General features: G+C 55.3%; 4 protein-coding genes across 13 annotated transcripts; 1 reads left to right on the forward strand and 3 right to left on the reverse strand.

The window, feature by feature from the left end:
* Positions 1 to 61: 61 nt before the first annotated feature.
* LOC143841706 (uncharacterized) lies at positions 62 to 3,911 on the forward strand. The gene is made up of 4 exons (XM_077346383.1): positions 62 to 156; positions 934 to 1,933; positions 2,555 to 2,753; positions 3,297 to 3,911. Exons 1-4 carry the CDS (start codon positions 62 to 64, stop codon positions 3,467 to 3,469), a joined length of 1,467 nt encoding a protein of 488 aa, XP_077202498.1. The 3' UTR covers positions 3,470 to 3,911.
* Positions 3,912 to 9,120: 5,209 nt separating this feature from the next.
* VCP (valosin containing protein) lies at positions 9,121 to 31,510 on the reverse strand. The gene is made up of 17 exons (XM_077346606.1): positions 31,282 to 31,510; positions 27,407 to 27,518; positions 25,706 to 25,878; positions 24,623 to 24,765; positions 23,005 to 23,135; positions 22,334 to 22,465; positions 21,988 to 22,090; positions 20,741 to 20,874; positions 17,251 to 17,386; positions 15,646 to 15,758; positions 14,372 to 14,536; positions 14,144 to 14,266; positions 12,911 to 13,123; positions 11,478 to 11,786; positions 10,336 to 10,491; positions 10,089 to 10,243; positions 9,121 to 9,554 (listed from the first exon to the last, which is right to left on the reverse strand). Exons 1-17 carry the CDS (start codon positions 31,296 to 31,298, stop codon positions 9,449 to 9,451), a joined length of 2,421 nt encoding a protein of 806 aa, XP_077202721.1. The 5' UTR covers positions 31,299 to 31,510; the 3' UTR covers positions 9,121 to 9,448.
* A 702-nt stretch (positions 31,511 to 32,212) lies between these two features.
* On the reverse strand, positions 32,213 to 43,691 carry FANCG (FA complementation group G). Of its 9 annotated transcripts, none has more exons than XR_013232963.1 (15): positions 43,436 to 43,655; positions 43,196 to 43,327; positions 42,884 to 43,077; positions 42,083 to 42,239; positions 41,288 to 41,418; positions 39,358 to 39,504; positions 39,056 to 39,127; positions 38,789 to 38,855; positions 37,393 to 37,553; positions 36,795 to 37,126; positions 35,840 to 35,880; positions 35,417 to 35,584; positions 34,183 to 34,320; positions 33,073 to 33,189; positions 32,213 to 32,524 (listed from the first exon to the last, which is right to left on the reverse strand). XR_013232963.1 is itself a non-coding variant. In XM_077346607.1 (15 exons), exons 1-14 carry the CDS (start codon positions 43,587 to 43,589, stop codon positions 33,078 to 33,080), a joined length of 1,992 nt encoding a protein of 663 aa, XP_077202722.1. In that variant the 5' UTR covers positions 43,590 to 43,642; the 3' UTR covers positions 32,213 to 32,524; positions 33,073 to 33,077. The 9 variants fall into 9 exon arrangements, 4 of the variants coding, with proteins under 4 accessions (XP_077202722.1, XP_077202723.1, XP_077202724.1 ...); XM_077346607.1 differs by having other exon boundaries at positions 34,197 to 34,320; positions 43,436 to 43,642; XM_077346608.1 differs by lacking the exon at positions 39,056 to 39,127 and having other exon boundaries at positions 34,197 to 34,320; positions 43,436 to 43,640.
* An 807-nt stretch (positions 43,692 to 44,498) lies between these two features.
* PIGO (phosphatidylinositol glycan anchor biosynthesis class O) lies at positions 44,499 to 55,408 on the reverse strand. Of its 2 annotated transcripts, none has more exons than XR_013232968.1 (10): positions 54,921 to 55,408; positions 54,674 to 54,817; positions 53,061 to 53,184; positions 51,920 to 52,079; positions 51,460 to 51,633; positions 49,350 to 50,850; positions 48,365 to 48,568; positions 47,819 to 48,004; positions 47,272 to 47,342; positions 44,499 to 46,690 (listed from the first exon to the last, which is right to left on the reverse strand). XR_013232968.1 is itself a non-coding variant. In XM_077346612.1 (10 exons), the coding sequence occupies exons 1-10, from the start codon at positions 55,372 to 55,374 to the stop codon at positions 46,561 to 46,563; spliced, it is 3,144 nt and encodes a 1,047-aa protein (XP_077202727.1). In that variant the 5' UTR covers positions 55,375 to 55,408; the 3' UTR covers positions 44,499 to 46,560. The 2 variants fall into 2 exon arrangements, 1 of the variants encoding a protein (XP_077202727.1); XM_077346612.1 differs by having other exon boundaries at positions 47,819 to 48,000.
* Positions 55,409 to 57,899: the final 2,491 nt, after the last annotated feature.

A 57,899-nucleotide genomic window follows, 5' to 3' on the forward strand; every position in this document is an offset into this window, starting at 1 on the left:
GACCTGTGGCCACTGCCGGACACAGACACCTTTTGTTCTTGGGCACCCTGCCCCCAGTGCGATGGCGGAGCTCATCAAGAGGCTGGCGCTTGAATGTGCTGCCCCTTTCCTGGGTCTCCAGGGAGGGTTTCCTCCTCCCCCTCCTCCTCCGGGAAGGCAGGCAGCCCCTTCTGGGGGTGGGACAAGAAAGGGCCACCCAGCTGCAGCCAAGGCAAGAGACATTCATGGGGGGGGGGGCATTCATTGCCTGCCTTTGGGGAGGTGACCCTGAGCTTCCTTGGTGGTCTCCCACCCAACTGCTCCCCAGCCCCGGAAGGCCACCCAGGTGTGCAAAGACACACAGAGGCAGCCTCACCCTAACCCTACCCCAAGGGCTCAGGGCAGCTTAGAACACTTAATATAGCATGATTTGTGGGGCAAGGGGGGGCCACTTTTAGCCCCGCTGGTGGACCTCCTGTTGGTCCCAGGATTAGGCCACTGTGTGACACTGAGCGTTGGATCAGAGGGACCACAGGCCTGATCCAGCAGGTCTTCTCTTCTGTTCTCAACAGGCTGAAAGTTTGCAGATGACACCAAAATTTGCTGGCAAATGCTCCGGAAGATAGAGACAGAGTTCAACGAGATCTGAACACAATGGAAAAATGGGCAAATGAGAACAAGATGCCATTTAATAAAGATAAGTGTAAAGTTCTGCATCTGGGTCAGAAAAATGAAAAGCATGCCTACTGGATGGGGGATACGCTTCTAGGTAGCACTGTGTGTGAACGAGACCTTGGGGTACTTGTGGATTGTAAACTAAACATGAGCAGGCAGTGTGATGCAGCGGTAAAAAAGGCAAATGCCATTTTGGGCTGTATCAAATGCTCAGTGGTATATAAGTGCAGTCAATCAATTGGAAGGGCCAAGGAGTCCCGTGCCGTGGGTCTGACCCAGGCTCCACCAGGCAGAGGCTGCCCAAGAGCCTGCCCCACGGTGCAGGAAGCAGGCAAAAGGACCGCACCTGCCAGTGCCCCCATGGGACCAGCCACGCTTGGAGGGCTGTCAGGGCAACAGCAGCAGCAGCAGCAGCAGCGCCGAGGCCCCGGAACGCCCCCCCCCCCCGTGGCGGGAGAGCAGCCCCCACCTGCCTTTGGCGGCCGCAGCATCACGCGCGCGCGCAGGGAGAGGGAGAGGTCAGCACTGTGGCCAGGCAGGGCTCCGCTCCGCAAGGGGCGTGGGCGGCGTTCCCACGGGCGCCGAGAGAGCCTCTCCAGTGGGAAGTTCCCCGTCCTCTTCCTTCTTTCCCCCTCGGACAAGCCCCACGCCCGCCGGCCTGTTCTTTACAGCCTCCCCGCCCCCGCCCCCGCCCCCCTGCCGGCCAGCGACGCCGAGCGGAAAGGCGGCCAGCGTGGCTCCCCCTCCTCCCCCGAGGAAAGCCAGGGAGCCCCAGGAGGCCCGCGGCGAAAGAGACGGGGAAAGACCCCGGGCGAGGGGCGGAGGCTGCGGGCCCCCCCAGCAAGAACCACCAGCAGGCCCGGCAGGGGCGCGGCCTTGGCCCCACCTGGCCCGGGAGACAGGCCCACCTGTCCAGTCCGGCGCAGGGGGCGGGGCCTCCCTTGCCTTGCCTTCCCTTGGGCGAGCGAGCGGGATGGAGGCGTCGGAGGTGCAGGCGACCCTGCGGCTGCTGGCGGGGCTGCTGGTGCCGTGCGTGGCCCTGCTCTGTTGCCTCAACGGCCTCCTCCTGCTGCGCCGCCCGCGCCCCCTCCGCCCGCCCCCCCACGGGGCCCAGCCCCGAGCCCAGCGGCCCTGCCCGTGCGGCGCCCGCCCTGCTCCGCGACCCCCGCCGCCCGCCTCCTCCGCCGCCGCCTCCTCCTCCTCCTCCTGCAGCGACCTGGAGAGACGCCCCCTGCCGGTGCCGCCCAACTCGCCCGCCCGCGCCGCCTGGGCCCCGCGTGTAAGTGCCCCGACGGCGAGCCCGCGTGGCCCGGCTCGGCTCGGCTCGGCTCGGCTGCAGCGCCGGGCCACGCCCCGCCCCGCCTCCCGGCCGAACCCCGCCCGAATGGGGCGAACGAGAGGAGGGAGGGAGGGAGGGTGGCCCCCGTGGTCGCTGGAGCCCCCAGCGCGGAGCGGAGCCGCAGGCTTGCTGGCTTTGGAAACGGGAGGGCTCCCCTTGCCCCGCCCTTGCCTCCCGGCCAAAAGAGCAAGGCTGGCCAGCTCTGGGGCAGGGCAGGGCAGGCCCTCCTGCCAGTCCCCGCTTACCTGCTGCGTCTGAAGAAGTGAGCAGTGACCCCCCCCCGAAGTCGTTAAGGTGGTCTTTTTGACTACAATGAATGAGCCAGTGTCCCCCCCCCCCCCCGATCTTGCCCATCATCTCAGAAGGGCCTCCTGGGCAAGACTGGGGGGCAGCGACCCTGGGGGAGAACTGTGGCCACGGATGGCCGGAGAGCAAAGCAGTCCTCCCGCTGCCACGGTCTAGAGGCGGGTGAACTGTCCACTAGCCAAATCCCTCTTGGTTCGGGGGGGGGGCGCTAAGTAGCTTGCAGTGGTTCAGTCGGACCCCTCCCTTGCTCGGCAGGGCATCCCCGACAGCACGGGGGGCAGGCAGCACCCCAGGATGCAGAGGCAGGGTCCCGGCGGCAGGCCTGCAGCATTCCCGGCCCCCTTTGAGTACGGCAGCAGCATCCGACGTGGGGACAAACGGACCCAGCTCAGCTCTGTCGGCCTGACCGCCTCGCAGGGGCCGGGCTTGGACTCGGCCTTCGGTGCCAGTGCCGGTGAGTGGGGATTTCGGGGGACCCCCTTTCAAAGGAGGAGGTCAGTGAGTTGGGGAGGAATCTCAGGAGAACTGCAGGCTGGCAAGAGAAGGGCTGGGATCCCCAAGCGCAGTGCCCCCCCCCGTTGGTTTTAGGGTGGGGGGCCTGATAGGCCAAGCAGATTGCTTAACACCTTCACAGCAGCTGCCACCCCAAACAAGCAGCTCCCGGTGCGACTGGAGTGAAGCCGTGTCCACCGTTTGGGGCCTGGGCCGTTTAATGGCAGCCATTTTGGGGCTGCACCCACCCTGCCGGATGTGTTCACAGGCTCAAAATGTTTGGGGACCCCACCCTAGGGGGAGGGAGGGGTCCCTCCCACCATTTGCCAGTAGCCGTGGGGGTCTGTGCTCCTACTGGCCTGGGGGGACCGGACACAGCTTGTGCCCACTTGCATCCTGCCTGTTTGGGGGGCACGGGTGACAAGCCCGGCCGGTCTAGCTGGCACGGAGGAAGCGTCTCCTCCCCTCCTCTCCTCTCTCCTCACCTGTTGCTCGTGTCTTGCAGGGGTCTCCCTGCGGATCCTGTCATCCGACAGCGAAGAGAGCCCCCCGCCCCCCCTGTGGTGCCCCCAGCAGTCGGAGCGGTTTGAGTGGGACTACTATGACCCCAGCTACAAGAGAAGCAGCCCGCTCCAGCGGCACCTGCCCTGCGTCTGCACCAAGCAGTACTGGCTCTAGCTCACCGCTGCCTGGCTCACCCGCCGCTTGGGATGCTGTCCTGGGCCCAGGCACCGCAGGCCGTCCACAAGGAATCCCAGGAACTGCTGAACATCTGAAGCTTGGGCCGAGGTTTCACCCCCCCCCCAATGAAGCACACAATGTACGGCCAAGGCACAAAGGTGTGTGCACACACAAACACACATGCGCACCTGCAGATGAACCCTGAGGTTAACGGGATGGAGAAGTCATTGTGCTTGACTTGGACGTGCCTCACTGAAAGGAGAGGGGGAAGTTTTTCCTGCCCTGGGTAGTCATGCAGCTTCCCCCTGCCCCACAAGCCCCCTTTCCTGCACAGGTTGGGTGGAGGGAAAAGAATTGCCATGGGGAGCTCCCCCCCCCAGTGAATGCTGGTCATCTGGACCACCTGTAAACACTCTCAGTAAAGGTTGTGCTGCTCTCACTCGTGGCTCTGGGCTTGTCTGTCTCAGCAACCTGACATTCCCACCGTTGGCTGCTGTTTCTTGCTGGAAAAGCAAATTGCCCAGAAAGGCTACCCAGTTCGGGCGGGGGGCGGGGGGATGCGAGCAGACCCCTTGGGGGACTCTTTCTGCTCCCCCACCCCCAATTAAAGCACTTCTGAAAAGGAAGTTGGCCGGAGAGCAGCAGAGAAGAGCGGATTCTGTGACTGGCACTTTGTCCCCGTTTGCCTTCCGTTCCCCCTGCTCCCAAAGAAATGCTTTTTCTCACCGGGAAAAGCTTTTCCACTCTAGTATAATGCAGACCTGGATGGAGTCACGGAAGCAGTCAGTGCAAAAGTAAATGGACTCTGGGGAATGGGAGAGGACAGGAAGGCCTGGAGGGTCATTGTCCGTGGGGTCGCGATGGGTCGGACACGACTTCGCACCTAAGAACAACAAAATAATGCAGACCAATCTGGAGCTACAAATATGTAAAGGCAAACGAACCAAGGAGAGAGGATTTGCCAGTCAAATGATCTACTAGATCCAATTCTAGCAGGCGAGAAACAAGAGATGTTTCTTGGACGTAAGATCCTGGGTGGTTTGTCATTCTGGAGGAAAGGCTCATTGACGAGTGCAGAAATTCCATGCTGGATAGAAAGGAGATGCAGCTGGATGCTTACCAAACTGGGCTGCCCCAGAGCAGCCATTTCCCCAGGATGCGGGGGAGGGGGAGGGGGGGAGAAGCCACCCCCATACGCCAGCCCCCCACATGCATTGTGATCAATCCAAGTAGCAGCCTCTCTTCTCCCTGAATTGGCAGTTGGGGCTCAGCCCTAGCTCACCTGCAGGAGCTCTGGTATCTCAGGTGATCTGCAAGCCCCTTTTATCCCCGACCTTGGAAAGCCCCTGCTCAGGCAGCAGAGGCACTGCAGAGCTCCACTCACCGGGGGCTGGCCCTGCAGAGGACGCTCCCATGTGTCTGGAATGCCTGCCCCAGTCACCCTTCAGGCTTCCCAAAGGGACTCACATGCCAAACTTTCTAAAAAGCCAGGAGAGGTAATTGGGTTGCTAAAAATAGATTCGGGTTATGTTGGTCTGAAGCAGAAGTCCAGCCAGGCAGAGTTGCATCTAAGGTACGGCTAAAATAAGACTTTGCTGGTCTTAAAGGTGCCCGACTGGTCTCAAACTTGGTGCTGCTAAAGAGCATTTCAGAGGGCGGCTGTGTTGCTCTGCAGCACTGGAATCCAACAAGGTTTTGGGGGTGCAGCCAGGGCTTGTGGAGGTATCTGATGACAAGGCTTGGTCTCCTGCAGGTTCATATCCTGAGCCTTGTGGTCCACCGCAGGGCACCTGGAATCCAGTGGTGCTGCTAAATTCAGCCTCCATTCTGGACGTCTGGAAAGTAGCAAAATGTCACACAGAGGCCCAAAGTAGATCCACTGAATTGCAGGCCAGTTAGCCTCATTCTGGCACAGGGGAATTATCAATAACTCTTAAGAGCATTATTTGCACCGTGTCTTGAGGGGGGGTACAAGTGTCTTACAAGTAGCTACTAAAACAACACAGATTAAAACCAAATCCCCCCCCCCAATCTCCTCTGCTCCTCTCCCATCAAAAGCCTTGGCAAATACAAGAGGAAGAAGGCCTGCGGAAGAAAGACCTGCAACCTTTGGGAGTTCTTTGCACCCCCTCTCCTGCGACATGGGGCTCCGGGTGGCCCACAACATCACACCTGAAGAAGTGTGCTTGCCAAAGAAAGCCTCGACCCAGAATAAAACTTTGTTGGCCTTAAGAGACGCCCCTGGACGCCAACTGCTACAGACCTGGAGGTTTTAAAAGGCATCCAATGGAACCCTAAGATTCATCATTAAAACGGTTGAAATCTTGACATTCTCCCGGGACCTAGAAATATCCCAAAGAGTGTCTGGCAGAGGACCAGGCACTCTGCAAAAATGCACGAGGACAACGGCAAGCAGTGTGGGGGTCCCTCAGGTGTGCCAGTCTGAGGCTGCTTAGGGCTTCAAAGCTTATAATCAGCACCGTTAACATCAGTGCAACCACCGCAAGACTGGCCATAGACAGGAAGACCAAAGGGAGCCAGTCAGCAGATGGATCCTGCAGCACCTGCAGGTTCCAAAGTATCCCCAAGGGAAGCCCAGTGGGCAGCATATTGTGGTAGTCTAGTCTAGGGGGGACTATGGCAGGGATCGCTGCAGCAAGATTAGGTGGACCAGTTGTAGAAGCGCAAACACTGACCATGCCATCACGGACGCCTAATTGGCCAAGCCCCACCGAGAGCCAGTAATGGCTGTCAGCCCTATAGATCGGCTCATTCAATGCAAGTCAGACACTACAGACTCTCAACACAGGCCAAGTCCCACCCCAGGGGTCCCCAATGGCGGAAGCAGCCCTTCTGCCAGGACCAGAGGGCTCTGGCTAAAAAGTCACCTGCCTGACTCCCAGACCAGAGCGTGTGTGTGGCTGCAGCATTTCAAGGACACCTGGGCAGCCACAACTATGCTCACTATCCAGAGGCCACAAGTCTCCAGATTCCAGGACCAGGAAGCAACAGAAAGGGAAATGGTCCGCCTCTCTGCCCTGTTGTTGGCCCTCCAGGGCAGCCGGCTGGTTGGCTGTTTGAAGCTGGGTGGAGAGCAGACTGCCTGATGCAGCACATTCTTGTGTTTCCCATCCAGAGAAAAGAAAACAAAGACCGCCTTCTCTTCCTTTTGAAGGGGAAGTGTGACCTCTTTTCTGATCTTTCTGGGCTTTTCCTAACAGGACTAGTTTGAGATGGGCACAATATTGAAAACATGGCTACACCACAGGAAAGGCATGCGACGGATGTTCTCTGGAATCAACAGTGCTGCCCTGCATGGATGGACTGTGCTTTCTGCTCAGGTAAAGGAGACAGATATGTGGAAAACGGCAGGTTGGCACACGGACAGCCCTGCCCCCTGAATCCTGAATAAGAGTTGGAAGGGACCTCCTGAGTCATCTAGTCCAACCCCCTGCACTATGCAGGACACTCACCGCCCTCTCGCTCATCCACTGTCACCTGCCACCCCCTTGAGCCTTCACAGAATCAGCCTCTCCGTCAGATGGCTCTCCAGCCTCTGCTTAAAAATCTCCAAACATGGAGAACCCACCACCTCCCGAGGAAGCCTGTTCCACTGAGGAACCGCTCTGACTGTCAGGAACTTCTTCCGGATGTTTAGATGGAATTTCTGTTGAATTAATTTTATCCCACTGGTTTTGGTCCATCCCTCTGGGGCAAGAGAGAACCACCCTGAGACGCTAGCCACACGCCACCGTCTCCTGTCCACAGGCTCAGCTCACCAACCGACCTTTGCAGCTAGCGTGGTGAGGAGTCTTCAGCCTCAGGTGTCTTCTGTTCCACTTAGCAGCCGCAGACACCTGCCGTGGTGGGAGGAGAACCTGCCACTAGAAGCAGCATGACCACAGCTGGTGGAACAGCCGCGCAGGCTCTCATTCCAGCCTCACAACCGCTAAGGCCCACAAAAAGTCAAACATCCCCTCTTTTATATGGGTTGCACTGCAACGGTATGAGTGGGGTGCATTTTTGTGCTCTGCAAAACGTGCCCGAGAAGTCCTAAAGTGAGGGCCAGCCCTCAAGTTCAGCAGTCCGCAACTCTAGGCTGTGGGGCTGCCCATGAAGCACAAGGAACAAGGCGGCAGGCACGAGCTGATCGACTCCATTGTAGAGAAACAAACAGCCCGCCCGATTCCTAGAAGATTACAGCGTAGCCCATAGAATTATAATAATTGGCCTGGAGGCGGAATTCAGCCACTGAATGGCAAGAAATGGGGAACACAGAAAGAAAGGGGAGCCGAAGCCAGAAGACAATGAGGGTGCAAAACACGGCTTGTTAATTGCAAGCCGCTCCTGCCTTTTCTAGGTATTCCAGCAGCCTTCCAAACAGGGTTTTGTGTACAGATGGTGAGAACTTCCCAATTCGTGTGCTGTTTGATTTTGAGCTCTGCAGTTTATCCTTCATCGGAAGCCTCCTCCACAGGGGACGTCTCCTATTCAAGCTCTTCCAGAAAACATCCAAATTCTATAACAAAGTTCCTGGTGAATCATTCCACTGTGAACTTTAATAGCTCCCGCTGGTGCCTGACTAAAGTTTGCTGTTTCTTCAGCTAGAGCAGCAGTTAGTACAGAAGCTGAGGAGGAGGAGGCCAAGGTGCTCCCCCCCCTACAGCCAATCCTTGACACCCCCCCAAAAAAAACCCCTCTTTTTCATGAACTGGAGATTCTCACCCAACTGAATTCTGCACTTTCCAACAGTCCCAGGACCAGCGGCACCCCAGAAGCCCCCCCCCTCACCCACCCCCCGTGATTCAGGAGCTGGCACAGCAGTGAGCACAGGAAGTCGGCATGTGCTGGATCCGACCCGTGGTCCACCACAGTCAGTGTTGCATACTCAAACTGGCAGCAGCTCTGCAGGGGCTCAGGCAGAGAAAGGTCTTCCCCATCCCATCTTTTAACTGGCCATGCCAGGCACTGAACCTGGGACCCTTCTCCGCTCCAAGCAGATGCTCCGTCGCAGGGAGCCACAGGCCCAAAAGCCGCCCCCCCTTGGCTGAGGCTCACTGGACTTCCTCTGGCAAGCCCCTTCTTCAAACTCTTTCCCCAGTCTCCAGCAAGGGATCCCTGCCATACTTCTGCAGGGCGATGGGACAGGACTGCCGGTGACTGCAGAATTGCCCTGAATGCTTCGAGGACAGAAGGGTCTGGGATTATTGGCCTGGATGGCCAAGGAGAAATAGGGTCAAGCAGACAGCAATGGTAGTCCAGGCCATCCACTGCAAACAGGGGTGCACAATACCGGAAGCTTGTGTCTACCCCCTTCGGAAGTGCAGAAGGGCACAGCAGTGGCCCTGTCTTTTCCTTCTCTAGTCAGAGGACGGAGCGCATTTCCCTCAAATTATGCCCATGGACAGAGGTGGGATTTCCCTCCCACCAATGGGAGGAACTTGTTCTGCCCCACAGCAAGGGGGCCTTTTGCACAGTTGAGGACTGTACGAAGAAGGGACTTGGGAACTTGTTGAAAGTTCTGTACAGCTTACAGGGATCACACAAGCACGGCCTTTGGAGAGCATGTAGAAAGCCTGTTTGCCAAAATCCAGGATGAATGACAGCATCTGCTAAAAAGGACTGGAAGGAAGGAAGGTAAGACCATCTTGAAGTTATGGGATTTTTTTATTTTTATGGGTTTTTAAATTATTTTTTACAGGCTACTGTTGTACCTGTTGCTAAAGCTGCTGATTCTGCCATAAACTAGAACAGAAATTTCCCAGAAGTTGAGTCAGTTCCCCTCCTCATGAGCTGCCTCTCTGCCTTCCAAACCAACCAACCAACCAACCAACCGCCTTGTATTTGCAGGAGACAGAGCCTGACACGCAGCTACATGGGTCTGACCGAGGAATGAAGAAGCCAGGAGTCCACCGACCGCTGGAACTGCCCTGTACAACGTGGCCTGTGCTGGAGCTGGGTCCGCCAGGCCGCACGTTAACCATAGAGGTCGTCATCGTTGTCTTCGCTGTAAACGTTCCCGCCACCACTGCCTCCTGCCCCTTGGCTTGGTCCAGCGCCACCTTGGTTACCGGATGGGAATCTGCAGAGGGCAGCCCAGAGAGAAGAGGCGCAATCAGGGATCACAGTTCCATCACCCACCAAACCTCCCTACCGCTTCTCAGGGGGGTTGCACTTGTCCCCATTCACTCCCCCGTGCAAGCTTGCCCCCCTCTTGGGGAGACCAAGAGCCATAAAAGGAGGAAGCAACACCTCAACCAGTCTGCTGACATCAATGCTAAGCAGGGGGAGGGGGGGAAGGGCCGAGAGGTCAAAGTGGAGGGAGGACTGCTGCCAAACGTGGCATCTGGGCAGCTCCTCCCTACTGCTGAGTGCCCGTCCTGGCCAACCCCACCCTGCTTTGCCTGTTATGTTGTCTGCTCGAAGGATGCTTTGCCTCCCTCTGCTCAGGGCCTTGCGGACAACTTGTCAAGCAAAGCAGAGCGACGCGGCTGGACAGAGTCCCCCGACGTTCCTCCACCAGCACCCAAGGGAAGCGGGTGTTTACTGCAGAACAGCTGCAGCCAGGACAGAGGCAGCTCCTGGGGGAGGGATATTCAAAGCCGCCTGGGGTTACCTGAAGCTGCCGAAGCCCCGGCTCTGCTGTAGGGTCTGCGCAAACATCTCGTATTTGCGGATATCGTTGTCGCTGACAGAACGTCGGGCAAAACGCATGGCCTCCTCAAAGTGATCGCGCCGGATCTCGGGCACGGGGTCGTCCTCCTCTACTTCCTAGACGGGCAAAAGCACAGGGCTCAGCCACCAGCTCAGGTCCCCCCCCCCCACCCACCCACCCAGTCCAGGAGCTCCGCAGAGACGCTCACCATGGCCGAAGGGTTGGTCTGCCGCTCTCGCTCCCGCTTGATCTCACTCTCAATAGCCTCCCGGATGGCCAGCTTGCAGGCGCGCTGGCAAATCTCCGTGAGGTCTGCTCCCGAGAAGCCATTGGTCATTTTAGCCAGGAACTCCAAATCCACATCCTGTAAGAACAAGGGAGGCTCCACCTCACACACCCTTCCCTGGATAGCAGCAAAGCCTCAGCTGGGCCTTCCTGCCATGCACCAGCCACGCCTGGCAGGGGCCTCATGGGCCAGTCCCCACAGCGGCCTGTGGCTTGTTAGGAAGGGCAGCAGAGCACTGTCCCCTGTGCCCAGTGAGGACGGCAAAAGCACAAGGGAAGGGCCCAGAAGCACTCCCGCTGGGGCGCTATCGCAAGGCAAAGTTCATTTGGTTCTCGGGAAGAAATGGGACATATGAATGGCCCCTTGGCCCATCGAAGTCAGAACTGTCTACTCAGACTGGCAGCGCCTCCCCAGGGTCAGGTCTCTCCCATCACCCCCTGCCTGGTCCTCTGAATTGGAGATGCCGGAGATTGAACCTGGGACCGTCTGCATGCCAAGCAGATGCGCTACCATTGAACCAAGAAGAACAGGTTGTCAATGCCCTGCTTTTCTCTAACTTAAAGAGTCTTCATGGCTTACAGTTGCCCCTACCACACCAGGGTCTGTTGTGTGAAGATGAAGGGAAGGGGATTGTTAGCTGCTTTGAGACTGCTTCAGGTAGTAAAGAACCCCCCCTCCCCCGCCCAGCCCAGCTTCTAATTTGCAGAAGTTTTTACATCCAAGTCAGCACCAACTGGCAGTAAACAGATTCAGTTAATCATACACAAGAAAGCCCTGCAGATGAAGCAAAGTGCAGCATTCTCCTGGCGGAAGCCACCACCTGTCAAGCTCATCCAAAGGACCTTCCCCCCAGTCACATCTTTAAAACGGCCAGGGCTCTAGGGGTCCGATGCAGTTTCATGGCGGCCACAGCTGGCCGGGAGAGAGCTTCCATCTTGGTTCACAAGTTCACTGTAAGCTGCCCTGAGCCTCCGGGGAGGGCGGTGTATAAATATCATAAATAAACAAGCGCACGCTGGCTTCCCCCAGAAAGACCGCGCTCCCCGAGGTCAGCACAGACTTGCCTTTGCGACAGGCGATTTCCGCAGGTTGGCCTTGAGGATGGCCACGCGGGACTTCTCGTCCGGCAGGGGAATGTAGATCAGCTGGTCGAGGCGCCCAGGCCGCAGGATGGCGGGGTCGATGATGTCCGGCCGGTTGGTGGCGCCGATGATGAAGACGTTCTTCTTGGTCGACATGCCGTCCATCTCTGTCAGGATCTGGTTGATGACTCTGTCGGCGGCACCCCCGCCATCCCCAATGTTCCCTCCGCGGGCCTTGGCGATGGAGTCCAACTCGTCGAAGAACAGCACGCAGGGAGCTGCCTGGCGGGCCTGCAGGGGGAAGGAGCGCTCAGTTTGCAGGACTCTCCGTCAGGTGGCCTTCCCCCGGGACTACGGCGTTTCGGACTGCCTGGCAAATTCCTTTGGGGGAGCCCCTGCCACAGGAGGGCTGCTTCATCACACCTAGTCCCTTTCTCAGGTCAGGGACCGCCTCCGGGGCAAGGGGAGAGCCGACTTGCAGCGCATGCGTGTTTTCACCACCAGGCGGCGCTAACACGCATGCACGGCAACTGGGCGCATGCGTCACCAGCATGCCAGCGGCTGCGCCTGCCTCTTCCCTTCCTTCTCGCTGCGGGCGGGGGGAGGCATACGCGGCTGCAGACCGGGGGTTGATGACTCCTGCTCTAAAGGGCCCTTGCATGCCGCTCTCCACCTGGGAATATAAACCAGTATAAATCAGGCCATGAGCAGAGCAGGCAGGCTGGGAGAAGCATTGCTGCCAGCTGTTAACATCTGTTAACTTCTGTTTGCTCTTCCTGCCTCCACCAAAAACCAATATCCCAGTTAAACGCTGCCCCCCAGAGGGCCACAGAGGTTCTGCTGTTGGCATCAGTCCTCTGATCCTGCTCCCGGCCCTATAACCTGCCTGCATATTTGTTTCAGATGGAATCCAAGCTATTTGCAGATTTCACTGCCACACGGGGGCAGCAGCTCCCTTGACAAGTGAGAGGTCTGCTTAGGCCACAGCACCAAAGGGCAAAGCAGGGCAGGGAGGGACCCAAGGACACCCGGATACTCTAAGACAAAAAGACGTTCTGGGGAGCCAGGTTTTTATGCCACTGATAAAGGAAAAAGTGCAAATGTGAGTCCAGTAGAAAAACAAAAAAAAAAAACAGAAAAGTTTTTACACCGATCATCATCAATTTCATACAAAGTCCTTTGTTGGATCATGCCAGTGGCCCATCCAGCTGAACAGTCCATGTCACACAGTGGCCAAAACTGCTGCCGGGGGGGGGGGGGGTTAGAACTCCAGCCCCCCCCCCCTGCAGCACCAAGAAGACAGAGCGTTCCAGCCCCCACCCCCCTGGGCCATGTTGTCCATGGATTTAGCACCAGAATCCCTCTGCAAAGAGCAGTGCCCCAGGAATCCCAAGAGGCAGCTTGTGGACACTTACCTTGTCAAAAATCTCGCGCACATTGGCCTCCGACTCTCCAAACCACATAGTCAGCAGCTCTGGGCCCTTGATGGAGATGAAGTTGGCCTGACATTCGTTGGCAATGGCCTTGGCCAGCAGGGTCTTCCCACAGCCAGGAGGTCCGTAGAACAGCACCCCCTTGGAGGGAGTCATGCCAAACTTGAGGAATTTGTCTGGATGCTCTACTGGGTACTGGGGAAAGAAGGAGTTCATTTGCTTGTGCTTCTGTGCTGCCTTACTGCTCCAGGAGAGAGATCCTCGTCAACCTGGACTGCATCCAACAGAAATGGGCACAGCTGCACACTTGGAGGCTGTTCAGCAGTAAATGAAGTTGGAAGTCCCACAGAGGCAGAGGCTGCCCAAAAGCAAGGCCTCCTTCCCTACCAGGACTTTACTTCTGTACCTCCCCTGCAGCAGGAGCCGGGCTTCCTCCCAGCCCCAAGCACTTCATGGCAAGGGGTCCTGCAGGCAGGGCAGAGGCTTAGTAATGAACTAGGAACTGAGTCCTTCCATGCCTATCATGGACACAAGAGCCATAAAAATAATCCTGTGATTGGGGAAAAGATGCCTATATGCAGAGACAGCTTGACCTATCGATGCACACTGTCCTGAAGCCTGTCGTCAGAGCGCTGCATAGACAACTGGCTGGCATGAGAACAGAGGCTCTGAGACAAGAAACACTGAGCTGCCAGGAGAAGGCTGCAGGCCTCTGTTGTGGTTAAGAGTGGCAGACTCTAATCTGGAGAACTGGGTTTGATTCCCCACTCCTGCTCCTGCACTGCTATAATCATCATTGTTACAATTCAGGGTTAATAGTATTGTTGTGGAAAAACTAAGTTCCTTGTATTGTTTTCTATGTTTTATGTAAACTGTCCTGAGCCTCCGGGGAGAGCGGTACATAAATAAATAACATGAAAGGGAAGAAAGAGGCACTTGAAAAAGGAGTCAAAGTAGGGAAGCAAAGAGGCACCCGGAAACTTATTGGGGAGGGGGGGGCACTTCAGAAGTCACTGCTTTAATGAAACAGGAGGTGCAGAATCAAAGAAACTTGCACTCCGAGTTCCTTGTGCCTTGGAGACATCCATAAAGTTTTCGGCATAGCTGGTGCAAGTTATGCATTCACAGCAATGGCTGGTCCTACCAAGGGGCTTGCAAAATGTGGTTTCTAGATCAGGAATTCACTCTGCTCTCACTGGCACCAGCAGTCCTCACCTGGACAAGCTCCTGGAGTTCTCGCTTGACGTCTTCTAAGCCTCCGATGTCCTGCCAGGTTACCTGCGGCACCTCCACCACGGTCTCGCGCAAAGCCGAGGGGTTGCTCTGGCTCAGGGCCCACTGGTGTCGGCAAGGGAAAAGGGAGACCCCTCATGAATTTCCGTGCGCATGGTTTCTCCGTGCAACCCTCCATGCAAAGAAAGCGGGTCGGTGCCTCTGGCTTACCCGGAAGTCATCCATCGTCACAGCCAGGGAGTTCATCACTTCTGCATCAATGGTCTCATCTTCCAAATCAATGAGGTCCATCTTCTTCCGGATGGCCTGCAGAGCCGCCTCTGAGCACAACGCGGCCAAATCCGCGCCAACATGGCCATGGGTCTCATTGGCCACCTGGAACAACACAGCCATGACACGAATAAGCGTGTGCCGAGCCCTTGTCCCTTGACAAAGGAGGAGGCCGACAGCTGTGCCTGAAATACACCTTCTCTTACTGTGCTTAGAAGTGCTCAGGAGAAATCTGGCATTGACGAGTCTCCCTCCCCCTCCCCGAAGGCCGCAGCTGCATCACAAAGCTCACCTATCAGCAACAGGACCTGACCTCTTCCTCTCATCCCCAAAAACTTTGTGGTAGGACAAGAGTGATGGAAAGGATGGGCCGCTTTCAGAGATGCTGCAATCACCAAGAGTTCCTCAGATACATTTTCTTGGGCAGCAGATGGATCCTTACCTGGAAATTGTTCCTGACCCAGAAATTGCAGTTGGTGCAAAATGCAGCTGCTGGGATTCTCACGGGGTCACCTTCAAGAGGCCACCTCTAGCCTGTGCTGAGGCAGCTGCACGGATGGCTGGTGGAATGCCGGATCAGGCTCAGGGTGCTGGTTTTGCCCTTCAAGGCTTTATGCAGCCTGGGCTCAGTGTACCTGAGGGATAGTCTAGCTCCCTAGGCCCCATTAAACAGCACTGCAACTGCCAGCATGAGATCCGCCTGGCCCCAGCCCCCAACTGATGGAATGAGCTCCCAGAAGAGCTAAGGGCCTGCAAGAAGGAGCTCTTCCACCAGGCCTTTGGGTGAGGCTGGGCAGGCAGAGGAGGTATCTGCCCCTTCTGGGGTGCCTCTGGAGTCCTATCTGGACTCTAGCAGTAATCTGGGTGCGGGTGGTAGGGGTGACTGGTACGGGAAGGGGGAAGGTTTTTAGGGTTACTGTTTTTATTCCAATTTTATTATGTGTCCGTCACAAGTAGCAGCCTAAAATGCAACCACAAACATATGGCCCCCCTTTCAGAAAACTGCACAGGCCATTTCATATACATGTATGTCCTCAGTTCCAATGCATTCTGTACTAGGCAGTGCGTTGGTATGACTGCAACATTGTTCGACCCATGCCGCTAGCTCAGGGCTTTCACACTCTGCCATCTTCAGGCACCTCAGTCCCAAGCCGCTCTCCTGGTCTGAGGCAACTCCCAACGGGCATCTTCTAAGAATGCCATCCATCACACACCTGCTCTAGATCTACATCATCAGCCAGTTTCATGTTCTTGGTGTGGATCTGCAAAATCTCCAGGCGACCAGTTGCATCAGGAATGCCAATGTCCACCTCCCTGTCAAAGCGACCTGTGGGACACCAAGGCAAATACAGCCACTCAGTTCTCTCTATGCACAGTACAACAAGCCCTCCTCCAAACGCATGCAGCTCTACAGGTTGGGGGAAACGTAATGACACCCAATAAAGCAGGTTACAGGACAATGTCATCCTATTTATTGTCCATCACATATGTAGACTTCATACGTCTAACATCTAATACAACTGAATAACAAAAATCATAATTTTTATGGATATCCCACCCTTCCAGTGCTCAGGGTGGGTTACAGCCTTAATAACATACAGAGTAAGAACATTCCAATTTCTGCCCTTGATTAGTCCTGCCCTTGACTAACTTCCAGATGGAGGAGGTCTGCCAGGAACAGGTCTGCTGTCTCCTCTCCTTCCCCCCTATCAGTGAGGCCTGCTACTATAGTGGTTATTTTATAACCTTGACCAAAAGCCCCGCAGAAGAGTTCTGTCTTACAGACCCTGCAGAATTGATTTCGGTCTGCAGGGCCCTGATCTCTCTTGGGAGCTCAGTATTGCACACTGATAATACACTTATGATTCTAAGGCAATTAGTAACTATTGGTGAAAGAATAGCTCAAGTGCCTTTCTGTGAATTTGGAATGCTTAGGTATTAGGACAAAAAAATAGCAACCAGGGAAAGATGTGCATGAATTTGGGCATCAATATGAGTTCTCCAGCCGACACAATTAGTGGGTAGGAAAACAGGCCCAGAAACTCATCTTAAAGTTAAGCTTTAGAAGACCACAGCCAATGGGTCAAAGGCTTTTTGGGGACGGGTAAGAGGCACATGGCAAGCCTGTTTAGAAAACTGAATACATAATTGAAATAAGAAAATCCTTCCAAACTTATCACGAGAAAACACAAATAAGAAAATTACAAAAGAACTGAATGGCACCACTGAAAGTCAGCTAGAAATCCAAAAGCTGGGAGTATAATGAAGAAAAAAACCCACTAGGGATGCTAGCTGGACGTTTCGAATTTTCTTTTTCAAAGAAATACATGTTATTGTTTCTTTCTTTCCAGAAGCCACCAATCAAACAAAGAGCTCAAGATGCCAGCTTCTCTCTAATAGGCACACTTAATGCCAGATCAGAGTTGAATTTGTGGCTGACTTCCAGCGACATTCAGTCACAGAATTTTCTCATAGAGTGTGCATATTGCTTTTCTAAAATTGTGTTGGTTTTATATACCTTTCATCCATTTTCTGCTACTAGTGGGTGGTCCCCACCCCCCCTTACGTGCCATTTCCCAATGCCAAACTGTGGTTAACGAATGGGTAGTGCTCAGTGCACTCTATGCCCGTCCATCTTTCCTGCCAGACTGCAGACCACCAGGACTTGGGTTAGGATAGAAGATAGACGGCAGACTCACAGCACATCTTTACAACCAAGTGACTCAAAGACTGCTGCAAGCAGCCAGAAGAGCTAGCAGAAGATCAGCCCAGCACATGCCTACAACCATCCTGCTGCCGCCCTGAGGAACCCAAATTACCAAATCGCCGTAGTGCTGGATCAATGCTGTTTGGTCTGTTGGTTGCGGCCATTACAATCACATGCGCTCGCTGCTTCAGGCCATCCATCAGCGTCAATAACTGAGACACAATACGCCGCTCTACCTCGCCGTGGGTCTGTGGAGAGAACAGCCAATGGGTCAAAGGCTTTTTGGGGACGGGTCAGAGGCACATGGCAAGAGGAGGTTTGGAGCCCCGCGAGAACACGAGAAGTGAAAGGAAGGGAAGATGAAGGAGTCATTTCAGGTCGATACGGTGACCTGAACCAGGCTGGGGCAAGATGCTGGTTAACTATTCGTCTGGGACTTGCATGTGCCAGTAGCATCATCATTAACCTTTACTAGAATTCCATAATAGCACAGGTCAGAGAAAGAGAAAGACAGCAGCAAAATAGATAAAAATAGCAATACACTAAAAGAGTATTTCTGGCGAGTTCTGGAGGCCTCACTTCAAGAAGGACGTAGATAAAATTGAAAGGGTACAGAGGAGAGCGACGAAGATGATCTGGGGCCAAGGGACCAAGCCCTATGAAGATAGGTTGAGAGACTTGGGAATGTTCAGCCTGGAGAAAAGGAGGTTGAGAGGGGACATGATAGCCCTCTTTAAGTATTTGAAAGGTTGTCACTTGGAGGAGGGCAGGATGCTGTTCCCGTTGGCTGCAGAGGAAAGGACACGCAGTAATGGGTTTAAACTACAATGTTATAGGCTAGATATTAGGGGAAAAAATTTCAGTCTGAGTAGTTCAGCATTGGAATAGGCTGCCTAAGGAGTTGGTGAGCTCCCCCCTCACTGGCAGTCTTCAAGCAAAGGTTGGATACACACTTTTCTTGGATGCTTTAGGATGCTTAGGGCTGATCCTGCGTTGAGCAGGGGGTTGGACTGGATGGCCTGTATGGCCCCTTCCAACTCTATGGATTCTATGATTCTGGCGATAAATACTTCAACTAAAAATTCAGCACAAACTCACAGTTAGAAGGGATCATCTAGTCCAAGCACCTGCTCAGTGCAGGTTCACCTTAAGGCATCAAGGATCACGAAATACTGGACCTTCCCTTCAGTCATCCAGGTGGTTGGGTCATGCCTCTGCTCACTCAGGTAAGGCAAACTGAAATGCAAATTCTTGCCACTTCTCCTTGAGTGACCGCTGAGTGACCTCTCCAGTCTTGTCCAAGCCCTGCTGCATGGTTATGGTCACTTGCATCCATCAGGATAGCTTCTCTATGTGAACACCCCACATCTCCCTCAGCGAATATCCTCGCTTGGGTGGGAAGTGGATGATATCGCCCCAATGAGGAGAAGCAACCTTCGGGTAAGGCCCACTGTTCCGCTCTCCTTCAGTGGGGCCGAAGTCATCCAGGTGTTTAGTTGTACCCAAGCTCACGCCAGGGCGAGATGCAGTCTGTCATTCTTGTTCCTCCTGCTGTAGTCTTCTGCTCCTGAGTGGAGCTTAAGCCAAGGCCCTGAGTCGATGGAGCATAACCAAGGCATATATCTGCCACCAGGACCCTGGTGGAGAAAGCCACGGAAGAGATTCTACTAGCGCCTCCAGTGGAATGCACTGTGAACCTTCAAAGCAAACCTCGCCCTGGGGCATATGTGCCTTGATCATGCATTACTTGACCCAGAAGGCTAATGTTGCAGACAACATCTTTCTGTCCAGGACCCGAGTACCATGTGAGATGAACAGAATGTTCAAGGTGCCTGCATCCTTAAGCCATACACTGCTATTTCCTGCAAGATGACAGCGCCAACTTGGCCAAGGGCCTGGCCAAAGTGCTGGCAATCAGGACTGACACCTTCTAAGGCAGTAACTTGAGTTCTGCCCATTGAAGAAGCTCAAAGCGAGTTTTCATGAGAGCCCTGAGTACAACAGGAAGCTCCACCTAGGAAACCTATGTTGGGCAAGAAAGTCCACCTGTCCACTTTAGTAATTATTTGCAGACACTGTCACAGTTGTGAAAAGAAATAAATTTAAAAATTAATGAAAAGACTAGATGCTGGCCCCATCTGTAAATTGGCCCTACCTGAGCGAGCAGAGGCATGACCTGGGTGACCGGCCCCAATGAAGAAGTATCTGTCCAGCTGCTTCCTGAAAAGCACCAGGGAGACGGCACTCACCACCTCATGAGGCAGTCTAATCCACTGCTGAACTAGAATCCTAGAGGGGGAAGGGTCCCACAGGCCATCTAGTCCCACCCCCCCTGCTCAGTGCAGGATCAGCCTCCAGCATCCAGGAGAAGGATCTGTCCAGCTGCTGTGAGGGGGAGCACCCCACCTCCTTAGGCAGCCCATGCACTGCTGAACTAGACTCACAGAATCTAGACTCACAGTGTATTTTCAGTAAGCAAGATACACAAAATGGCTTCAGTTTCTTCTCCAGACTTACACTCCAGCATGAGAACACTTTCCGTCTGTCTCCTTATTTCTCCTCCTCTCTCTGCCACCACATCCAGCCTATAAGGACAAACTAAAGCATCCAGGAGAAGGATCTGTCCAGCCACTGCTTGAAGACGGCCAGTGAGGGGGAGCTCCCCACCCCCTTAGGCAGCCCATCCCACTGCTGAACTAGACTCCTAGAATCCTAGAGTGGGAAGGGGCCACAAAGGCCATCTAGTCCCAACCCCCCTGCTCAGTGCAGGATCAGCCTCAAGCATCCAGGAGAGGGATCTGTCCAGCCGCTGCTTGAAGGTTGCCAGTGAGGGGAGCTCCCCACCTCTTGAGGCAGCCCACGCCACTGCTGAACTACTCTGACTGTGAAAATTCTTTTGCTGATATCTAGCATATGTCACTACACAACCTTCCTCTTTCCTCCAGAGTTTCATTTCATTTCATAGTAAAATCAGGCCTCGGCTCTAGCAAGTACAGACAGACAGCAGAGTAGTGGCAAGCCAGCACCTGGGAAATACAGGTTGAAAACCCTGCTTGGCAGTAAAACTCACTGGGCCAGACATTCTCCCTGCCTAGTCTTTCCTCACAGGGTTGGGGTACAGCAGCTGCCTTGTATGCAGGAGGTCCTGGGCTCAACTTCCGACACCTTCCATTAAAGGCCTGAGGCAGCTGACAACGGGAAGGGCCTCTGCCGGAGACCCCGGAGAGCCACTGCCTGCCAGCATACGACTAGTGCTTGCCTAGGTACAAGGCAGCAAATGATGAACGCATAGGCACACCCGGAGCTCCCTGGAGGAATGGGGAGATCGAGATGGACTAGGCAGAGACCATTATGCAAACACTCTCTGGTCATTTGAAAATTAAAGCTAGCACTGTGTACCAGAGGAATCACCCAAATATCATGACAGAGAACCATCTCTTTTCTTTTTCTCCTGCAATCTGAGCTGTCTGTACTTATTTAAAAGCTCCAGATTTAACTAATTCTTCTAACATGGCAATTCCCCAGTGGCCCAATCATCTTGCTTCTGGCTCTCCACACTCGGCGGCTGTCCATTGGCCCCCGTGGGCTGGGAGCACACTCACCTTCTCTCTCTTTGGGGCAATGGCGTCCAGCTCATCGATGAAGATGATGGCAGGTGCGTTCTTCTCCGCTTCTTCAAAGGCCTTCCGGAGGTTGCTCTCAGACTCGCCTGCCAGCTTGCTCATGATCTCAGGCCCTGTGGGAAATCAGGCCATGTTTGGCTTCACTATTCCTAGAAAGGTAAGCAAGCAGCGCCAAGGAAAAAAAGCCTCCCCAGCAGAGCGGGGCCAGCCTGGTAACTCCTCTGTGCCGCAGCTTCTCGGATCTGCCCCCTCCCCAACATGAGAACATTTTTACGGTGTGCCTGCAGATCAGCCAAATTAAAAGCAGAAGGACCTGATGACTTCACACAAAAGATCAGGCTCATCATTCTCTAGTCACCTGTAACTGACTGCAATGCACAGGTCTGCTCTTTAAGCTCCTATGGGAATTGAGGTTCCCAAGGAGATGGTCCCTCTACAGACACTGGAAGATGGCAAAGCATTTCAAGAGAAAGGCAAGAAGACTTCCCTGAGGCAGGGCAAAGATGAAGGAGCACAGCAGAACAACAGCAGATCAGCTGCAAGGTTCAAAAGCGAATGATCTGCTATCCCTGGCCTGTGGTTTTGCTGAACAGTGATCGTCCAGGATTTTACATAACAACCTTTGGAACAACACCAGCGTAAGGTGAAAGGAGACCAGTCCTCCAGAGGGGGAGCCATGCAGAGGGGGCACTTTCCCTCAGCTCTGGAACAAGCCTGTACAAGCAGGAGAAAGGGGAGCTTTCCACTGCAAACTTCCTCGGCACTGTAAGTTCTTCAACTATACTGCTGGGAACAACATAACAGAAACCTACAATAAGGGATTGCTCCATCTAATTCAAAAGAGACAAACAACCCATCCGCGTTGCTTGAGCATGAGTAGTCTTCTTCACTGAAAACTGAACGCTTAGGAAGCCGGCTGAATAAGCCCCCTTTCACAATCAAAAAATAAATGGATCTGTTGGTCAAACGTAGAATTGTAGGAAGGGGCCGCAGAGTCCATCTAGTCCAACCCCCTGTGTTCAAGGCAGAATCAGCCTAAAGCATCTGTGACAAGTATTTGTCCGCCTGCTGCCTGAAGACAGCCAATGTGGGGGAGCCCACACAGCCACTCACCGCCCTGGGCACCCGATTCCCCTCTGAACTGCGCTTATAGTAAAACACACATTTCCCTAATATCCAACATTACTTGGCTAGCCGCCCATGCAGGTCATCCGTCTGACACTCACCATTGATGAGGAAGAAGAAGGCCCCAGTCTCATTCGCCACTGCCCGCGCAATCAGGGTCTTCCCGGTACCCGGCGGACCATACAGCAGGATCCCACGGGGAGGCTGGAGGAGCACAAAGTCTGTGTTTGGCATCCAGATCAAGTGATGCAGGAGCACGGCTGTCCCGGGGCCTATTGCTGGCCGAAGCCACAGGGGAGCTCTCCCTGCAGGCACCCGCGCAGCGAATCCTACTGAGCACATAGAGAGTGCTTGCTGCTTTGGGGCTAACACGATCCCAGCTTGGACAGGGGCAGAAAATGGGTTTCTCGCCAAGCTGGCTCCCCCTCCCCGGGACGTGATGCCTACCTTCACGCCGATGGCCTTAAAGAGAGCCGGGTGCCTGAGAGGCAGCTCCACCATCTCTTTGATCTGAGCCAGCTGTTTGCGGCAGCCGCCGATGTCATCGTAGCCAACTTCATTCAGAGACTCCTCCTCATCCTGGCAGGGAACAGACAACAAGGGCACAAAGGATCCAGAAGCCAAAGCAAGATCCGATCCCTGCAGAAGCGTGGAGTCACAAACGCCCGAAGCTGCCTTGCGCTCCACGGGGCCCTTGGTCCATCGAAGACAGTGCCGGCTACTCGGGCTGGCAGCGACTCTCCAGAGTCTCACACCACCTGTTGCCTGGTCCTCCCAACTGGAGCTGGAACCTGGAACCTTCTCCTCGCAAAGCGGCCGCCCTCCCCCTAGTTTCTAAGGGACAGCTTTGGATAATTAAAGCCCCTGAGTACCAGCAACATCCAGGGGCACCTGCCACAGCAACCACATTAAACCAAGGCATCCATGGACCTGATCTTTCCCCTCTACAGCCCCATCCACTTGCTACAGGGCAGAGCTTGGCTGGGCCACATTGCTGATGGTTGGTGCCTTCCTTCTCCAAGAATCTCCAAGCTTCAATCGCCCTAAGGAACATTCTACCACATCTCCTCAGGGCTGTCCCCCCCAAAGAGCAGAGGAATCCGGCCCCCTCCACTCACCTCTCGTTTGATTGGCTCTCCCTCACAATGAATGACTGTGTCTGGAGCTACTATGCAGTAAGGGCTTGGGTCTGTCTCCACCACTTTGAACTCCACAGCACGCATCCCTCCACGCACCAGGAAGATGTCCCCTAAAAGTGTCGGCATGTTAACACGGGAGAAACAAACCATGCAAATCTTAAAAGACGACCTCTGAATCTATGATTAATCTGCAAAACACAGCAAAATTAGGGAACGGTTGCCAGCTTCCTGGTGTGCTCAGCAGCTAGCAATGCTCCACTATCAGTCAACTTTAAAAAAAAGTTGTAACAAAATAAAAATAAGATATTTCTACATGATGGGCTTAGTGGGTCCCGAGGATGCCTGTTTTAAGAATTCAAGAGGGAAACATGCAGTTTGGTAGTTAAAATGCAACAGAAGATTGCAGAATAGCCAATACAACGTTGAAAAGAAGCCGACAGTGGTTTGATGGGAACAGATGGGTCCTCCAGGGATCTGCACTCATTCTGGTTCTATTTAATTCATTTGTAAATACACTTGCAGCAGGGGTGTTTTTTTTTTGGGGGGGGGGTAAACAGAGAGATTAGGAAGTTGACACCCAAGCAATCAGAACAATGGGACATGTATGCGGAAGAGGGCAGAACTAGGAGGGACAGACCAAGATGAGCCTTAGAATTGTGGCTGGCTAAGGAATCGGAGGACTCCATTTGCAGGGCCGATACGGAAGGTGAAGTCCATGCCAGGCACCACTGGGGAAGGAAGGGGCGGAGCACAAGGCTTTCCCATCTAGGAGCCTTACCTAATTGGAATCTGAGACAGTACTTGTCTAAATAATAGTGTTCCTTTTGTTTACTACATAATTTTTTTCCTACCTTCAATATGCATTTTGGCTACCTCTCAAATGGCAAAAAGTAAAGAAGCACCTGTTGAGGTAGCCTCAGGCACAGCAGCTTGAAATTCATCCTCAAGTCCTGAGCAAGCCTGCGATTTTTCTTAGAGATCTGTTTTTCCCTGTAGCTTCCAAACTGCCAGAGAGTTTACATTTCTATTTAAGACAGACTGAAGGAAGAACTACTGCACACAACGTGCAGCTGGCCAGATGTGGAAACAGCTGCTGATAGAGGTGAATTTAAAAGGGACCCGTCTCCTGTCAGCATCGACTACTAGTCAGATGGGGCCCCTGGACTCAAAGGCAGGCTGCCTCTAACGATCAGGTGTGTCAGCAGCATCAGCAGGGGAGTGGGGGGGGGGGGCTGTTGCATGCAGGCAGTGCTTGTGGACTTCCCTGGAACACTGCAGGAAACAGGATGCTCAACTTGATTCATGTGATCCAGCAGGCCTACTCTTTTGTACAGCTGAAACCCAAAAAAGCAATGAACACCACCCCTTGGCACCCCCCCCCCCAATAGCAAACAGTAGCCCAGTGACCACTGCAGCAAAGCAGAGTTCAGCACTAATGGCAGGAAGCCAAAGGGATCCTCCCCCCCCCCCCGGGGGGGGGGGTGAAGCAGTCTGGTAAGTGCAGGCAGCCAAAGAGAGCAGCTCACCAGCCATGCAACGGAAGCTCTGAAGCTTTGACCCACCACCACAGCAGCACTGCCTGTTTTGTTGCCGTTACCTTTTCTAATGGGTCTGTATGCTTCCAAGAAGTACGGCTTCAGATAGACCTCAAACAGGTTCCCTGTGATCCCTTCCACTGTATCGTCAATGGGCAGCACATGGATGCGTTTGCCATACTTGACATCTGGACACGGCTGGATGCTGAAAAGCCAAGAGTGTTTCCTGTGACCTGGGCACCATTTGGAAAGGTTCTGCCCAATGTTTAGCAGCTGAAGCCACGTCTAACCTCCAGGCCTTGAGGAAGAAAGCAGGACAACCACACCACCCACCCCTTATTGCAGAACTCCCTAAGCTTCACCACAGCCACCCAGACCTAGAACTCAGCCACAAAGACAGCCGAGGAACTGGACTACTGCAGAAAAGTGTCTCACATTTCTACCTGATTATACCAAATTATTCACAGCCTAAGCACTGGGGAACCATAGTCTTCTCACCTTTCCCACGAGCCCCTATCGTTTTCCATCAAAGTTCTCCGCTAGTCCTCACCAAAAAATGATAACCACAAAGTCTGCAAATGTTGCACCCCTCCCAAACGGTACAGGTTAGCAAAATAAGCAATTCATATTCTCTTTAACCGTTTCAAACTGGAAAAAAAAACAAGCTCAAGAGGTTCCTCTGTGTTGAAGAGATGACCAAGCCATGACACAGAAGCACAGAGCACAGCTCAGGAAACAAGCCTGTTTGGCAGCTGGGAGCCCGGTTCTTGAGCCAAAGACATGCCTGACTGCAGGATGCAGTCAGAATCTCTCCTCAGATCTCAGCTTCCTAAGAAGCAGCCAGAGCATACCTGGCCTCAGCAGCCTCCATGCCTGGCACCCCCTCACTTCCAGTCAGGGGGCGATGATTTGGGAGACCTCCTCCTCTGACATGCCTCAAGACCTCACCCGTCAGCTGGGGTGAATCAAAACCCTTTTCTTAATAACCCACCAATATTTTTGCTTCCGAGTCCAAAGCAAAGGCTGCAACTACCTGTTACGGCAAGAAAATCAGTATGATACAGTCTAAACCCCACCGGAAAATGCAATTTTTTGTCCCAAAAACCTCCACAAATGAAGCATTCCATTGCACACCCAGCCCTCACCTGATCACATCTCCAAGGCGCACCCTCAGGTTGTTACGCACAACTCTGTTCATGCGGATCTTCTCATCAGAGCAGGTGTCATCGGACAGGACGATGCACACTGCCTCTCTCCGCTTCTTGCCTTTCAGCAGGACTGTGTCTCCCCGGAACAGCTGCAGTTCATCCATTTTGGCCTGTGAAGAACAAATGTGTGAAAGCAGGTATCCAATGCACCCCACAGTTTCCAGGTAAGCCAATGCATCAAATCTTGCACCAGTCAAATGGAGGAGGGGGAGGGCATCTGGATGAAAAAAGGCCCACATGAGACAGAATACAAGGAACATAAGGGCTAGGTCCTGAGCAAGACTAGATCAGAATTCCGTTTGGAAACACACCTCTTTTTATTTAGTATCTTTTTTTTGGGGGGGGGGGGTACAAGAGCATGTTAATGTTATCCTCAAATGTGGTCAAATGAAGAGGAATTGCTTTGTCAGATGTTGGGTGGTCTCAAACCCCAATCAAAAGGAGTAAGAATTAATGATTGTCAGGAAGAAGCTCAAATGGAAGCCAGCCAAAGAGGCATTCTTCTGGGAACTTCATTTTTATTTTACAAAATGTATACCCTCATACCTCTTTCTGCCCTCAAAAGGGCCACCAAGGTGGCTAACACATTAAAGCAGAGCTGGTGTGCACCTGGGAAGAGGGGTTTTTTTGGTCACTGCAAATACAGTGGTACACTGATTCTCTCACACGTGGCTTAGCTAGCCCGCATGTTGCAGTGGTTAAAGAGCAGAGTAATCTGAAGAACCCGATTTGATTCCCCACTCCCCCACATGCAGCCAGCTGGGTGACCTTGGGCTCTCCATGGCACTGATAAAGCTATTCTGACGGAGCTGTAATATCAGGGCTCTCTCAGCCTCACCCCACCCCACAGGGTGTCTGTTGCGGGGAGAGGAAAGAGATGATACAGAAAAGCAGCATATAAAAACCGACTCTTCTTAGGGCTGTTCTCACAGAGCAGTTCTCTCAGCCCCCCAACCTCACAGGGTGTGTCTACTGTAAGCCACTTTGGGGACTCCTTTGGGTAGTGAAAAGCAAGGTATTGAAAACCAGCTTTTTATAACAGTAGGCAAACTTTCTTGGGACAGACTCTTGCTTTTGAGTCAATGCACAGGTATAAGCTTTTATGTACATACATAAGCTTTGTTGGTCTGAAAGGTACCACTGGACTCAAAACTAGTTCTACATGAATCTAACTCACTTTAAGACAAGATCATCACTATACCCAGAGGCATTTAATTCCACGGTTTCTCAGAAGATGAGTTTGTTCTTACATGCTGCTTTCCTTCTACCAGAGCACACTCCAAGCAGCTTACATTCATTCGCCTTCCCTTCCTTCTCCCCACAACAGACACCCTGCGAGGGAGGTGGAGATGAGAGAGCCTTGAGATTCCCGCTGGGTCAGAAGAGCTTTATCAGTGTTGTGTCCTGAACTTAACTGGCCACCAACTTCTCTGGGTGCCCCCAAGTCCTACTACTACATGAGAAGGTGAAAAAGCTCCCCCCTCTCCACTTTGCCCACTAATACTTCTTTGCCATCCTTGTCTTGCCTTCTGTCCTGTTCACAGCTTCACGCAGAGGGGCACAATGACAAATTTCTATGTAAAAGGGATCAATAAATAATGTCAGCTATGCAGTTTTCTACTATTATGCAAAACTTACCTGGGACAGTGATACAACACTGTTGTCCTCATTAATTGCTTCATCAACAATTAACCGATTAGGCCTGTTTTTCTGCTTAAGAATTGCAGTTGATAAGTCATCGGCTTTGGAACTGTGATAAAAGAAAAGAAGGGTTGCGAGTCTAGGAAACACAGAGCCACACCCTGCCGGGAGCATTTTCCACCCGAGTCTGACATGAAAAGACGGCATCTTATACAAGGCAAAAGAGGCATCCAATGAAGAACCGCTCACGGGATCCCAAGATTAAGTCCTCTGCTCAGTCTGACACTGCATGACTGGGCCGGAAATGTTCATGGCCTCCTCTCCATAACAAACACAAAGTACTGAACAAAGGGATTTAAGATAGAGCAAAAGGCAGTTCTGTCACATCAGAACCATCTCTGATATGATGAAATGGCCATGAAGCAACCGCAGGCAAAGGTGTCCCAAATTCTCCACCACCCTCCACATAATCCTGTGAAAGCACCTCCACTAATGGCCTCCTATAAGGAATGAAGTTTAAAACCAACTTGATTTTCAAAGGTTCAGGAGATGACACCCCTAGAAGATACATTTGTTCACTGCACCACAAAGGAGTGTTTTATAGCTCCTCCAAGCACCCCACTTCACCCATGTCTGAGAAGGAGGAAAGATGCAGAGCAGAGAAGCCTTTCTGTCCCCATCCACTGCATATTCCTCACTAAAGGCAAACAGCCTACTCAATACTTCTTATAAGGAGACCACAACAGTAACTCAGGAAAGAAATAATCTCTCATGTACATAACGCAGGAGACTTTTAAGCCTTAAAAGTTAAAACCAGCACTTGGAACTATGCCCCAGGACTGGGTACACAGATACTGCCCCCATGTTGCTGGAGGGTTCCCTGAGAACCAAATGCCACCGACAGGTATGTGGCAGCAATGTCTGCAGTCCCTGAACACTCTTCAAGCACAGATTCTGCAGCTGGAGTCCCTTCCTTCATTCTGGAGATTGGCGAAAAATCCTAAATTGTTGCTCCTGCAAAGTCCCAACAAGGAAACAATTCCAGGAGCGTTTTGCAGCTAAGAACTCAAGTACAAAGGAAACCACCCTTAATCTTTCTAAGCAACAAGGATGTTTTGATGTTCTATGTAATACCCCACGACATTCCATGTAAACCACCCTGAGCCACATAGGAGGGCAGTATACAAATCTAAGATAAATAAACAAACAAACAAACAAGCCAAGTCAATCATTACTCCTCCTAACCTTTACATTCACATCAAAAGCCGCACAACCGGAAAAGGTGAAGCCCTGGAGGATCACCATGAGACAAAATGCAGCCACCCAATCAGCTGACAAAACCCTCCACTGCAACCACTCTGTATCATCCTGAGACTTAAGCATGCTACCGTGACAAGATCTTCACAAAAACTAGGAACAACCATGCTGGATGCCATTAGTAGCCCATCCCGTCCAGCATCCTGGCTCACACAGTGGCCAACCAGTTATTCTGGAGGACCAACTGACAGGATGCAGAGTCCTTTCCTTAATGCTGCCTCCTAGCTCTGGTAATCAGAGGTTTGCTCCTCTTATATTGGAAGGTTCCCTTAGCTTACTAAGCTTAATGGCCACTGATGGACCTCTACTGCATGAATCGAAGAAGTTTCAAGTGGGTAGCTCTGTTGGTCTCAAACAGTAGATCAAAGCTGGTATTAAAGGTGCCACTTGACTCCAACAATGCTATAAATCAAGGTACAAAAAATGCTAGAAAATTCCTAATGGTGAGGTGCAAACCTGTTTAGTAGTTAAGCTCATATTTCATGGCCCACAGTACCCAAGACAGAAGGCAAAAGCTTTCCCAGTAACATCACTTGGTGGAAGTGTTAGAAAAATAGTTTTCATTTCAGCTTCAGTTTCCCACAAGGCAGAACTCAGAAGTCTAAGTTTTGCAACCTTCCAAACAGAAAGAGAAACTGATCAGCCCCCAGCTGGCAAGCAATTTATGGCTGGCCCAACAAACTAGGAGGGATGCCTTAGAGATATTTTTCCCGCTAGCAGCTATGGTGCTTAAAATAAAACCTGCAAACAAAAACAATGAAGTAACCCACACAAGGCTTGTGTGACCTCGGTGAGAAAACCAAAAGTGACTCAGAGGCACCTTTTTTCATGCCAGATGGGTCTGTCAGGGGCAGCTTGCTCTGCCCACAGGGCCACGAAGCAAATGCAGGTGTGTTAAACATCAAAGCCAGCAATGAATGAGGATGAAAAACTCTTTCTGACCCCTGCTAAGCAAAAACATGGGTGAAGCTACCAGCCTAGTAGAACCACTTTATTTGATTTATATGCCGCCATTCCCATAAGGCTCGTGGCAGTCAGCACTCCCTTTCAGATTTCAAAGGTGTACCTAGAGAGAAGTGCCTGGAAATTTCAAAATCAGAAAACTAAAGAGACCTAAAGAGACCTGAACCGCAGCAAATATCCATGGCCAGTTGTACCAAGCTGTTACTCAGGAGCCCAAAGATACTCCAGTAGCAACCAACCGGACAGCAAAAAGGAAACCAAAATAAGAGACAAAAAATATTTTCACCAAGGTCAGCATGGGCCCCTCTTCTACCTGCTCAGAATGAAGAAGCTCTTTGACTTTGGGTATCTTTGGCAAGCAACAGAACAGCTGCTCCAAGGAGGCTGGACATAGCAAACTGTTAGGAAGAGAATGAGAGATTAACCCAAATAAAGGCTAACATGCTGGGGCACATATGCTTAAGAAGAACCTCGCTGAAGTTTTTTTCTGTGAGCAGGTAGGAGAAATCATGTAGCTAATCAGGCAACAGTCCTCCCAGGCAACTGTAAATGCATTAAAAATAGAAGATTGTAGCCCAAGAAATGATACGTGTGCACTTCAACTAACCAGGCCAATGTCTCCCATGTCACCAGAGAATGAAAGTCGAAGAAAGAAAAGATCCGGATGACAGGAGAAAGACTCCACTGATGAATGTGGAGGAACATTCATGAGTTTTTCAGGCAGCAATATTAAGAGGCTCGTTTATTCCTTTTCTGATGGACATTAGCTAAGACCAGCACATAAAAAGACGAGAGTCTCTGATCTTGAGATGTCGGAGATCCCTGGCATTCAGGGCACTCCCAGAGATAATAGACTCAAGAATGCAAGTGGGCCACTTCCTCCCTGCAAAGGCCCAGGAGGATCACCCGCTTCCTTGTTTCTCCCTCTTTAAACCCACTCATTAACTCTGTTGTGACCGGGAGGGCCTCATCGCATCTAGGAAGAGACCTCGGAGGAAACGCAAGGGGGGTCGAGGCGGGGCCCGCCCCGGAGTGACTCTCGCCTTGAAGACGCAGCAGCGGCCATGACTCGGCAGCCCTCCCCCCCCCCCCCGCGGGCAACAATGGAGTCGGGAGGCTTTTTAGCACCTTCCCCCAGCGGGGAGGGGGCCCTCCAAGCCCATCCCGGGCCGCCGGTCAAGGAGAGAGACGCCTTCCTCCCGAGGGAGCTCCCGAGGCTCGAAGGCCCCGCTGCGGCCCAGCGCTGGCGGGGGCGGCGTGCTCCCGGCTCCAGCCCCCCCCCATCATGCGCGCCCCTCCCCTCCCCCCATCATCGCCGGGCCAAGGGGCCCCCGGGAGACGGAGGCCGAGCCCCGCGCGGCGAACCACCCCCAGGCCCGGCGCCGAGCCCAGCCCCGCGGGGCTGCCCGGCAGAGATCCGCAAGATGGCCGCTGCCGCCCGGGAGGGCCCTGCCAGGCCGCCTTCCGCCCGGGCACCAAGCAGGCCGGCCCCGACCCCCCCGCCCGCCGCCCGCCCGCCATTGGGCCTGGCCTGGCCTGGCCCCCGCCTCCCTCGCTCGGCCAGAGGCCCGTCGGTCGGCGGCTCCACTCACTCGGCTCCCGAGGCCATGGCTGGCGGGCGGGCGGGGGGGCTGGGCGTGAGCGGTGCGTGGCGGTTCGCGTGCCGGGCCTGCCGCGCTCTCCCTCCGTCCCTGCGAGCGTCTCTGTGTGCGCGAGGCCTGCCGCTCCGCCGCTGCCTCCTTCCTTCCTGCCGGCCTGCCTGGATTTCCCCTCACAGGTCAACGCCGACTCATCGGGAGTGACGCTCCGCCCGGCGCGCTAGGCCGCACTCTGCCTGGCAACAAGGCGCGCCGCGGCCAATCAGAAAATACGAACGCGGCCAATCGCCGGCGAAGGGAGGGGACGCCGCTGGCCTCCGCCAATGGCGAGACGAGCGCGGCCGGGAGGCAGAGTCACCCGGCCGCAAGGGGCCAATCGGAAAAAACCACCCGCGGGGCGGGGAAAAGCGGAGGCCGGCCCACAGCCGCTCTCCGCCTAGCGACCAGGCACCGATTGGGTGGCGTCGAAAAGAGCCACGGGGCTCGCTGCAGCCAATCGTGAATCGCCAGGTCAATGACGGGCGTGTCTCGACGCCTAGACCCGGCAAGAGCGCCCCACGGGCCTCGTCTACGCCTGCGCGGCAGCCGCGAGCGTTTCCGCGGGGCACGTGTCCCCATGGCGCCTGCGCAGAGTAGCGTAGGGAACACGCGGTGCCGGGGGAGGCCTCGGCCTAGGCCACGCCCCCTTCGGCTCCAGGGTGCAGGAGCGAGGCTTGGCGGAGAAGAGCCCGGTGGGATTCCCCACTGCTCCTGCCCCATGGGCGGACCACAGTCGATAGTACTGTTCTCCCCGAGCTCTCTTCAGCCTCACCGAGGGCAACTGGACTCAATTTTTGTTATTTCTACTGCAGTTTTGGAAAACTGCCTAGCAGCTAGCAACAAGAATCAAGAAATATCCACCCCTCCAAAATATCAACACTGGAGCTTGAAAAATGCATATCACTTTTAATATGTCAAGACTTTTGCAGCCAGGGCCTGAGGTAGGAACACTGTGCAGCCACCTGTCTTCTCTGGACCCATGCTCCACGGAGGAAGCGACCCGAAAGTCAGACAACAGAAGAATCTCAAGTCTTTCTCTTCAACACTAAACGAGTCCAGGGAGATGGCAGAGCCCAAGAGAGAACCTCCTTCACCCTCCTCCAGGGCTTGCTGCTCACAAAAGCCAGGAAGAAGATGGAGGAACTCAAGGGGGAACTGGGCTTGCTTTTCCTTGCTGCATGGTTTTCCTCTGCTGCCACTGGAACACAAGGAAGGGAAGGAACAAAAGGAGGAAACACTCATTGTCTGCCCTCATTCCAGAAGCAGTCAATCGCAGCTCACTTCTCCCAGGGCTCCTGTCATTTTAAGGTAAAGGTAAAGGTATCCCCTGTGCAAGCACAGAGTCTTGTCTGACCCTTGGGGTGACGCCCTCCAGCGTTTTCATGGCAGACTCAATACAGGGTGGTTTGCCAGTGCCTTCCCCAGTCATTACCGGTTACCCCCCAGCAAGCTGGGTACTCATTTTACCGACCTCGGAAGGATGGAAGGCTGAGTCGACCTTGAGCCGGCTGCTGGGATTGAACTCCCAGCCTCATGGGCAAAGCTTTCAGGCGGCTGCCTTACCACTCTGCGCCACAAGAGGCTCACCTGTCATTTTACAGCGGTACAATAAAGCAGGACTTAAGCATCCCCCCATCCCAGTTTTATCAGCAAAAATGCCTGTTTGTGCTGTGGGAGCCTGAGAAAATGCCCCCCCCCCCCAAGAAGTCCATATGTCAGAAAGGAAAGCTGGAAAGATCCACACACCCGTGCTAGGGCTCCTGACTGCTCTCCCCCAAGCCCATCTCCAGGTCCTTGGCCAGGGATTCCATATGGGGAAACGTCATCCACTTCATACACAGACGCAAGTAGTGCGGGGAGGGTCTGAAACAGAAAGGCAGGTCAGAGCTCCATCAATGGCCATGGCAGCAGATAAAAGCTCGGAGATAGAGGATAAAGACAGTGTCTGTGCGTGGGGGAGTTGAGGCAGACTGTGGAAGGGTCCTCTCTTCCTGTATTCTGTTGCTGTCTTCAGTTGTGTTTGCGACCCCTCCCAGTTTTGTATCATCTGCCAATTTAATAAGGATCCCCTCTAATCCCTCATCCAAATTATTTATAAATATGTTGAACAACAGAGGCCCCAGGACAGATCCTTGGGGTACTCCACTTGTCATTCTTCTCCAAGAAGATGCTGAACCATTAACAAGTACCCCCTGGGTACGATTTGTCAACCAGTTATTGATCCACTTGACAGAATTAGGATCCATACCACATTTTACCAATTTGTCAACAAGAATATCTTGTAGAATGTGATACTCAGGAGCATTTAGTTCACCCAGACCAGAAAACTACTTTATAGGTATTTTTTCCCCTACACCAATCAGAGATTCTCTGATCTGCTTCAGCTACTGGCAAAGCTGACCCTTTAACTGCCAAAATGGCTGCCAGCCTTTTACGCTTAACATCTTGCCGGTCCAACCGATCAGCTGTTCAGTCTGAATGGCCAGCAGCCACATAGGCCCAAGTGAGGGAAGCAAAAGAGCCCACTGGACTTTCTTGCAACCATTCAATCCAGCATCAAACCCAGATTAGGCAACCTGAAAATCTCAACAAATCGTTCAAGACCATGTGGCCATGTGGGGAGTGCAGGGCCCACCAGAGCCATGACAGATCACAAAAGGTTTCACCCCCCCCCCCCCCAATTCAGCGTTATGGCTGCAAAGCTCTGGTGCTGCCCAGGATTGCCAGGGCCTCCCTGGGCAGCAAGGCTTAGCACAAAGGCAGTCAGCCCTGAGTGGAAAACACGGACAGAATTCTCCTGGCACACACAATAAGAGCCAGCAGCTCTCAGGCACAGAACTGCAAAGGAAGGCTCACCTACAAGCACATACCTCTCAGCCTCTTCCTCCATCAACCCAGGGCTCGGGCGGAACTTATGCCAGCGGGCCAGTGCTTCCTGCCTTCTGCCCAGTTTCCAGAGAGTGTGCAGCAGATAGCAGTGAGCAGTAGGACTTTCTGCAACACACAAAGAAGCTGCAGCAGGGCTAGAAACCCTGGGGTCAAATCACAGCATCCTTTTCCAGCCCTTCAATATTCTTTTTCAGATGCAGCGCCCAGAGCCGAACACGGCATTCCCCACCATGGCCAGCTGCAAAGGCATTACTGTCCCGGCGGTTCTATTCTTAGTCCCTTTCTTTCTACCCCCAAGCCTTTTCTGATCAAAGCTGAGCATACAAGTCACCCCCCCCCCCCCGTCTTTCTCATGATCCGTCATCACCAGCTCAGATATCATCAATGGAGATGTGAAATTAGGGTAGCGCCCCCCCCACCCGTAAAAAACCCCACTTTGCATTTGGAATGTAATCTTGTGAACTATTCACCTGATTGTGAGAGAACATTTGAGAACTTAAGAAATACTGCTTGTGTTTTTACCATTCTGAATAGCTGGATGTCTCCTGTAAATGTCTCTAGCTCACTCTTTCCCTCCCCAGGTCCCAGATCATTTTCAAATGCATCTAGTGGGACTAGGAGAGGCGGGATAAGTCCCTGGGGATCTTCCGTTCACCTCATTCCATTGTCCCTTTCTTTTCACTCTTTGCTTCTGGATCTTTTAAACCAGTTACAGTCCATTAAAAGTCCATTAAAAGGCATGTTCTCTTATCCTGCGACTCTTAAGAGAGCCAGTTTGGTGCAGAGGAGTGCAAACTTCAAATCTGGCGAGCCGGGTTCAATTCTGCGCTAACCCACATATAGCCAGCTGGGTGACCTTGGGCTCCCCACGGCACTGATAAAACTGTTCAGACTGAGCAGTGATATCAGGGCTCTCTCAGCCTCACCCACCTCACAGGGTGTCTGTTGTGGGGAGAGGAAAGGGAAGTATGCTTAGGGCTGATCCTGCGTTGAGCAGGGGGTTGGACTAGATGGCCTGTATGGCCCCTTCCAACTCTATGGTTCTATGAAGGCGACTGGAAGCCACTTTGAGACTCCAGGTAGAGAAAAGTGGCATATAAGAACCAACTCTTCTTCTTAAGGTTAGCCAGTCTTGGCCCTGACATCCTGGACCAACTCTGTCGTAGAGGACACAGACAAAGCCACCCCAGGGGCAGGGTACCTGGGCAGAAGTGCAAGCTGTGCTGGAAATCCATCAAGGCTTCTCTCTGTCTCCCCAGCTCCAGAAATGCCACTCCTCGGACAGTCAGAGCCAGCTGCCTGATTTGGGGAAGCACCTTGGCTTCTGTCGGAGCGAACCGGGCCATGTCCTCTTCCATGCTGTGGCCGCCTGTCCAAGGGGGAAAAGGGTCCTCTCAGTCAGTCGGGGTCCTGCCGAAGCCGCCACCCAGGACCCACCTTTCAGTTCTGTGCAGTTAGAGAACAGCAAAGATAAAAGAAGACTGGGGGGGAATAGGAGGCCGAGGCTCTGGGCTCCCTGCCCCTTTGGCCTCGACACAGGAAAGCCAGACCTGTTCTCTGGCTCCTCTTCACTGCTCAGGAAGGGAGGCAGGGAGGAACAGGCAGCCAACAACCCTGTGCCCACCTGTGTTTATGAACTGGATCCTCAGGAGATCCTGAAGGCACCTGTTGTAGAAGGATCAGAGCAGGGTCACTGCGGAGCTCCACCAATCAAGGCCTGCAGCACCTTGAGATGAACAGTGTTTATTTTGGCACCCTGTCATCTTGCCCGTAGGAATTCTCAGTATGGTTGGTCTCTTTACATTTAGGAAGAAGTGAGCCACGACTCTCACAGCAGCTTGTATCAAGATACACGTTTGGCTTCAAGGAGCCCTGGACGTCTGCATTATTTTGCAGCATTCCAGAGCAGTCAGAAGAACCTTCCCAGCACCACGCTGCAAAGAAGAATCAAATCTTTCCCACCTTACTTGGGAAGAGGGAGAGAGGCCTTCTGGGCCAGGGGTGCATTCGTCCAGAAACACACCGGGAACAAGGGTCAGCATTCTGTGGACCTCACTTTTTTTGAGAAATACCTTGAAATAGTCACGAAATACCTTGAATAGCTTGAAAATATAAGTTTAGAATTGGAGGCAGAGGCATTCAGCGGCCAAGGAATGGGGATGGGCCCTGGAGGCAAGCAGAATCAGCAAAAAAGTATCATAGAATCACAGAGTTGGAAGGGGCCATACAGGCCATCTAGTCCAACCCCCTGCTCAACGCAGGATCAGCCCTAAGCATCCTAAGCATCCTTACCAGGGAAGGATAGCCTCATGACAGAATTTAGGAGACTTTCTTTTTTAGGGGGAGGGCATAAGTAGTGCCCAGGAGCAGCCATTCTGAAAGGATGCTTGACGGGATATGCAGGGGAAACGCCCAGCTAGGAAGGAAAAGCCAGTGGGCGGGCTGTCTGGTGCAGCTGATTTCCAGTTCCCAGGGAGTGGCGGGAGGGCCCTTCTCTGTTCCTGCCCAGCCCCCTCTTGTGCAAGGGGCCCTAACTAGACCATCAGGGGCCCAGACCGGAAGTGCAGAGAGCAACTCACCTGCTTGCGAGGCTGATGGCCTCCTTGCCTTCTCCCAGCCTTGCCCACGCACAGCCCTGCAGCAAGTAGGCTGCGGCCCGCCAGAGAATGCAACGCAGGCTCTCCCTCTCCTGCGGCCCCAGCGAAGCCCCTGCTGCCCCCTGGATGTCCTCCTGGGCGCTGGAGACCACATCAATCTGCAGCTCCTTTGGGATCACCTTGCTTGTCTGGCCAATCACCTCCCTGCAGACGGCAATGGCCTCCTGATGCCTGGCCGCCTCCTCCAGGGCTGACGCAGCTTCCAGAAACACCTCCGGGACCCTGGGCCAGGCCAGCTCCCCATGCAGAAAGCCCTGGGGAGAAGCAAGGATCAGAATGGGATGTGCCCTCTGCACTGGGCCCAACTCAACAATTCACCCAAGGCGGCTTCCAGGAAGAAACAAACCCACAAGTAAAGTGGCAAAATTGAAAATGGTGGAAAACAACCAAAAAACAAACATGTTTCGTATCACAGATGAAGTCACTGGGAAAATAAAGCTTTGTGGTGATGCTGAAATGGCAAATCTAGGTCCAGGTGAAGGAACACGTTAAAAGGGCACTTGCAGGCGAGGAGCCACACCTGAAAAGGCCCTTCTCTGTAGTGGTCACCTCCACCTGGAGCAGGGCCTGGGATGGAGGCGGCAGGAGCAGGCAGCCACTCCCTCAGCACCTTGCAGGCCTGGAGGGGGAAAGATCTTGGGCTCGTCGCAGAGAGAGCCCAGGAAGTGTCAGGCCAGCATGCTGCAGAGAGGCAAAGGGGACTGTTAGGAAAGGCTTGAATGTAAAATGGTTGGCATCGTAATGACCCCACAGAGCTCTATGCTGCGGCCTCATTTGGAATACCGCATGGCCCCTGCCAACTCTGTGCTTCTATCTCTACTCCGCCGAGCTGGGGAAGTGTGGAGATTAGAGGGCAACCCAGGGGGGCTAGAGGGCTGGAGCACCTCCCCGAGGAGGAAAGGCTGAGACTCATCCATTTAGACAAGAGACGGCTAAGGGGGGGGGGGGGGGATGGCAGGAGAGAGGCTGATCGAGTGATGCAAGAGGCAGACAGAGTTGACCAAGAGACATCTCTCTCCCTCTCCCCAAAGGCTGGCAATTGAGGGCAGACAATTAAATTGATGGGCAGCAGGTTCAGAACATACAAAAAGAAATTCCACTTTACACAGAGAGTGATGAAAATGTGGAATTCCCTGTATGAGGTTGTGGTGATGGCCAAAGAAATCAACAGCTTTGCAAGGGGATTAAACTGATTCATGGAGGGCAATGACTACTAGCCATGGGGACTGAGTGGAACCTCCACATTCAGAGGCACTAAGACTCTGACTCCGTGAGCCAGGAGACAACATTGGGGAAGGTTTCGGCTTCTCTGCCCTATGGCTGGCCCTGCAGAGGAATGGCTGGCCACTGTGTGGGACAGGGAGGCTGGACTGGATGGGCCCTCCCTTGCCTGACCCAGCAGGGCTCTTCTAATGTCCTTAGGAAGGCCTGAGCCTCTCTGCCCTGTTGCTGGCCCTCTAAGAGGACCTGGTTGGCCCTTGTGTGGGACGGAAGGCTGGACTGCATGGACCCTGGTCTGACCCAGCAGGGCTCTCCTGATGTCCTTATCAGGGGAAGGCCTCGGCCTCTCTGCCCTGTGGCTGGCCCTGCAGAGGAACTGGCTGTGCCTTCCCTTCCTTTGTGAGTTGGGTGGCCATGAGAGCTCTGAGAGAACTGTGACTGACCCAAGGTCCCAGCTGGCTTGTAGAGGAGTGGGGAATCAAAGCTGGTTCTGCAGGTTAGAGTCGACACCAAACGGACTCCCTACAGTGCACCTGGTACCGACCCCAGAGCAGTGGCAGACGCCCAACCCAGTATGCCCAGGCATCTGAGGCTAAGCTACCCAGCCGCCTGAAGAACCCCAAGAGAACCTCCCCGCAGAAGCAGGAAGACAGGAGAAGTGCAAAAGTGTGCCAAGGACTGAGCCTGGTGCCCACCTGGAGAAGAGGCCCCTCGTGCCACAGAGCCAAGAGGTCCAGGTAGTGCTCGGCTGCCTCCTTTGCCCTGCCAGAAAAAAGAGAGGTGGATGGGAGTCAGCCCACAACTGACCCGATGTGGGGGGCTGTGCAGTGTGGGGGCTTCTCACTCCCCCCCCTACCGGCCACCGCACTTCCACGGCTGGGGGACAATTTCCTTCCAGGGGTCTATCCAGTGAGTTGCCTGAGCCTCTGAGAAGAGTCCACAGGAGCCCTCTTAGCACTCACCTCCCTGCCCGGAGGCACCTCTGAGCCAGCAGGTACTTCACTTCTGACCGAGAGTTCTGGCCAAAGGCAGCACTGCAAACAAAGAGCTCCACTCGGACAAGGGGAGGGGGAGAGGCGGCAGCCGTCTGCATCGAGCCATCCAGGGCCTGGGCAGGGAAGACGCTCTGCTCACAAGCAGCCAGGACAACTGTAGCCCCCCCAAAAGGATGAGGGGGCGGAAATCATGAACAAGGGAGACTCCCACTGAGCGGACTTTGGGGCACCTCCCAGCCCCCCACTTTATCCCGTAAAGCCCAGCGAACCTGATCCAGCAACGCCAGGGCCTCCAGCTCTGCTTCCACGAGTCCCAGGTGGCCGTACACCGAGGCTGCTTGGCGCAGGGCAGGCAGAAAGGAGCAGTCCACCTGCAGGGATCGCTTCAGGCACTGGATCGCTGTCTGCGGCTTCCCCTGCAGCGAAGAAAATGAAGAAGAAGCCACAGCTGGGATCCAACAAAGGACCTGGCCCAGTGTGGCACAACCCGTTCGGCAAAGGGAAACATGATCTGACCCCCCCCCATAGCCTTGCAACACTCTGGCCACGCCTCTGAGCCAGTGCAGCAGAGTGCGCAGAAGGAGGGGCTGGGATCAGTGTGATCCAGGCACCACGACCCAAAATGGGCCCAAGGAGGTCCCATGGAGTTCTTGGGAGGGGAAGCGAAGGAGGGAAGATAGGAGAGCGGCATTTAACCATGTCAGAGGGAGACATGTTGAAGAGGGGGCTCTAAAACTGTAGAGACAAGGACCAAGGACAGCAGGTTCAAATGACAGGAAAGGAGGCTCCCCTCGAAAATCAGGAAGCATTTTCTGACAGCGAAGGCTATTCAGAGATGGAATCTGCTGCCTTGGAGGGTGGTGGAGTCTCCACTGGATGCTTTTCAGAGAAGATTGAGGGAGCACCTGTCAGGAGTGTGTGATTTTAAGGTCCCCAAGAAGGTGGGGGCTGGACGTCCCTTTGTGGCCTCTTCCAGTGCTGCGTGATTCTGATCCTCTGAGCCAGCACTGCACATTGCAGGGAATGGATGCTGGATTAGAAGAAGAAGAAGAAAAAGAAGAAGAGTTGGTTCTTATATGCCGCTTTTCCCTACCCGAAGGAGGCTCAAAGCAGCTTACAGTCACCTTCCCTTTCCTCTCCCCACAACAGACACCCTGTGAAGGAAGGGAGGCTGAGAGAGCCCTGAGATTACTGAAGAAGAAGAGTTGGTTCTTATATGCCACTTTTCCCTACCCAAAGGAGTCTCAAAGAGGCTTACAGTTGCCTTCCCATTCCTCTCCCCATAACAGACACCCTGTTGGGGGGGGGGGGGGTGAGGCTGAGAGAGCCCTGATATCACTGCTCGGTCAGAACAGTTTTATCAGTGCTGTGGTGAGCCCAAGGTCACCCAGCTGGCTGCATGTGGGGGAGCGCAGAATCAAACCCGGCATGCCAGAAGTCCGCACTCCTAACCACTACACCAAGCTGGCTCTCAATGTGATCCAGACACCATGACTCAAAATGGGTGACCCTAGGCCAGTCCCTTCCATGGAGTTCTTGGGAGAGGAAGTGGAGGAAAAAAGAATATTTATACTACCCTGAGCCAAGCAGTTTGAAGGAAAGATGGGATAAAAATTCAACAGGTTACCTGTTCTTAAGGAAGTTTGACAAATATTTGTGATAGTTTCCCAGTTTCTTTTTGGAGGAAGAGGACTAATATTTTTATTTTTTCATTCAGACAATTGACAAATTGAAGAGCAAGTCGGAGGGAACATATGGCCCCTTTGCTTGTTCTGGAGGAATTCAAGGGAAGAATCTCCTCACCCTTCTTACTTACTTAATAACACACTGAGGGTAGCCTGAAAAGCCCAGCAGAAGAGAGCGGAGGAAAGAAACGGTTTTGGAAGCTGCTTCAGCAGCAGTTCATGGAACCAATCTCTGAATCTACATCTCTGGCCTGGGCATCCGGCAGTCCTGTCCCATTCACACCACCGCTGCTCAGGTCCCCTCCCTCCAATTTATTTTTAGTCACCACTCACCCAAAATGTCTCCTGGTGACTTACAACATTAAGACCAATAAGGTGAAAACAGAAAATCAACAAATATAAACAACTAACATGAAAAGACATGGCTACCCCCACATGGCTATTAAAACAGCCCAAACACCTGGTTATGCAGCCATCTGTTGCACCCCCCCCCCAGGACCCCGGGTCTCCATACCATCTTCAGGTTGCAGCATCCCATCAGTGTGAAGATCTGAGCCAGGACTCCCTTTGAACACAGCCCAGAGGCCGCTGCTTGGAGAAAGGCAAGCGCTGTGTCATGACTGCCAGCACCCAGCTCCTGAAGGCCTGGAAGGAAGAGGCACGCCTGAAGCCACGCTGGGTGCACTGCCCTCCCTGAGCTGAGCACTAGAACCCCAGGAACAATCAAGGAGCCTGCCCAGGCTTGGGCCCCTCCTGCAAGAGAAGGAAGTGGCCAGAGAGATGGCATACCCCTTCAGCGCATAGGTGGTGGACCCCTGCATGGAACGGCCCACCGCCCAGACACAACACGAGTTCAGCAGAGAGAAAGCGTTGAGCAGGGGGTTGGACTAGATGGCATGTATGGCCCCTTCCAACTCTATGGTTCTATGACACAAGAGAGAATCCTGGCACATCCCTTCCTGCCCACCCACTCATAATCTACCTAAGTTCACAGAATCAGCATTTCGGTCAGATGGCTACCCAGCCTCTGTTTAAAAATTTCGAAAGATGGCGAACCCACCACCTCCCGAGGAAGCCTGTTCCACTGAGGAACTTCTCTAATTGTCAGGAACTTCTTCTGGATGTTTAGCTGAAAATTCCTTTGGATTAATTTCAACCCACTGGTTCTGGCCTGCCCCTCTGGGGCAACAGAAAGCAACTCTGCTCCATTATTTTAATGGTTAGCTGCCTTGAGTAGAGCTCTGAAGAGGCAGGACAGCCTTTCTCACAGACCCTAAGCAGGAAAGCACAAAAGCCGCCTCAGCCCCACCTTGCAGGAAAGCAGCGGAAGTCCACAGAATGTCTTTTAGGTCCCTGGCACTCTGCACCACGAGGGGGCCAGACTCTCCCTGGTCCGCCGGATGCCATCCTTGCAGCAGGGAAAGGAGCTCATTTGCACAACAATTGGGCAAGGGCAGTCCTGGGTCCTATGAAAGGAACAACCTTATTCCTGCGGTGCTCTGAAGACTAGACCGATTCTTCCACCTCTCCAGTGTAGCCCTCCCCTTCAAGGTCAACAACAGGGCAGCCAAGAGACAGGATCCATGGGAGACCACAGCTATGGGGACACTCACCTCACACCCTTTGTAGCTGCGTAAGAGCCTCTTGTGGCGCAATGTGGTAAGGCAGCAGACATGCAGTCTGAAGCTCTGCCCATGAGGCTGGGAGTTGACTCAGCCTTCCATCCTTCCGAGGTCGGTAAAATGAGTACCCAGCTTGCTGGGGGGTAAACGGTAATGGCTGGGGAAGGCACTGGCAAACCACCCCGTATTGAGTCTGCCATGAAAACGCTGGAGGGCGTCACCCCAAGGGTCAGACATGACTCGGTGCTTGCACAGGGGACACCTTTACCTTTACGCACTAGGTTTCTTCACAGGCCCCTGTGATTGAAAGAGAAACCTTCCTTCCCTCCTTCCCAGCCTGTGGCCCTCAGGGCGACACTGTGCGTGTGACGGGGCTAAGGAAGGAAGTTATTCTTCCACCGGAGGCGCACACAAGCCTGGGGATAGCAGGGCCGAGGGAGGGAGGGGTTGGTGCGCCATGGCGGGGCTGAGTGCGGCGGCCAGCCTACCTTGGCACCACGCAGCTGCCGGCAGAGTCCCTCCACGGCGCCCCGGCGGCCTGCAGCCAGCCACAGCAAGCCCTGCAGGGCGGCCAGGTGATGCAGCGGGGCCTGCAGCTCTCCCGGGACCCCCCGCCGGAGCACCTCCTGCCAGCGCTCCTCCGGGCTGAGCCCTCCTCCGGGCACGCCATGCGCCTCCAGCACTGGGGGGGGGAGGGAGGGGGGGGCTGGTCAGGGTCTGGCGGGGGAGGGAGGCGGCCCCCTCAGGCCCTCCCCCCTCCCCCCTCCCCCCTCCCCCCTCCCCCCTCCCCCCCGCCTCACCTCGGCCGAGCCCCCCGTCTGCGCGGGCCGAGAGCTCCTCTTCGGCGGCCGCGGGCAGGGCGAGGTCCAGCAGCAGGGAGTTGCAGAGCACCGTCAGCTCCAGCGGCAGCGCGGGCGGCGCGGGCGGCGCTCCTGCAGGGGCAAGGCCGGGCCTGTGGGCGGGGCCACGGGAGCAGCCCCGCCCCTCCCCAAGGGCCCCGGGGGGTCTCGGGCCCTCGCCCCACTCCCCCCGCCCCCTACCGTGGAGCTTGCGCAGGAGCCGTCGGAAGGCGGCCTGGGCGGGGGCGGCGGCGGGCGGGGGGGCGCCGCTGCTTCTGCGCCTGCGCCAGGGGGCGGCCAGCGCGTCGTTCTCCTCCCGCCACAGGCGCAGGCAGCCCGCAGAGGCCGCCGCCATGACGCCGCGCGGGACCGGAGGGGATGACGTAGAAGGCGACGCTGCGCCCCGAGGGGCCGCCTCATTGGCGGAGGGAAGGCGCCGCGGGTGGGCGCGGCCTTCGGAGAGACTCCCGGCCACGCCCCCATTGGCCCCTGGACAGGCAGGCCCCGCCCCCAGGGAGGCCGCATGCGCAGAGCAAAGGGAGGAAGGGGGATTAATAAAGGTAAAGGTATCCCCTGTGCAAGCACCGAGTCATGTCTGACCCTTGGGGTGACGCCCTCCAGCGTTTTCATGGCAGACTCAATACGGGGTGGTTTGCCAGGGCCTTCCCCAGTCATTACCGGTTACCCCCCAGCAAGCAAGCTGGGTACTCATTTTACCGACCTCGGAAGGATGGAAGGCTGAGTCAACCTTGAGCCGGCTGCTGGGATCGAACTCCCAGCCTCATGGGCAAAGCTTTCAGACTGCATGTCTGCTGCCTTACCACTCTGCGCCACAAGAGGCTCTTAATGAATAAAGGAGCCCCCCCCCCCCCAACACGCGTCTCTTTTTCTGTTCTTGTTCACACAAAGCATTTCAAAGTGCTCCATTGGCCTTCTGTGCCCTCCTGGTTCTCCGAGGAGGAAGGCTACAGAAATGCTGGGAGAACCCCCACCACCCCCACCCCCACTAGCAGCACATGGAGATCTCCAGGCTCCTTTAGGACCAACCAAGATTTATTCAAGGCACTCTGGGCATGCACTCGGAAGCTCCCACCTTGAATAAATGCCGGCTGGTCTTCAAGGTGCTCTTGTTTTTGCTGTGCTACTTCAGACCAACACAGCTGCGCTCTTGAATCTATGGAGATCTCCAGACTGCCCGCTTGTCCTTCAAACCCCCAATCCCTTGATCTTCCAGAACATTAACAAAGAAGAAAGGCGTCATCACTAGAGTGGTCACACACGTATGTTTGTTAGCTTTATTAATCGTCTCCTGCTCAGAACAAGTCCAATACTCATAATTGTCAAAATCAATTTTAAAAAGGCGGCCATCAAATCGTATCACGAGCAGAGGAAGGCACGCGTCCTCTTCAGACAGCTGAGGAAAGGTCTTTCCCAAGAAAAAGATTTTTTGTCTTCTCCCAAATAGAATTCGAGGCAACTTATCAAACTCCCAATTCCTAAGTAGTAATATCTTTGTTGAATCACTAAAAATAGTAAAAGATTAACCGCTGCCAGTGGAGGACTCTGCTGTCTGCCTGTCTGGTCCATAAGCAATCGCAAAACAATCCACCTTCTCAAGCTAAAGGACAAAGGAAGAATCTCACTTTACACCACCTGCCGAACCAGGGCAGGGTGCATGCCTTGGCCGTGGAAAATCCTCACGAGCGAGCAGGGGCAGTCCACACAGACTGTGGGGGGGAGGGGGGGTCTGCTCTCCAGCCCATAATTCCATTCTAGAATCCTAGAAAGGAAGAAGTGGCTTCCAAAAGCTTGTCTTTTCCAGAGGAAATTCATTTGGCATCAAAAGTAAGAACTGGATTTCGTTGTTTGTTAAAACATAAATTCACACAAGCATCCAGCGCCCTTGACATCTTTTAGAGCTCATCCATTTGGGTACTTTTACTTTTTAATGTTTTCTTATGTTGCTCATACCGCTTTTGGCTTCCTTGGGTCGCAGGATGCCTGGCTGGCATACAAATATCTTGAAGAAATAAATAATTAAATAAGCATGGAGGCATGAGCCAAACAGTGGCCCTTCACTAGCAAAGACATTCTTTTACCGTAATAGGCATCCAGGCAGCACTAATTATGCTGCAACCCTTACAATCACCTGACAAGGTAGGCCAGTATTGTCCCTCATTATGCAGTCGGGGAGGGCAGGCTGAGAAAGGGGCTTGCACAAGGCCACGGGGTGCTGAGTTCATTTGCATAAGCAACATTTGAACACGATAACAGTGACTTCGCTTCAGTCCCAGTGCCGGGCCGGCTCTGAGGGCGACAACAAGGTTTTTTTTCTGGACTCTGCCACCTCAGGGATGTTCCTGCTTTGTCCAGAGAATCGCAGAGAAGACGGCCCCAGAAAGCAAACATTGGAGCCCTCCAAATTAAACTTAATGAACATTCAGTTCAGGGCTTGCATAAGACAACCCCTCTTAGCTGTTGGCTTTCAAGAGAGATCTCAAAAAAGATCCGATTGCCTCACAGCACTTCCTTAAGAGGGGCAGCCATGCACAAGGCATGGAGAAGTGTCCTGAGATGCCCCACCACTTCCAAAGAGATCCCAGCAAGAAACCCGTGCGTTGTACTTGCAGGCAATCCCCGATCCCTGGGCTCCAGAAAAGCTCTGACCAAGGAGAAACTCTTAAGGCACGAATTCTCCACTAAGACAGGCAAAAGCAGCACATGCCCCAGACCAGCAAGCCTCCCCCCTCCCCCAGCAACAGGAGCAGCAGGACAGGCCTGTTTCTCACCCCAGTCGCTGGCTAGTCTTGCATGATGGGCCAAGCACAGTGGGTAGACTTCTGGGCCAGGCCCTCTTGGCCAGGGGGCACTTTTTCCAGCCTCTTTCCAGCCTCCACAGGCAACAGCCATCTCTTTCACCAAAGCCACCCCAAGACATCCACAAACCCCCCTGCCAAGCCTTACGAAGGAACAAGACGCTGCAGCCACCCAGCGATCCTTGTCACAGCAATGCGCTCAAGGACGACAGCTCTTGTGTGGACCCCTGCAGGTTTCCTGCCTACCGAAATACATTTCCCCCGCGATTCCCACAGCCTGAGAGCAGTGGGTGAGGTCCCCTGGGGAGTGTGGAGCAGCTCCCCTTTCAAAGCCAAGGAGGGGTGGGTGTCTTGGCCCAGCCTCACGGCCCCGGGCACTGGCAATGGGAGCCCCAGTCCAGCCAGCGGCCCCAAAGGGGGAAGAATACAGCAGAGTTCCTTCCTGGTCAGCACACCCCAGGCAGGCAGCTGAGGGGTCTTCTGAGGGAGGGGCTCTCTCTCCTTCTGGTGCTACCTGGGCTGAGCAAGGATGACCCGCTTGAACCAGCGGCTGACAGCGCAGTCCACGCGCATCACCAGGGCAAGGCCCACCAGGAGGAAGAGGCTGCTCACCATAAAGCCCAGAGCCTCAAAGAGGAACCTGGAAGTGAAAAGGAAGCATCGGGTGAAGGCAGAGAAAGACCTTGCAGGCAGCAGGCTCCTGGCAGCAAGACGACAGCCAGAGGGAAGAGGCCAAGCGGAGCCTTTGCCCCAGACTGCAGCTCAGCTCCTTCTCTCTCCTTCTCTGATCAGGGGGTGGGGCTCCAGGGATGAGTCATGGGCAAAGGCACAAGTCCACAAATAAGAAAGGCAAAATTGTCACGAAGGGAAGCATAACCATGCCTGGTGGCAAGTACCGGCTGGATTTCAGGATGCAAAAACTGAAGGCCGGGGAGGAGAGGAAATCCAAGAGGGTCATTTCATTCAACACTCACCCACCCCCACCCCAGGTTTCAACCCAAGAATTCCAAAGTGAGAGCCCTCAAAGTTCCACACAGGCCACGGCCAACCCCGTGTGTCTAGAAAAAGCAGCCTCAAAAGCAGCACTCAATTTGCAAAAGCATGCAAGGCAGGTGCACTTTCCACCTTCCAGACCCTCCCCCTAGATCCAACCCCAGACCCTCCCCCTAGCAGGCACACAGTCCAGCCCGGACACCCTGCCAGCACAAGCAGGAAACTTACTTTGGGGCAAACACCTTCCACACCATGAGGTGCCTTCTGAGGATCATGGCTGCCAAGACACAAGCCAGCATCTGTTGGGAACAAAAGGAGAGGGCTCAGAGGAAGCAGCATCTGGGAGCCCAGCAGACGCTGGAAAGGGGGGGGGGGTAAATCCAATGTTGCCCAAAGGACTGATGTCTCCCTTTACTTGGGCCCCCGGATAGAGTGCATGCCCCCTCCCCCCACCTGCCAGAAAGAAAGCTCCCGGACACTCAAGCTCAGGCTGCTGTTTCTCGGCAGAGGGGCTGGAGTTTCGGGTCCCACAACTCTGCACACTGGCCAAGGCTGAGGGAGCTGCTCCCTGCCTTGCTCACCTCCGTTTGCAGTGCCATCCTAGGAGAGCCTGCAGGTCGACCGCAAAGGGGAGCTTCCCCTTGGATTGCACATGGGATGCATCCAGTAGCAGTCCAGGAAGAGTATGAACTCCACAAGCCCGCTGGCATGGCAGTCAATGCCCCAAGCCAGCAGGGAGAACCAGGGCAGTGCGGGCACTCCCGGCTCCACTTACCTGAAGCCCCAGAACAAGCAGGTATTTGAGTCCCAGCTGCAGCAGTGCCGCTGAAAACCGCTCTGGTGCTTCCCGCAGCCTCATCTCCATCAGGTGCTCCTCACTGTTGCCCATCCGTGTCTTGCTCCTGGCGCTGGGCATCTCACAGACAAATGGCCACAGCAGAAGCAAAGGGCAGCCCACTGCCTCGGGAGGAAAAGCAGGAGGGGTCACAGGGCCAAACTAGACACAGCACAGGCAGGACCAGGAAAAGTGGGGGGAAAGAGCTGGGCCCCCAAGTATCCACGTCCCGCTCTGGTCCTCCCGAGACAGCCCCTCCTTCCAGCTGCCATTCTCTTCCTGGGGACAAGGAGGGTCAAGCACTGGGGGGGGGGGAGGTGTTGCAGTGGGCAGCTGCAGAGGCCCCAAACACCTCTCACACACACCTTCAAGCGCCCTGTAACAGTAGCAGTCTTCGGAGTGCAGCAGCCAACCCCAATCCAATTTGGCAAGGAATCCCCCACCCCCACCCCCCCAGGCCCACGAAATCCTTCCCAGGGGACTCACCTGCAAAGAGGATGTGCGAGGCAAAGGTGTTGGCCCCGACCAGGAGAGCTGGGATCAGGGGGGCCCCATGCCCCTGCTGGAACCCGACAAAGGCTGCGTTCCACTGGATGGCCGGGAAGACGGGCTGGTGGCCCGTTGCGTAGAAGAATTGGGCAGCAGCAAGAGCCCAGCCGATCAGGGCCTCCCATGGCACCACAAAGGGATCTGAGCGGGGAAAGGGGAAACCGCCATGGTATGGCGAGGAAGCACAAGACCCACCAACCCCCTCCCCCCCCATCTGTGCCAGGGCATGGAGAGACAACGGGCTGTGATGACTGGCTCTCCAGCTCTCCAGGCACCTCCCCCCACCCCACCCCCCAGGGCTAGAGCAGTGTCCACAAGGCCACCATTCCAGGGTTTGCTCCTGTGGAGCTGCAGTGTAGCCCAGGACCTCCAGGGGTGCAACAGGCCCTGGAACAGTGCAGCAGAGTTGCAGCAGCCACCTCCCCCCAGGCAGGCAGAGCAAGGGCAGCAGCGTTGGATCACCCTTCAAAGCTCTCCCTGCCCAGTCTTGGACTGTGACATATTATCATAACACTTTAAAGAAATTTATTTATTTATTTCCCGCCGTTCCCTAAGCGGCTCGTGGTGGATCACAATGTCTTAAAACCCCATTAAAAATCCCATTAAAAGACTTAAAATCCATCACAACATGGTGGAAAAAGAAAACCCCCTTCCTACGCCTTATTACTAAGGGGGGGTGGAGAAGGAGGAGGTCCAACAAAAGCCTGGAGGGGGGCCGTAAATGTACCTCGCTGACCCCAGCCTCAGCCATGGACCTGGCAGAAGAGCTCCATTTTGCAGGCCCTGCGGGACACGCAGCTCACCTGGTACCCTCCCTCCACTCAGGAGCCCCACCCGTTGCCCAAGCAGAGGCTGCGTGGGGCAGGCCCCAGCCAGCAAGAGCCCCAGGAGGCCCTATCCCTGCGGCTCCCCCTTTACCCACCGGCTGGCGAGGTCAGTGCCATGGCAGAGGCGTGCATCCCCAGCAAGGCGAAGGCCTGAAGGAAGAGGAGGGCGAAGGCCAGGCTGAGCCGCTCGCTGTGCAGCACCAGGAGGAGGAAGCCCAGCAGGGCCAGGCAGGTGAGCAGGGCGGCCGAGTAGACGCTGCCCAGGCCGTAGGCGGCCACCTTGGTCTCGTCCGGCCGACTCCTCAGGGACTCCTGCATGCGGCGGTAGACCTGAGGGATGAACTGTTGGAGCTCCTCCTGGGAGCTGGGGCACAGGATGGGGCCCCCTGCCAAGTCCACACCCTGGCTGTCCTTCACAAAGACCGTCACCGGGTCCCACAGGAGCAGGAGAAACCCAGTGCCCACCAGGACGAAGACGCTCTGCGGGAAGGCCACCAGCGCCAGCTGCACCCAGGCGTGGGCTTTCCCCAGGGCCTCCTCGGCCCCCGAAGTGATGGCCCAGTAGCCGCCGATGCAGACGGCCAGCAGGGGGAACCCCCAGCGCACAAAGAGCACCGGGGAACTGGGGCTGTTCAGGTTGCCGTAGTGGCGCAGCCAGGCACGCACCCCCCACACCACAGCCACCAGCACGGCCACACAGAGCATGTAAGAGAAGTTCTTGGCCTGCGGATCCCGTAAGGTGGACAGCGGAGCCAGGAGGGACGACGACTGGCAGACGGGGGTCTCCTCGCGGCACTGCCAGAAAAGCCCTGAGAGGCGCGCGCAGGCGAGGACGACGCTAAGCCAGCCCAGCAGCCGTCGGGACGCAGGCGAGTCCTCCAGCCGGCCTTCCCAGTGGAGCCGCACGACCAGCAGCAGCACCAAGGAGCTGAGCAGGAACGGGGCCACCTGGGCCTCAGCCATCACAAAACTGTCCGACAGCATCGCCCCACAGCGAAGCAGCAGGATGCCCCAGGGCAGAGCTGGGCCCAGCCACGCCCTCAGCTGGTGCCTAAAGCTGGCTTCTCCCGAGGAGAGTCGGGCAGCAGCAGAGCAGGACCTCCAGGGCCTCCTCCTCGCCCAGCAGTGCCAGAAGAAGCCGCCCTGGGATGCGGCCGCTGCCACGGCAGACACCAGGATGAAGTCCACCCCCGCCCAATCCATGAGGAGGCCAGCCAGCCCCACCACAGTGGCCCCCACCAGGCCCCACAGGAGAGGGTAGGCAAGGAGGTGCCGATAGGAGAAGCTGGAGTCGTTGGCCGCCCAGGAGGCAACGCAGCACAGCAGGCAGGAAGAGGCCAGGAGAGCGCAGCCGGCCACCATGCAGGCGGGCTGGAAGCGGGCCCACGACTCTGCACACATGGCCCTCGCCTCTCGCAGGTATCGGCTGAAGCGGCTCTGCAGACGCTCCACTTCCGACCGTGCCGGAGGGCCAGGCTGGGCTAGGAGTCTATCGTAGCCCTTCACAGCAGAGGAGAACTGGTCCTGGAGGCGCTGCAGCTTCTCTGCCGGGAGGTCCTGGGCAGCCAGCGAGTAGGAGTGCAGGAAGCGGTTGACCTGGCAGGGCAGGCAGAGGCGTCATTGGATGCCCTGCCACAGACATTCCAGAAGAAGGAAAGCTGGACTTCTCTACCCTCAGGCACCTCAGAATCATAGAGTGGAAGGGACCTGCAGGGTCATCTAGCCCAACCCTCTGCCCAAGGCAGGAAAGCACAACTACCTGCCCACCCACTCTGCCTAAGTTCGTAAGATCAGCCTTCCTGTCAGATGACTATCAAGCCTCTGCTTAAAAACTCAGAGCAGCTTCCAACTGCCTGTCCCTTCCTCTCCCTGCAGCAGGCACCTTGTGAGGGTAGGTGGGAGTGAGAGAGCCCTGAGAAAACCCAACAGGCTTCAGGGGGAGGAGTGGGGAATCAAATCTGGTTCTCCACTGTTAAAGACCATGACACCCCACGGGAATGAAACCCAAAGTCTGAAAGGAGGGGGAGATGCTTCAACAAGATCTCACTCAAGAGAAAAGGACTCGGGGCTCCTTCCAATGCCTGGACGGGGGGGGGGGGGGGGAGATCCCACCAGGAGGAAGGAGGCAGGGATTCCCTTGTCCACTTTGCTCCCAAAAGGGCCCTGCTGGGCTTGCGGGGGGGGGGGGTGGCAAACTGCTCTCACCTGCTGAGCATTGAGGACATAGGCAGCCAGCTGGTGGAGGCCAGAGACGGTGGCATCCCCCTCCACTGCAAAGAGGTCCACCATCACTTCCCCAATGTTGTTGTAAGGGATCGGGAGGCCAAGCAGCAGGGCCAGGGTGGGCACCAGGTTCACCTGCGGGACTGTCTCGGGCTCCTGGGAAAGACAAGGAGGTGGGGACGAGGCAGAGCTGACTCCCCAGATCGGAGAGGCAGCCCCAGCTGTGCCATGCCTGGGGGCGGGCACAACCTGCGAGACACCCAACGTGTGCCTGGCCAAGGCAGCCCAGTGCGGTTCCACGGCAGGATGGGAACTCTGGGGGGCCAGGGCGCCCCACATCCTGGCTCAATGCTCTTCTGGAACTGGAACTGTCCCGAGAGCAGGGACTGCAACGATCCTCTTGCAGCGCAGCTCAGACTCACGGCAGGCCCCCACCGCTTACCTGAGGGGGAGGGCTCTGGAAGAGGGGGGCCTTGCTGTACACAAAGAGGGCTGCATTGACCTCCTCCTCACTCTCTCCTCCATGGTCCCCGGTGCTCGTCATGCCATGGTCCCCAGCCACAATGAGCAGCGTGTCATTCGCCAGGTGGTCAACCAAAGTCCTGTCCATCAACAAAAGGGGACTTCAGCTGCCACCCTGCATAAGTGACCCGGGGCAGCCAGCTGGCACGACCCACCCTTGCCACGTAAAGAGCATCCTCCAGGATCCCAGTGAAACAGGCAGTCACAGTTTGGCTCATGCGCCACACCAACTTCGGAATCATTGATTGACGTGTTTTGCGGGGCAAAGTGAGCCCAAGGCCCTGACCCTTGACCCCCTGATTTCAGAATTGTCTATTCCAACTGGCAGACAGTATCTGAATCTCTCAAAGCCCTGCTACAGAGCTGGAATCCTTTAGCCTGTGAAGCACTTGCTCGACAAGGGAGCCCTGGCCCCAGCCCGCCTCTTGTCCTCCTGCCAGCACAGCACCCTGAAGGGCCAGCCCCTGCACAAGGGAGTCAAGCAACTTGAGCGAGGCTCCAGGGCCCTTCTTTTCCAGGGGAACCTGAGTTGCTGCTCCAGGGCAGCTGAGGCTGCTTCTGAGAGCCCCTGGCCAGTGTGACAGCAATAGTCGCCAGAGCAGCTGAAGCCAGCAGGAGATAATCAAGGGAATCAGGGAAGCCCCTTGCCCACCTTCTGCTCAATACACACGTGGGGCAATCCCCCCCAGAGCCAAGCGTTGTGGCCCGCTCCAAGGAAAGGGGGGGCTGATGATGTCAATGAAAAGATCCTGCTCAGCCTGGCTCACCCCAGCAGAGGGAGAAGCAGCAGATGTGGGGAAGCCCCCAGCAGGCACCAGCTCTAGCTGTTCAGAGGCATGTATGGAAGCCCCAGGATATGGGCTTATTTGTACGTGGGAATGATTTATACGAAGATAACATCAATAAAGTTAAAATACAAATTTAGTGATTCAAGCTCAACTAATAAATTATAAAAGCAAAATGTAAATGTTCCGCTTGCCCATCCTCTCTTTCATGGGAGGGAGAGAGAGAGCAGAGGGACCTCCCAGCAACGGGCTCCTCCACCACAAAATGCCACCCACCTCAGCATTGTGTCCATCTGGGAGAGCTTCTTGGCCATCTCGGGGTGATCCGGCCCATGCTTGTGGCCACAATGGTCCACGCCCAGGAAGTGAGCTATCAGCAGGTCCCACTCTCCGCTGTCCACTGTTCCATGGGAGAAAGGACAGCGCCTGAGACAAGGAAGGGGCTCCTGCCTCCCCCACTCAAGCAGCAGTCAGTCCACCCCCTCCCTATCTCACATGGAAAAATAGACGGTCTCCTTCTTGGCCCCACCCCTTCCCGAAAGTGCCCAAATACTGCAGGAGGGGGCCAAAGTGACCCTTCTCTAGCATTCAAGAACCAGGTGATCTTTGAAACTACAAGTGTTGGGAGGGGGAAGATTGTGGGGATTCGCCCCCCCTCTGAGCCAGAGCAGGAGACCGGCACAGACTGCCCCAGAGAACTGAGTCGGAGCAGTGAATGTTGCCTTTGGTTTCCAGAATTTCCAAAACATCACTGTAAAAATACATCTTTTTCCAAATTGGGGGTGATGGGAAGTGAAAGTTTAGCAGCTTATACTAGACTGTACACTTTAATGACACCCAATCTTGTCAGCTTTCTCACAGAAGACAAAACGGTCTGAATCAAGCAGGAGCATTGATTTGATCTGAGGAGCAAGTAGGATGCTGACAGAGGGACAAGTTCAGCCTCAGGGTGGCGTCACCTGACTGCAATACCTGCCCACTACAGCCATGGCTATTAAGAGAGGACTGATCCCCAGCACAGCATTGGCAATGCATCAGGAGAGCCCTACTCCTCCATTTGCACCAGTGGAATGCTGTCTTTTAATTGCTTTCCATGACCTCCCAGATTGTCCTTATTCCATCTTGTTCTCCCTGTGTTGCTAGTTTTAAAGCCACACCAGTGGCACAATAGCAAGGGGTTCCATTTTAGATGTGTATTTAGATTTTGTGTACTTATATCTGTATGGCATTTTCTGCTATTTATTTTTAGCATATTCTGTGGCTGTCTTGCCTTACAAGGATGCTATAATCCAGTGCGAGCGCTCCACTGTGATGAGTATGGGATGTGCGTTTTTTTTAGTACTATTAATCTGGAAGCAAGAAGGCCTGTGGTGGCATTCATACAAATGCAAGAACAGGTATGATTCAGGAACTTGAGCTTTTCTGGGTGATTATCAAGGTAACCTGTTTCACCTCTGCTACTCTTCCCATGGCAGCCAGAGGGCAGGCCAAGCGCAACACCCCTCTCCCTCACAGGAAGCCGTCTCTGCCTGTGGAAGCCAGCCTAGGACCAGGGGGCCATGAGGAGCTATGAGCGACAAGGCAGAGATGGACCACGCCACTGGGGGCACGGAAGCGCTTCCTTCTTGGCGCTTGGGAGGGGGTCTGGCCCTGCTGGTGGCCATCCTGCTGGGCCTTGTGTGCAGCCCAGAGTGGGCCCCTGACCGGACCTGACCTGGCTCCTCTTCTGATGCTCGGCCTTCCTGGTGCTGGTGGGGGGCCAGAGCGGGAGGGCTTTGGGGAGTTGTGGTTCCGCTGGGGGCTGCCGTGTGGCACAGAGCGTTGGTGTGGGGGGTGGCAAGGGGGCTTTTCTTCTGTGAAGCCGAGAGGGGTGGGGGGGAGGCACTGACCGGTGGGGTAGAGGAGCTGGAGGATGCCGTCGTCGACGGTGTGCAGGTCCTTGACGTTGAAGGAGGGGAAGAAGTGGGCGCGGGCGAAGGCGTCGGGGAAGAGGCCGGCCCAGGTGTCGTCGCCCATGAAGACCACGCGCTTGCCTGCGGGGCACAGAGGGGTCGGTGGGGGTCAGAGGGGTCGGTGGGGGTCAGAGGGGGTGGGGGTCCCCTCCCCTGCCTCCCCCCCCCTCCCCCGTGGGCGCACCGAGGCCGGCCATCTGGCGCAGGAGGTTGTCCTCGTGCAGGGCGCGGGAGGCGAAGTTGTGGCCGGCGTCGACGAAGGTGGGCAGGGCGCCGGTGGCGAGGGCCTTGAGGCGCTGCAGGGTGGTGGTGGGCGGGTCGGCGCGGAAGCGGAAGAGGCGCCCGTGGGCCGGGCGGGGGCGCCGCAGGGCGGGCAGGCGGCCTCGGGCCAGGTCGAAGCGCAGCGCGTCGATGAGCACCAGCACGGCCCGCGGGAAGCGCCGCCGCAGCCAGCAGCCCTCCGCGCCCCCCGCCGCCGCCGCCCCCGGCCCGCCCCGCCACCCGCCCGGCAGCCCGCAGCCGCTGCGCTCCGGCAGCTCCACGCGCGTCAGCAGGAAGCCCCGCGAGAACAGCCCCAGCGCCGCCGCCGCCCCCAGCGCCGCCCAGCCCGCCAGCCCCAGCACCGGCCACCGACGCATCGCCGCCCCCCCCAACGCCGCCGCCGGAAGCGGAACGGGGCAGAGCGGAAGGGGCGGGACCACGCAGGGCAGGGCAGGGCAGGGCGGCGCCGAGAGCGACCCCTGCCGGACGGAGGCCGCGACGCACCCCGGCCCAGGGGGAGGGGCTTGCAGGACCCCCCGCCCGCCCCCCCCCCCAGGCCCAGCAGCGGCCAGGGACGGGCAGAGCCCCCAGGTAAGGGTGAGGCTGAGCACCCACAGCCAGGGCTGGAAGCCGCATGGAGAACCGATTCAGGCAGGGATCAGGAACAAGATACCCCCAATCCCTTCTCCTGCATCACCCTCAGGCTCACCCTGCACAAAGCAGGGGTGGACTAGATGACCTGGAGGAACACGTCCCACTCTAGGATCAGCAGTGGGATGGGCTGCCTCAGGAGGCGGGGAGATCCCCCTCACCAGAATTCTTCAAGCAGGGGCTGGACAGATCCTTCTCCTGGGTGCTTGAGGCTGATCCTGCACTGAGCAGGGGGTGGACTGGATGGCCTGCGTGGCCCCTTCCCACTCTAGGATTAGGAGTCTAGTTCAGCCGTGGAATGGGCTGCCTGAGGAGGTGGGGAGCTCCCCTCACTGGCCGTCTCCAAGCAGCGGCTGGACAGATCCTTCTCCTGGATGCTGGAGGCTGACCCTGCCCTGAGCAGGGGGTGGACTGGATGGCCTGCATGGCCCCTTCCCACTCTAGGATTCTAGGAGTCTAGTTCAGCCGTGGAATGGGCTGCCTAAGGAGGTGGGGAGCTCCCCCTCACTGGCCGTCTTCAAGCCGCGGCTGGACAGATCCTTCTCCTGGGTGCTTGAGGCTGATCCTGCACTGAGCAGGGGGTGGACTGGATGGCCTGTGTGGCCCCTTCCCACTCTAGGATTAGGAGTCTAGTTCAGCCGTGGAATGGGCTGCCTGAGGAGGTGGGGAGCTCCCCTCACTGGCCGTCTCCAAGCAGCGGTTGGACAGATCCTTCTCCTGGATGCTGGAGGCTGACCCTGCCCTGAGCAGGGGGTGGACTGGATGGCCTGCATGGCCCCTTCCCACTCTAGGATTCTAGGAGTCTAGTTCAGCCGTGGAATGGGCTGCCTAAGGAGGTGGGGAGCTCCCCCTCACTGGCCGTCTTCAAGCCGCGGCTGGACAGATCCTTCTCCTGGGTGCTTGAGGCTGATCCTGCACTGAGCAGGGGGTGGACTGGATGGCCTGTGTGGCCCCTTCCCACTCTAGGATTAGGAGTCTAGTTCAGCCGTGGAATGGGCTGCCTGAGGAGGTGGGGAGCTCCCCTCACTGGCCGTCTCCAAGCAGCGGCTGGACAGATCCTTCTCCTGGATGCTGGAGGCTGACCCTGCCCTGAGCAGGGGGTGGACTGGATGGCCTGCATGGCCCCTTCCCACTCTAGGATTCTAGGAGTCTAGTTCAGCCGTGGAATGGGCTGCCTAAGGAGGTGGGGAGCTCCCCCTCACTGGCCGTCTTCAAGCCGCGGCTGGACAGATCCTTCTCCTGGATGCCTGAGGCTGAGCAGGGGGTGGGACTAGATGGCCTTCATGGCCCCTTCCCACTCTAGGATTCTAGGAGTCCAGTTCAGCAGTGGAAGGGGCTGCCTAAGGAGGTGGGGAGCTCCCCCTCACTGGCCGACTTCAAGCAGCGGCTGGACAGATCCTTCTCCTGGATGCCTGAGGCTGAGCAGGGGGTGGGACTAGATGGCCTTCATGGCCCCTTCCCACTCTAGGATTCTAGGAGTCCAGTTCAGCAGTGGAAGGGGCTGCCTGAGGAGGTGGTGAGCTCCCCCTCACTGGCCATCTTCAAGCAGCGGCTGGACAGATCCTTCTCCTGGATGCCTGAGGCTGAGCAGGGGGTGGGACTAGATGGCCTTCATGGCCCCTTCCCACTCTAGGATTCTAGGAGTCCAGTTCAGCAGTGGAAGGGGCAGCCTGAGGAGGTGGGGAGCTCCCCCTCACTGGCCGACTTCAAGCAGCGGCTGGACAGATCCTTCTCCTGGATGCTGGAGGCTGATCCTGCCCTGAGCAGGGGGTGGGACTAGATGGCCTGCAGGGCCCCTTCCCACTCTAGGATTCTAGGAGTCTAGTTCAAGCAGTGGAAGGGGCTGCCTCAGGAGATCGGGAGCTCCCCCTCACTGGCCATCTTCAACTGGTGGCTGGACAGATCCTTCTCCTGGGTTCTTGAGGCTGATCCTATACTGAGCAAAGGGGGGGACTGTATGACCTGCATGGCCCCTTCCCACCCTAGGATTCTGTGAGTCTATAAACAATTACAGGGTTTCATGAAGCCCTGGTTGAGAAAGCATGCTTTAATCTGTTATGGCTTGTTCTGGTCCTGCAGTGTATTTGTACTGGTTATTTTATGCCAGGCAGAATTCTCAGTAATTCTGTATATAAACAGGAACTGAGTGACTTATCACATGTAGTGACCTAAGAATCTATTGTCTGTGTTAAGCCCTGGGGGTAGGTTAGGCTGAGACCCCAGGCTGACACTCTAACCACCACACAGGCTC

The sequence above is a fragment of the Paroedura picta genome, chromosome 7 (genome assembly GCF_049243985.1).
Source record: "Paroedura picta isolate Pp20150507F chromosome 7, Ppicta_v3.0, whole genome shotgun sequence".
Classification (NCBI taxonomy): Eukaryota; Metazoa; Chordata; class Lepidosauria; order Squamata; family Gekkonidae; genus Paroedura; species Paroedura picta.

Excerpts from the sequence above, each read along its gene's own strand:
- PIGO (XM_077346612.1), bottom strand. The coding sequence starts at position 55,374 with ATGCGTCGGTGGCCGGTGCTGGGGCTGGCGGGCTGGGCGGCGCTGGGG. Across the intron at positions 54,818-54,920 it reads GCGCCAGATGGCCGGCCTCG|GCAAGCGCGTGGTCTTCATG; the intron begins GTGCGCCCACGG and ends TGTGCCCCGCAG. Across the intron at positions 48,569-49,349 it reads GGCACTGACCTCGCCAGCCG|ATCCCTTTGTGGTGCCATGG; the intron begins GTGGGTAAAGGG and ends TTCCCCGCTCAG.
- LOC143841706 (XM_077346383.1), top strand. The coding sequence starts at position 62 with ATGGCGGAGCTCATCAAGAGGCTGGCGCTTGAATGTGCTGCCCCTTTC. Across the intron at positions 1,934-2,554 it reads GCGCCGCCTGGGCCCCGCGT|GGCATCCCCGACAGCACGGG; the intron begins GTAAGTGCCCCG and ends CTTGCTCGGCAG. Across the intron at positions 2,754-3,296 it reads GGCCTTCGGTGCCAGTGCCG|GGGTCTCCCTGCGGATCCTG; the intron begins GTGAGTGGGGAT and ends CGTGTCTTGCAG.
- FANCG (XM_077346607.1), bottom strand. The coding sequence starts at position 43,589 with ATGGCGGCGGCCTCTGCGGGCTGCCTGCGCCTGTGGCGGGAGGAGAAC. Across the intron at positions 41,419-42,082 it reads TTCCGCTGCTTTCCTGCAAG|GCCTTCAGGAGCTGGGTGCT; the intron begins GTGGGGCTGAGG and ends TCTTCCTTCCAG. Across the intron at positions 39,505-41,287 it reads GATGCTGCAACCTGAAGATG|GGGAAGCCGCAGACAGCGAT; the intron begins GTATGGAGACCC and ends TCTTCGCTGCAG.
- VCP (XM_077346606.1), bottom strand. Across the intron at positions 22,091-22,333 it reads TTAAGGCCATCGGCGTGAAG|CCTCCCCGTGGGATCCTGCT; the intron begins GTAGGCATCACG and ends GTGCTCCTCCAG. Across the intron at positions 13,124-14,143 it reads AACTCCAGGAGCTTGTCCAG|TACCCAGTAGAGCATCCAGA; the intron begins GTGAGGACTGCT and ends TTCTTTCCCCAG.